General features: G+C 40.0%; 4 protein-coding genes across 5 annotated transcripts; 2 read left to right on the top strand and 2 right to left on the bottom strand.

Moving 5' to 3' along the window:
• Window positions 1-4,233: 4,233 nt before the first annotated feature.
• Window positions 4,234-9,032, top strand: FAM237A (family with sequence similarity 237 member A). Its single transcript, XM_052793578.1, has 2 exons — window positions 4,234-4,642; window positions 8,831-9,032. The coding sequence occupies exons 1-2, from the start codon at window positions 4,234-4,236 to the stop codon at window positions 8,968-8,970; spliced, it is 549 nt and encodes a 182-aa protein (XP_052649538.1). The 3' UTR covers window positions 8,971-9,032.
• Window positions 9,033-14,066: 5,034 nt separating this feature from the next.
• Window positions 14,067-39,881, bottom strand: DYTN (dystrotelin). Its single transcript, XM_052792511.1, is given in 16 exon segments — window positions 14,067-14,120; window positions 14,123-14,211; window positions 14,778-15,258; window positions 16,542-16,701; window positions 18,799-18,869; window positions 20,578-20,746; window positions 22,338-22,483; window positions 25,102-25,213; window positions 26,098-26,261; window positions 26,607-26,678; window positions 27,353-27,441; window positions 28,334-28,419; window positions 31,660-31,861; window positions 33,505-33,579; window positions 35,645-35,691; window positions 37,062-39,881. Coding segments are annotated over 16 exon segments (2,073 nt in total). The 5' UTR covers window positions 37,118-39,881.
• Window positions 39,882-40,426: 545 nt separating this feature from the next.
• MDH1B (malate dehydrogenase 1B) lies at window positions 40,427-50,140 on the bottom strand. Of its 2 annotated transcripts, XM_052792508.1 has the most exons (10): window positions 49,989-50,140; window positions 49,460-49,572; window positions 48,367-48,501; window positions 48,062-48,204; window positions 46,883-47,385; window positions 45,659-45,800; window positions 44,535-44,698; window positions 43,251-43,390; window positions 42,450-42,534; window positions 40,427-40,749 (listed from the first exon to the last, which is right to left on the bottom strand). In XM_052792508.1, exons 1-10 carry the CDS (start codon window positions 50,008-50,010, stop codon window positions 40,718-40,720), a joined length of 1,479 nt encoding a protein of 492 aa, XP_052648468.1. In that variant the 5' UTR covers window positions 50,011-50,140; the 3' UTR covers window positions 40,427-40,717. The 2 variants fall into 2 exon arrangements, with proteins under 2 accessions (XP_052648468.1, XP_052648469.1); XM_052792509.1 differs by lacking the exon at window positions 48,367-48,501.
• On the top strand, window positions 50,116-62,980 carry FASTKD2 (FAST kinase domains 2). Its single transcript, XM_052792507.1, has 12 exons — window positions 50,116-50,185; window positions 50,965-51,742; window positions 52,138-52,241; window positions 53,734-53,842; window positions 55,391-55,514; window positions 57,790-57,929; window positions 58,235-58,407; window positions 58,778-58,941; window positions 59,953-60,174; window positions 61,101-61,185; window positions 62,269-62,383; window positions 62,833-62,980. Exons 2-12 carry the CDS (start codon window positions 51,059-51,061, stop codon window positions 62,950-62,952), a joined length of 2,040 nt encoding a protein of 679 aa, XP_052648467.1. The 5' UTR covers window positions 50,116-50,185; window positions 50,965-51,058; the 3' UTR covers window positions 62,953-62,980.
• Window positions 62,981-71,370: the final 8,390 nt, after the last annotated feature.

Below are 71,370 nucleotides of genomic sequence, written 5' to 3'. Positions count from 1 at the left end.
GGCAGTAGTGGAGAGGGGCTGCAGCTGAGAACCTCACAGAGAGAAAATGCAACAATGACAGACCACATTATTTTTTCCCCCCCCCGAGGGAAAATATAGCCAGGGCGCCCTCCTTTTGCAGGGTGTGCAGCCTGCCAAGGTAGCTCTCCTTTATCTAAAGTCGTGTGAGCTGAGCTGCAGCGAGCAGCACAGCCCCACTGCTGCAGCTACTGCCTTTACTGGCTTTCTTGTGGGACTCTGCTCTTCTCTGGGTCTCTGCCTCAATTCCCAGGAAAGCTGGACCTGCTGCTGTATGGGCTGAGCCTGAGCCAGCAAAGAGCTCTAGTTGTGCCACACAGACTCCTGCTCTGGGGTGGAGGGACCTCCAGCAGCCAAGCACAGCAAGCAAGATGCCTGGGGGCCGAGCCAGGTGCGGACAACTTGAGCTCCAAGGTTGGGGGGGGGGGCTCGCTTTCTGCCCTTGGGCCCCCCGATGCAGCACTGCTAGGAGAGTGGGCAAGGGGAGGGCTGCAGCTTTGCCAAGTGCCCGGGTCGCTACTCTTCCACCCCCCCAGCGCACAGCTTCCCCTCGGCTAGAGGCAACCCCGCTGCCAGCCCGGCCCCCAGGAGGGCCGGGGGTCCGTAGGGAGAAGGGGGCCGGCGGGGCAGAGTTGCGGAGCACGCTTGCAGCAGGGGCAGCTCGGCAAAGGGAAGGCGGGAGCGCCGGCTGCCCGGGAGCGGGGGCTTCTCCCCGAGCCCTGACGTAAAAACTAAGCGGGGCTGCCCGCTCCGGCTTCTTAAGGAGCGCGGCGGCGGCGGCGGGCGCGGAGAGCCCTGCCCTGCCCAGCCCGCCCTGCACGCCGGAGCGCCGAGGTAAGGGCTGCGGGCGGCGGCGGGGCCGGGGCCGCCGGAGCGGAGCGGACAGGACGGGAGCGGGGTCGGGCGGGCGCCCGCGGCAGAGCGGCGGCGGTGCCCGGCTCCCCGGGGTGAGGGCGGGCGGAAGGCGCGGAGCTGCCCCCGGCGGCTCCGCTCGGCAGGGGCTTCGCAAACACCGCTCGCCGCCGAGGCAGGCACCCTCTCTCCCTCACTCCCCTGCTCCGTGGGACCGGCCTCGGCATCGTTAAGGTCTAGGATGGAGGGACCAGTCATAAACCGATAGCTCCGGCTGAGTAAAATGGTGATAACGAATGAGCTAATTAACTTTTTAATTATTATTACTGTAAGGCACTATTCATGATGGGGAGTGGGAATGGGGGGGTTAAACCGCGAGGAAGAGGAGGGGGGGGGGGGGGGGGAAAGAAGTCAGAGCCAGAAGGTGTAAATAGCACACACACACGAACTTCAATTTAGGGACAGAAAGACCTAAAGATTGGAGGGCGAGGAGGGGAATTGCATGAAAGCATTCACCACAAGCACAGGTAAGGGATTAATGAAAACTAACATTTCCTGAGCATCCCCTCTGCTCTCAGACATCTAAAAAAAAAAAAAAAAAAAAATCCTGAACCTTGCAGAAGACTAACAGCAAAATGCTGCCAGAGTTTGACCAGACCATAAGGACTAGTGGTCCTGGCTACTGGCCCTGACCAATGCCATTCACACCACACCTTAAATGGCACCCACCCTCATATTCATGCCCTGACAGCTCCCTGCCCAGGGCAGTCCCTTTGCTCACACCTCTGACAAGTCCAGAACCCTTGTCCTTGTCTTTTACCCAGTTTTGTAACTTAGAAAGTTTCCAAAGGGGCTTGGGGGGGGGGGGGGGGGCCGAGAAAGCAAAGCAACCAGTTCAGTTGTAAACCAGTGCAAACCAGATAGCACCTGTCCAAGTGACAGAACCATCCTTGGAAGCCAATTTTAGTATTACTCCTTTGTTTGAACTATCTGGTGGTGGTGGTGGGTTTTTTCCTCCCCATGGTCATATCTGAGATTGCCAAGTTGTTTTGAAACCTAGAAGCTTGATAAACAAAGTTAATCATGTCCCTTGAAAAAGCCTCAGTAAACAGATAGATACGTGCATATTGCATAGCATATATGCACAGGTGTCTGCTGCCCAGTGGAAAGGCTCTGATGCACAAACAAGTAAGAATGGAGTAGTGACTCACAGGATGTCTTTGGTTTTGCTTCTGAGAAAGCAATCAAAACCTACCTTGTGCAGTAGGGTACAGAAGAATGATGCTTCTGGAGATCTTGGGAGCAGCATGAGGACAACCCCATTACTACCATCACTGTCATAAGTGACATCCCACTAGGCAGAGGAGTGTGGGAAGTGTGTGCTGTACCTCTTCTATTCATTAAATGCAAGGTTCAGATCCAAGGCTGTCAAGCCAATTCTCCTCATGAGATCCCAACTCAGATTAAAAAGTGACTGTAAACAGTTGGAGAGTGAAGTGTGAATACCTCAGAAATGTTCCCAGAACCTGACCAGGTAGCCAAATAGGGGGCTAGGTAAGAATATCACTGCCAGGACTGAGATCTCTTCAGAGTCCTTTAGCTCTACAATGAAATATGTTCCACAAAGCAGCCTACCCTTCCCTAGCCTTGCACACTTGCTGTGGCTGGGCTACCTTTCACACACGATCCGTCTGCACACACTTATCCTGCCTTTGACATTTTTCTTCACATAGCAGAGAAACTTTGCTTGTACTCTTGATGATCACTCATGGAAGAGGCTTTCTACACAAAAACCCAGTTGATCATTAAGCTCATGAAGAGACGTAGCTTCTCCCCAGCCAAAATCCTCCAACAATCAAACCCAAAACATAAAAGCATGAATACTCAACAGATCAGCACACACATTAAACAGAATTGTTTGTCCTAAAAGCTGATCTTGCATGTTGCCAATTTCCACAAATGAGAGGTTCTCCATATGCCATGAGCTACACCAAAAACACCCAAACCTGTTACACATTAGAAACGTGTATCAGAAATATAATATTAGAAATACTAGAAGCATGTTAGAACATGCATAATAGAAACACATACTAGAAATGAAATCTGATGGAGACAGCTGGGCCTTTCTGTCCTCAAAAGGTTATCATTCTCAGGATTTCTCCCACTATAGCTGCTACTTAATCAAGTTTCACAATTTTAAGGTAACAGACAATTGTTACAGCGATCTGCAATAAGCGTCTGTACTTTTTTATATATATATATATATCTATCTCAGTACAGGAAAGACATGGACCTGTTGGAGTTGGTCCAGAGGAGGGCCACAATGATCGTCAGAGGGATGAACACCTCTCCTATGAGGAAAGGCTGAGAGAGTTGGAGTTGTTCAGCCTGGAGAAGGGAAGGCTCCAGGAAGACCTTGTTGTGGCCTTTCAACGTTTAAAGGGGGCTTATAAGATGGGGACAGACTTTTTAGCAGGGCCTGTTGTGATAAGACTGGGGTAATGGTTTTAAACTAGAAGAGGGTAGATTTGGGCTAGATACAAGGAAGAAATTTTTTACAATGAGGGTGGTGAGACACTGGAATAGGTTGCACAGAGAGGTGGTAGATGCCCTATCCCTGGAAACATCCAACGTCAGGTTGGACAGGGCTCTGAGCACCCTGATCTAGTTGAATATGTCCCTGCTTACTGCAGGGGGGTTGGACTAGATGACCTTTAAAGGTCCCTTCTAACCCAAACTATTCTATGATTCTATCTGCATGTATACATGCTGTACAATACAGCTGCTGTGCTGTGGCTTTGCTATACCCTCTTTTCAGAGCTGCTCTGCATTAAAATCCAGAATGCTAAAGCAGGTAAAACACTCCTGTTTAATGGATGATTTTGCAACCTACCATTAATGCATTAGAACACACTTTCAACAAACACTTTTCCACCTGCTGTCCACAGATGCCTGTGAGTCTGCAGACTATTTTAAAGGGCTCATAAAATTTTGAGGAAAGCACGACTGCCTATAGGCTTAAATTCTCTGTAAGAAGGACTGGATTTTTACTGAAAAATGTTAGGGATCTGTAAATCAAGAAAGGCCAAAAACTTTCAAAATGAAGAATTTCCAGATAAGAAAGTTCATCACATGGGTTTGAGGATGATTAACAAATTTTTAACACACACTTCTGCTGCACAGAGTTAATACAACTCCACTGGTATTTATATTCATACATGCGAAAAAGGATACATGGGTCTTTAAAGAGCAGAGAAAAAACTATCAACATCTGAAGTGCCTTCTATATCATGTAAGGTACCAAGGCTTTGCTCCTGAGAAGTTTTTCAGCTTCTTTCGGTTTTGTTACATTTCAGTGACACGATGGGCCTTGGGAGCAGAAGAATAATCCACTGCAACATGAGGCTCACCTGCACTCTACTAATCATAGGAGCATTTTGCATGACACCTTTCTTCTGCTATAGCCAAATTGATCCACTAGCTCTTGGGCGAGCAGACCCCCAGTGCTGGGAATCCTCCTCGGCTGTCTTACTGGAGATGAGGAAGCCTCGCATTTCTGACTCTGTCAGTGGCTTTTGGGACTTCATGATCTTCCTGAAATCATCAGAGAACTTGAAACATGGGGCTCTGTTCTGGGACCTGGCTCAACTCTTCTGGGATATCTATGTGGACTGCGTGCTCTCCAGAACCCATGGCCTAGGGAGAAGGCAGCTAGCAGAAGCTGAACAGAAGATCGCTACTCTACAGTCTCAGTTCACGGGGAGAAAGCAAGGTTACTACTCCTTTAATACGTCTCATGGGCAATAACTAGAGTCTAGTAGGAAAGAAAAGAGATACAGGCTTATTGTGTTATGTGGTAATAGTACAAAAACAGAGGACGGTGCTGCACAACTGCCCCCCACTCCCCCAATCCAGTACAGAGCTGTGTTTATGTTCAAAGTGATCTCAGTAAAAATTTGACCTCCAAATGTGAACTCTAACAACAGCTTTTAAGTTTCAGTTTGGTGGGGGATGAGGGGCAGCAGAGAATGAAACATAGGAGGAATCAAACAAAGAAGGCAGCTCAGCAACTGAACATACAAAGATAATTCTTCTACACCAGCATTTTTACCAGTATTGTGCCACAGACAGGCTAGTTCTGCATTCCTCATTCCGAGTGGTGCGTCACCCCAGGAGTGCGTTGCACTGGTACTGCTGGGGAAAGCAGCATTCTTTCAGCAGAAGAGTAAGGATATGTTTACTTGCCATCTAGTAGTCAATCACTAGATATTTCCTATTTCCACACTGGTAACTTTGCCCAACACACAATGGAAACAGACCTAGGATTCAGATGCATGCGGGCTTTCAGACACAGCTACAGCTTCAGGAGGAAGAACACTACCTATGACACTAAATGCTGCAATTCCTAATCTCCAGGTTCCCAGCCACAGGGCAGAATCCCCTGGCTTAAAGTAAGTGTCTCCATAAGCGGTAAGGCAAGATTTGGCACCTCACAGCACAATCTGCAAAAGGTAGCATGTCACTTAGCCTCCCCATTCCCAGCAGGAAGATACAGCATAGCTTTTCCTAAATCTCAGTCTCTTCCAAGGCTTTAGTTCTGATCCTGCTACCAACAGATGCAGCCTTCCCTTGAGAATGTCCACTTTCAGAAATTGGCAGGTGCTATAATTTGATGGAGGGGTAGAAGTGCTGCTGCCATCACCAACAGCATAGTGCATCAGGCCCACAGGGAGACAGCAGAACTGCCTTTCCACTTGAATGGATTCAGACCCTTATCTCCATTTCCTGTATCAGTGTCTTATTCATCAAGATGTTTGGGGGAAATATCCATGGAATAATGAAGAACCTCTCTGGGCAGTTACCCATTAGAGTGTCTCTAAAAAAGAGACTTGAACTCAGGATTCTTCCACCCCAGGGACACTACACCACCGGACAGTTCAGACCTTGCTCACAAACCTTGAAATGTTTTGTGTATCAAAAGACAGGGTTTGAGATAGGAAGGATTGAGATGTCCTTGCCCCCATTACCTACAGAGAGTATCCTAGCCATTAAGCTAGGAGATAGGAGTTGTGCTTGAATCAATCCCCTCAGACTGAAGAGCTCCTCACACACACACGGCCAGTTTCTAAACTCTGAGCCAAACAACAGCTATCTGCATTTTAAAAGCAAGGAGTGGGTCCTATCCTGCTCTGCAAAGAATCTGAGCTATCACATAGCTCTGAGAATATCTTTACTGTGTTGAGCTACACTGATGGCAGGCAGCACAGAACCCCCTTCTGGTTCCCAAGTGGCATTAGACATCTCAAAAGACAACAAGTTGCTCAGTCCTGACCAGACTGATGCACTTTTGGGTGCAAACAGAATGCAACTTTAGACACATGAGGCAGTACTATCGAAAGCTGAGGTGCCCACCAGGCTAAAGCACCAGATGAATTTTTGTTTTCAGAATTGCAGTTTTGAATATCACTAAATTCCCCCTTAGCCTTTTGTTTACATCTGGCTCTTCATGTCTATATCACACTGTGATTTTCCCAAACAAAGAGCTTTTGTTCCAGTCAAGATTAAGAGTAACAGTCTGATGTATTTGGCAGAATCAAATTATGGGTTTTATGATTAATACTGACCTTTATTTACTCCTATACAGAGAGATTTTAAGCACTACTAAGTATTCGCACTTTAAGACAAACAAGGATTCCTCCCCTTCTCTATTTTTACCTCTTTGTTTTGTGAATTGTAATCAGTTAATCTGGTTTCTCTGTACAATTGATAAACATCAGTCAGTAGCAGGCAGCTTATAGCAGTGACAGCCTAAATTTTATTTTTTTGGAGGAGCTACCTAACCTCTCATCCAAGTATCCCAGTTTCTTAACAAAGCCAGCTGTTTTAATCTTTGTAACCCTTGACCCTACTGCCTTGTTTCGTCAGTGAAAGCAGAAATCAATTGTTAATAATTGCAGATAGGAATCACATCCTAGCAAGTGATGAGGAATAGAATTACCGCTTCTTGCGCATAAAGAGATGTACAAGCCCATTTTCCTAGCCCAAAGAGCAGCACTAACAGCATTTGAATGACCTTGTGTACTTCATGTCTACACGGGTGGGTATGAATAACTTTCAGTAGGCTTGTTCTAGAAGTCAAACAATAAAGCAAGATTTTTTTGCTTTATACTGTTACTTTTGCAACAGTTGATAATGTCTTTATTGCTCCATACTGAAGTTTTAAATCTTATTCCTCTTAAACATTCACAATTCCAAGTTGGTTGTGTTTTTTTTAATTGCAAACAGGATCATAAATCAGGAGCAATCTGTAAGCCACATTCACTGTAGTTTCTTAAACATATCATTGAATTAGAAAAGCAAGGTAGAGATCTGGACTTGGCACAGAAATGCTGATGTTATGGTGTTATTATTCTAGTGTCAGATTTCAGAACTAAAGGACAAATCCCCTGAGGTCATTGTGAAAACTGAGCATCAGGAACTCAGCTTTTCCAAGAAGAAAACAGAAAAGCCCTCCAGGCCAAAAAGACTAGTGAAGTCCTTAGTAAAAGCATCTCAGTAGTACTAAACAGAACTGCTTCATCACATCTAAGAAGCACTTCCACAGTTCCTCATACTTTGCCCTCCTGGGAAACAAGTCTGAGCATTGATTAAGACAGTGGTAGAAGTAGCCCAGGTCCAGACTTATGGGTGCAAGCACTGTTTGCTGAACCACTCTAGTCCTGCCAGGCTCCTGATTGAGGTTACTAAAAAGTCTGAAGATACTCTTCATACTCTACACAATCCATGAAAAACACAACAAAATCAGGACAGCCATATATGAGTTATCTGACAAACTGCCTCCATCCAGCTAACATCCCACTTAACCCAGAAGCATTTCAACTTCCCTAGATATCCTGCAGAGAAGTGTTAGTCAGCTTTAAACTGCAACAAGTAGGGACAGTCTTTTACAGTTACCTGGCCAAGGTATCTTTAGTAACTCATCCCTTTCCCCTAACAAAATCCAAACACTACGAAAAAGCAGGTTTCATAAAAACATTTCCAATGTAATGCTGGAGCTAGATAAGTTATAGTTGTAATAACTCTTAATGATCCAAAATAAGACTTCAGAACCACAAGGAAAACATAGCTTTTGTACTCACAGCAAATCTTCTTGAAGAGCAGCTGTACAAGACCCTCCTCAAGAAGCCACAGAGCACGTCCCCAGTATAAACCTTTGAAGAACACAAACACAAATCCCTCTCTACCTCTTTTCTCCTCACCTAGCAGCCCCCCTGCTACTTTGCCACTCAGAGTGGTCACAGCTGTGCATAACCTCCCTCACAGGTGCAGGTAATTGGGCTTGGATCAGTCCTTGCACCTGGCCCAAGACAGACACAACTTGCTGTCCCAAATCTCCTGGGCTGCAGGGTGTCAGGGAAGCTAGTGGGGCAAAGGCTGCTGTGTTATGTATTTGAGGTCTGGTAAATGAACAGATACTGTGTTAACCAGTTACTTTTTCAGAAGATAAATGTGTCTAAAAGAAATAAGGCCAATCTGCTGGCTTTTGGAGGTCATTGCAAAGAAAATGCCCCATAGTTCCTCAAGGAAATAACAAATGTGCTACTAAACAGTGTGAGCGATCTCATCCCCTGTGCAGGGAGGTTGTTGAGAAGACAGTGAGTCACTAAGACTATGAGCAGACTCGAGTGTTTTGACTCTGCTAATTACAAGTGGAAGAATTTTATAGGAAGACTGAAGGAAAAGGTCCATGCTGGGGGAAAAGTAACTTGTCACTGAAAGGCAACTTGCAAATGGAGGGATAGGCTATCGCCAAAACAAGAGGTTTGGGGGTAATGCTGATAAAATGGGGACCAGCAGCAGCTAAAGACAAAGGAAACATGGATGTGGGAAACTAAGTATTCAGCTGCTGTTTGCTGTTTGGAAATTGGTTACTTATATGCATTTTCATGTCACTTTTCAGGGATATTTTCTCATATTCAGAGGTCATCAGTTCTGAAGAAGAAAGACTCATTTGAAGATTTAATAAGTATCCACATGCATAAGAGTAAATCTACATTACTTGGAAGACTCATTGGAGAGCTAGGGAAAAAGAGGAAATGACACGTTTAGTTGAAGATCTTGATTTGTAGATATTTTTTAACTACTTTAATTTTTGCATTTTAATCCTCATTGATGTCAATTTACATGGTGAAAGAAGGCCTATAACTATGAGCACTGTATCTCTGATTAACTTGAACTTATGGGTTTTTTTAATTACCTATGAATTCAATCTCCTTAATAAACTGCATGATTTATAAGCAGTTGCCTACTTTAATCTGTGTGTATGTATGTCAGGCTTTTTGTAAGGCATGTGACCTATTCAATGTATTGTCTTCTGAGTGCCAAAACAGGAAATAACTGATCCTCCAATAAGACATAGACAAGCAGAGCAGGAAGCTGCCAAAAACCTCCGCTGGCTGCAAGACAGGATTAGGGTCAAGATGGTGATGTTTTATTGTATGCACAGCTGTACACTTGTGCAAAACAACCACTGCTGAAAGATATCGTCACACTAAAGAAAAGTAGTACATATTTTTATGTTAAAAATACCTTCAAAAATATTTTCAGTTTTCCAGCAAAAGTAAAAGGGTTAACAGGTTTTACCAGCTCCTCTGTTTGCTTTCACATGATATTTTTACAGTATTTTCCCTAAATTTTTAGTTATTAAAAGCACCACTTAAAATGTTACACATTGTCACTTAAAGTGTTTAATCAAAATACTTCTCATAGATAACTTGAATTTGCTTCTTTTTCAGTTTGCAAGTTCTTTGTAGACAAATCAGTTTCCTCTGACCATTATTCATAACTCTAATAGGCAATTTGATATTAAATTAATGCAATGTAACTTTGGGCAGGTAACATTTGATGCTTTGGTGAAATGAAATATTTTCATTGCCTGGCTGACTGAATGCAACTAAAAAATTCAGCTTTCCAGGGAAACTACATTTAGTTGCTCATTTAAAGTTTCTTTCCTTGAACATGTAGCAATATTTGGTTCCTTTTTTTTTTTCAAATGCCTAAAGAAAAACTCATTTGCTGGGTGTTCATCAACTTGCAGAAATAGGTTCAAGTAGCAAAATGTGTAAATGAAATCTTAAAATGGTTACTGGGCCTGAACAAAATAAAGCTTAAACATAGTCCAGCTGGGTGAAATCCTGACCTTATGGAAGCAGACAAAAAATTGTAAGAGAGCTATCAGCTCCAATGGCACTGAATTTGTTCTTAAAGTTAAGCATTCAACAAACAATTTAAATGTTCAAGAAAGGAGGGAACACTAAAGCAGGATGAGCACAGGAACACACAGCTTAGCGTACTCAGCAACCCCCTCCCCGCCGCTGCCTCTGCCTGCAGCCACAGTCTGCAAGAGTGCCCTGCTACGGTGTAGGAGGGAGGCAAGAGCATTGTTACAACAGATCTGCTCACTGCTGTACTATTGTTGTTAATTATCTAAATTACATTAATGTATCTAAAAGCCCCATTGTGCGCAACTTTGTATTAATATAAGAGACAGTCTTCACCCACAGTCCCTACAGCTATTAAGACCAGCAACTGACAAAGAACATGTTAAGAGCTGGATGCCCCAGCCAACTAGGATTGGTATTGTGGTAGACCAGATGTTACCTGTTCCCATATGCTTTCAAGCTCTAGAAAACATAAAACCAGACAGATTATCTGAGCAGGTACTGTTTATCTTCGATGCTTTTCCACAGGGCTCTTTGGGAAGAGCTAGTGCTTCCACTTCAGATATGTCCCACCTGTAACAACAGCATCCCCTAGGAAAGGTCTGCTGGCAGCTTGCTTCCTCCCTTCAGACAGCAACAGAAATGGTGAAATACCACTATGGGCCAAACTGATGTTTAGCTTAAACAAATTTGCAATACCTCTCTGCTTCAGCAAGCTTCTTAAGAGGCTGTAGCATCATTTGGCCTTTGAGGAAATGGGCAGGAAAGACTGAGAAAACAAATGAATCTCTAGCATAGGTCACACTATGGAGAACATTTGGATATTGCTGATGTAAAGGAGACAATCTATATTACTAATTGTGCTGAAATAAAAAAGGGGATGCAATTAATTACATGTAAACCTGTAAGTGATAAAGTTCCTAAAGGAACTCCTACCTCAGGCAACTTGTCTCTGGTCTTGGAGCTCAATTCTATTTTATAACTTAGGTCTTGCTTGTTTTTATCCAGTTGTCAACAATTTGGCATGAAAACACAATGAGATGATACTGACGTTTACTATTGGGGCCTTCTAGGGTGGCTGTGTTAAGAAAAAGCAAGTGCTGTGAGTATGAGTTGCAAGCAGATTTACTGTACAGGAATAATTAAAAATGTCTGTATGGTTAAAGGCAGGATATTGCCTCCTACCACTCTCCCTTGTAAACTTCATGGCAGATCTTGGGGTGAGCTAGGACTGATTTTGCAGATACTGTTCCTGGCTTACTCTTTCTCAGTCTGAGCATGTCAGAAGGATGGGATGAACATGTCTGACTGAGGTTGCTTCATTGTCAGCTGAACTGAGTAACAACAAAATAAAGGCCTTGGGATTTTGTCCCTTTCATCTTATAGGGACCTGGCAGCTAAACAACTGCTTATTAGCATGGAAAAACACTTCCTTGAGTCTTTATGTGCTGCCATGAAGTAAGAGTGCATGGTAGTTCAGGAATATCTATTTGTAAGAATTTGTGCTCCAGAACTTTCTATGTTGCGTTAGACCAAACCACTATTTGTCAGCTGTCACCGTTTCCAACCAATTTTAATTCAGATGCCCTCACTCTGAAGGAGATTTAAAGCCTCATGAGAAGCTGATGGGTATCTTCCTATAATCAACAGTTAAGTTCCTTGGGTTGCTGTTTGTGTCTCTTAGCACTGGTATATTGCAAAAGCTACTAAGCTTCTATCTCACACTATATTCTGTTTATGTGATAATATGGGTGTATCCACTTTCTAGTGACCTCATCACTATTTGTTTTCTGGGGTCCTCCTCCCTCAATTAGTTTCTTTACTTTTCACCCTTCCTTTGCTAGAGACAAACTGCTTGTTAGCTTTCAGTTGCATACCATTATTTGTTGCTGTAGTTCTTGAGTGTTTGCAGTATGTGTACTTAAGGCCTCCTATGACCAAAACTAGCAGAAAAAACCAGGAATGTTCATTATTATCACTACCACAGTGTAAGGTCTTTCAAAAAGGTGGCTGAGGTGCTACCAACAGAAAAAAATATTTCTAGCCATTTTAATATGTCAGATAGTCCCTTTATCTTGGTGATTATAATTCATTCTGAAAAATACTAGACCAGGAAAAATCTATTAAATGTTCTGCTGAGCAGCTTTTCTTAAGCACTACACTTTTCATTGGCCTTTTCAATCATATCAGCCTAAACCCTGTTTGATTATACATGAAATGAAGCTTCAGAATATGTAACTTACCTGACTTTTCTCCCAAAGCTTCAAAAAATATTTTCCTTTCACCCAAACCAAATTTACTTTCTTAGTAATCACAGAAAAATTCCTGTAAAAACTAGCAGTATTTTCTCTCTTGGAAAGCCGGTATAGTTCCAGTGATTCAAATTAAGTCCTTTAAAGTATGCAAATTTTCTTGAACCATAATTGGTTTTCAGCCCGCATGCACATAAGCATTCACTGTTTTTTTATGCACGTCCTGCAGAACAGTGATAGTAAGTGGCTGAATTTATAATTTTTATCTGTCTATGAAGTGGTACTGAAACATTTCCATTTCTCAGATCTTTAAAATACTTTTGTGCATTATCAGAAAAAAATGTTTTCCTTGTCACTGTCATCAACAAGAGATACAGCACAATTCCAAGGAAGTAACTTGACCATGGCATATCAACAGCTAGAGAGAAATGGGCAATCATTTGCACTGCTGAGGAATCACACTTGGTAAATTTGCCATTAGTTCACGTTGCCACTTAACAAATAGTTAACAATCCAACGAAGTAAAACATCTGATAATATCATGCAAAACATTAACATCCTGTATTATCTGAACCTTCAGAACTGATGTCACTACAACAATATCCGTTTGATGACATTATCATCACAGACTATACCAATGTATCTCACTGAGTTGCACTGCTGTAAGAAATGTGTAGCGAACAAGAAGCAATGAAAGGAAAGCAGTGAACATCTATTATTTTTCTTCTAAGAATCATGTAAATTCTTTCTAAGGCCTTCACTCACCCGTCATTATAGGAAAGAAAGCTAGACTGTAGTACGAATGGATCAAAGCAGTATGCAATGTTTCTTTTGTGTGATATCTTACTTTCTCTTCAAATCGCAGCCTGTTTCCCTGCTGATGCCTAACAGATGCTTTGTAATCAACTTCAACAAGTACAGCCTGCTACCTACAGCCAATCTTCTATCTGTTTACAAACTTCTGTGCAGCTTATATGTTTACATACATGCATATATGCCCGTACGTGTGTGTACAGGCTTAACAAGTATTTTTAATACTCTGGAAGTTTTAGATATGTTCCACCAAACACGAAGTACTAATAACCAAGGAAAAAATTACTTTTCTCACATTTTAAATGCTGCAAGTAAGACTACATTCTTATTAACCATACTATACTAAACATTACATTCTTATTAACTGTTCTATATTAATATATAAGTTAATCAAGAATGGAAAGGCTCTTCTAAAGCAATCAAATTCCTTTAAATGTTCAAAGTATCTTTTCCTTCAAATATGAATTCATTAGTTTGGAAAAATATGAATATGTAAATATCAGGTATTGAGAAGTCTGACAGTTAAGAACTTATTCCTTCCTTTAGTCTAAGAAACAATGATGTGATTGATAGAATATACGTCACTGAAACCAGTTGACTCAAGCCAACTCTCATATAAAAAATAAATGTTCCTGAAACACAGGCCATTACTGATTATATAGCAGTAAGAAGAGAGGACAGGGCAGGACAGTTGTGAAAGCCAGTGTAATATTAATGAAGACATGCTGATTTTTATCAGTTGGGCCAACATCTACTGCACAGGAGCTGGAAGCCACCAATAGAAAAGCAACATTGTTCTCTAACACTATGGTTCCTGGTGAGGTCAGTAAATGCAGAAATCTGTTATGCTGGGTTATTATAATGCAACACCTGAGACACTTCAAAGAGTCTCACATGGCATCAATTACCTTCAATAGTTCAGTGAAGCTGTAAGGTGAATAGTAGTTTCCATCATTTACAAGCTGGTGAAGTTACTTGGTTGATGAGGTCAGAAAAGGATCTGCAAACATCTTCAGCTTTAGAGAAGAACTCCTGCTGCAAAGTAGACTGTTGAGCTGAAAAGTAGAACAGATTTTAAGTCTTTCAGAGCATTTGAATGCTGCCAGAGCCCTGAAAAACTTTGTCTAAATCTCTAATTTAAGATAACTCTGTAGAAACAGCAGCTTTTTCTGTCATTCTCCTTATTACATCCTCAGTATCAAAAGGGAGGCATCCTGAGTGTTGAGCAAAGCTCTGCTGTGTAAGACCATTGATTACAAAGGGATTTTGTACTGCTGGAATTCTGCCTGGGACTAGAGTCGTAGTTACAGTGTCACTGAAGTGACAACAGAAAAGACGTCCCATGCCCTCACCAGTACAAGTTTGCTCCTTAATTGACTGCTGAGACTGATTTCCTCTTATGTGCTTTGACTCATCCAGTTTCAAATTAGTCCAACAGTAGGGGCTATATTTCACCTTACAGGAGTATGTTCTACCTTACAGCATAGAGCTGGAGTATTTCTGCAATGGCAAAGGCAAGATTGTGAGTTTCCCCTGAGGGTTAAATGATTATGAACAATATTATAGACTAAACTGGATGAAGATGAGAAGACAGTGTCAAGATAACTGAGAGAACTTATACCTGGTTGGGCTTGGAGAGACAATGCTTCCTTCAGTTTCATCACTAGCTGCTGCAGTTCTACTTCCTCACTGACTTCCTTCTCATCAGGTGGTATCTGCACTGCAGTGGGAGTAAGAACTGTATTCCTCATGATGCCACCGAAGGAGTTTTCTGTCAATTCAGGCAGATATGTTTGATTCTCTTTTGCTTTTTTATACTGTCCCATAAAAGGTCTGTTGCTCTGCAGGGACACTGACTCCAGTGGGTCTTCTGAGAACATGAAGTCCACTGCAATGGGAACCTCAGATGTCTGTAAAAGCTGTAATCTATTTGCAGAGTTGGGGGAATTCCAAGATTTCCAGTCTGCACATGTTCTGGCAGTAGGCTTTATTTGGGCAGGATTTAATCCACCCTGCATTCTCCTTTCCAGCAGGACATGTGGATTTCTTGGCATCGTATTCTGACACTGTGCAAAAGGATGCTCTGATGACTGTAACATTGTCTACAGTAGACAAAACACAGAAACTACATTGTGAAAATAATTGATATTTTTGTTTGCTGGTAGTACTAAAATAGGTAGGAAAATAATTTTGGGTCAGAATAAGTATTTTTTTTAAAATCTCTGGTTTTCTTTTCACAAATAAAATATTTTCCTGCAATAAAATAAAACTTTGTGTTTGAGTTTAGACAAATCTATGTGGCCATTTTTTCCACAATTCCAATCTGAAGACATTATATGCTTTAATGCCATTGAAAAGTGGGAATAATAATGTCCCAAGAATAAATTTGCAGGAAAATTGTTCTAAAAGAATTAAACTAAGGGAAAAATATATGTGTATATTAAACACACATCAGACACCTCACACCTGTTAACACTTGAAATTCCAAAACTAGGTCAGTTGTCAGTGCCACAATTGTACTTGGAATTTTCTAGACAGAACTATGATGGCAAATACCATCCACTGCATTAATGCCGAGTCTGATGTAACTGGGATGCACTGAGCTGACTGTGCATACACTGGACACTTAACTGCATGTGTGCAGCCAGTCCCTCATGTTGTGGATGGGCCAGTGTCACAGCATACACACAGGATGGTATGACATGCCAGGTCATATGGGACTCCACGTGCAAGTGACATAAAGCTCACTAAGTGTGCACTGCAGGTGTGTCTGGCTTTTCTCTATGTTTGACCATCCCTGAAGAACACTCTAAAAACAGCACTGCAGAAAATGCTGCAAAAATGCTGTAGGTGGCAAATATGTATGCATTCCCTGTGAAATAAGGGCCTTTTTGGAACTTCAGAGATACTTTAAATGAGAAGAGTCAATACAATTGAAAAGAAATAAAATATTTTCTGTAAGAGGTCTGTATTACATCCCAGTACAAGACAGCAATTAGGAATGACAAAAGAGTATTTTATTTATTCAGTGCCAACATAGGATTCTTCTCTAAAGAAAAGACTGCGATGCAGTATCTAACACTTCTGTTTGAAACCATTTTCTCACTCTTATTGGAATACCCTCTCATTATTTTCATTGCAGTAGTATCTAAACATCCCAGACATGGGTATCTGTGCTAGATGCTAAATACATACAGAATGACAAGAAAATCCCTGCTACAAAGAACCTATCTGCTTTCTCTGAAGATAAGAACCTAAGATGACTGAGCAGACAAGCAGAGGGTGCATGAAATAGTATCAAGAGTGCTGGTCTGCAGGAAAAGGAGTAGTTAGTGTTCAGTAATTGCCCATAGCTGTGAAGGTTCTTGGTATATTTATCACATACCTTTACTTCTTGCTTCATTTGCTGCAGCTTCATTTGCAGGTTTTCATGGCTTGCTCTCAGGCTTTGGAGCTTTGCCTCTATTTTGCAGCTTTTGTCTTCCTGGAAGTTGTGAAGAAACTGCATTTTGTCCTTCCATTTATTGAACTGCTTCTTCATGTACCTGCCAGGGATACAGTAGGGTGGGAATTTTGCTGTATCACACACACAAATATATGCAGTCATGGAAAAGAGCAAACGCTGTAGCACAAAGTTTCTCCTCTTCATCAACTGAGGAAATTTTTGTCAGCTTTGCGGTTAGAGGCCAGTATTTCAGGAACTGGGCTGTATCCGTGGAATTAGCAAGAACAGGAGTGTTCTAGATCAGGAAAGATGTGAGCTGAGTGGAACCGTGGTCAGAACTGAGCCTTGCATCTTGGAATTTTACTTTTCTCACAAAGGTGGCTGCAACAGGAGACACATTATAGCAGTCCCTCTGTCTAGAAGCAAACTACTTATGGCAACTCCCTGACCTGCAAAAGATTGCCATCATTTCCCCCCAAGCAACAAAGGAGTAAAAACAGCCTCTACCCCTTTGATGGAGTTCCTTCTTCCTCCTGGTATTCTATGCAGCTTTTTTGGTGATACCAATAGTTTCTGCACAGGCCACTTCTCCTTGAAAAGATACTGTGATTTTTGCAATTAGAAGTGCCACCCTCCCATGCACACCAGAGAAGATTTAGAAATTACCTACCCAGAGCACTGTATGATAAAAATACCACCCATATCTCTGTTCTAGAGTTGGGATTTCTCTAAGAAGTCAGGGTAGAAATACAGTTTTGTCTTCCCCACAGCTGAGGTGGAGACAAACAGAAAATCTTGTTAACACGACAGTAATAAACCAACTGCTTCAAATCACACAGCAGAAATAGTTATCTCCCTTGCTTAGTTACATCCAGAAGTTCATCTGATTCACTTTCTTTTGGGTATGCATTGGCTCACAGACAAGAGCCCTATCAGTTTCACTGGAATTATGCAAGATTTGTCTGAATGGGGCAGCAAGTCAGACCATTTAAAATTAAAATTGATATTACAGTAGTCCCTTATAACAGCATTTAATGGGTCTTTACTGTAAAATGCAGACTACCTTCAACAAACTCAGAGCCTGGTTCTGTGAACAGGCACATAAATGCTGGAAGTTGGTCTACAAATAAGAACAAAGTGCTTCCCATGAGTAAAGGGATTACACCCAGTTACATGACTATCTCTGGGTCAGAGTGATGCAGTATTTCGGGAGCAGGCTTCCCAGATATCCTCTCAACTATTGCTAATCTAAACGAAAGCTGAAGATCTTTGCCATATCTCTTTATTTTCCCACGTGAGAACAGAGAGTGAGGTAAGGACACCGACTTACAATAAAACTGCAATTGTTTTGCTCTAGCCTTGGAGTGCCCATGTGTGAATTTGGAGCAGCAATTGTACATTGACTTATTAGAATGAAACTAAACAGGAACAGAGAGAACTGAACATACTGAAGGAAATAGAGTAGATTCAGAATCAAATTCTACACTTCGCTGTAATTCCATTGGTTTCAGTGGTCACAGACATGATTATATCTACAGAACATTCATATATAACTACAAAAATGAAGGAGGGGAAAGCAAAAGTGAAAGAAAAAGGTAAGCATGGTTGCCCATACACCATCTCCCCCACAAACAAACAAACAAACCACCCAAGAAATTTGTAGTTTAGGAATTAATTTATCTTGTCAAAGGTTTGAATATCAGAAGGCACTTCTATGATAATCTAAGTTGTGGCATTTTTACCAGTAGTTACCGTATTAAGCCTCTAATCTCTATTTGATTTACAGCATATTTTTTAGAAAGATATCCTACTTTGATTTAAAAACTTCATGCAAATGATGAAATTTGTTTTGATTAAGCCTTATTCAGAGAAAAAATTGAAATAGTATGCTATTCTGATAGTTTTATGTGAATTAACATTTTTTCCTTAAAAATGACTTTTAGAAATGTAAACTAACAACTGCAGAAATGCTGATGAAAGCAAACCAAAATGTTTTGCTTTGCCAGAAATTGTTTTTTCCAGTGATCTCCATTTACAATTTTTATTGCTGAGTTTTTACCATTCATCCCCATTTGATAGGATTTTTTTTTAAAATCTCAAAATCTCTAAAGTATGGAAAAATCATTTGCCTTCTAGCTCTTCACCGGAGCAGCATTGCCCAGCAGTCTTCAGTCATTGTACTACTGCATTTACCTACCTGTTCTCATTGTAAATGCTTCTGATGGATTTGTGCATTTTTAACACATCTGCTTCAAAAGAGGCTATTGCCTATAATAAAAAAGAGAAAAGACCCTGTTCATGATTTTATCAGCAATAACATTTCATTTTCTTTCCAAATTTTGCTATAAGAGGGCATGGAAAATTTGGGGGTTGGTCTGTTTTACAGATTTACTAGTTAACTTTCTTTATTTAACTGATTGCAATAAACTGATGCATTGAAGTATTTCTAATGGCTATTAGAACAGACCGGAAAATTTATTCTATAGAACAAATTCTTTGTCCTATGACAAATTCTAAGTGTATGAAAATTTGTTTTGTTTTAAATTAGAACAAAAACCTAATTCCCTGGAATTTCTACAAAATGGAATATTCTGATTTGGGAACAGTCTCTCCCAGGTCCCACAGCCGCTTTGAGACAAGGAGATGGAGGGAGAGACTGGATGTAGAAGAAAGAAGACAAGCTCCTGGTCTTTGGATGGAAGTAGCAGTCTCTGGGCCATGCAGGGGACAGTAGCCCAGAAGTCAGGGAGACAAACTCTTTCCAGGTAAGCTGCTTCAGAGGCATGGTATAACCTGGGCTGCCAGGAAATTATGAGACTGAGAGCTTGGTCCCCAGGACCTCCAACTCATAGATTCTATTAAAAGCCATCATTGGACTTAAGGTCTGCATCTTTTTAAGCAACATTGAAATAATCTGCAATATAAGATGTTGGAAATCAGTATAAAACTGCTTAAAAAGAATTCTCCACCCAGAGAGAAAACGAACAAGAGAGCGATGCATGTGACAGAATCCCTCTACAGTAGTGTAACTCCCATCTTGCTGTCTTCTAAAACGACAAATGCCAGCCATCAAAATTATATGTTTAAGCAATGTCTGCCCACAACTTCTCCTGCAGATAGGTGCTGGCTGGCACTATACCTTGAGCTGGGCAGCAGAGTCCTAAAAGACAGGTCTTCCAAAGGGCAACACAGGAGTAGCAGCCAAAGGAGTGACCTGACACGCATAAGCTAGTTCTCAGTTACTGCACCCTTGGCTTCTGGGAAGAACAAGATGAGTGGATGACACAAACTGGTTTGAACACAACCCAGTGTTCCCTATATTCCAAGTATGTGCAGAGCTACCAACCTCTCAAATAAATATAGAAACAAAAAACTGCTATGTACTTATTTTTATCTACACTGTCCTACCCACTGCTCCAGCATTGTTTCTATGCAGGGAACCTGGAAATGGATTGGTGGAGAGCTTTTATGCATGAACTATTTTAGTTGGAGTGGACACTACTCTGGGTTTATCCTTAAGAAGGGCCCATTCTGTCTTCTTGCCATTGCCATGGTGACAAAAATGGCCTGAGCCTAATAAGAATTAAGGCGTCCTTCCTTGACATTTGCTTGCAGTAGGAGGACATGATGGCATTTTTTACTGTCAGAATAGAGGGAGGACTCCAGTCTTAGCTAGTCTTTAATGTGCTACTCTAAGACAACTCAAAAAAAAAAAAGTAACAGAGCAAATATTCTTACAAATGCTTCTGAAAGTCATGGAAGTCAAGGAGTTAGTCACTAATCTTGGGAAGGTATCAAATTCAAGCTTCACTAAGTTTTCAGGTTCCACATTTTTTTCCGTAGGTGAGAAATTAACAGAAAGGTGAAGCTGCCCATTACTTTTCTTTCTCATTGGTAATTAGAAGTCAATTAGATAGTCAACTTAGTAGGTCGTCTTCACAGCTTTAGCACTATTACAGCTTCATGTTTTGCTCACCTGAGCTTTTGTCTTGCCTTGCTCTGGTGTCTTGCTGCTACTCTCACTCTTCTGCATTACAGTTCTGTTTTCAGATATGAACTTGGGTGACTTCAGGACAGGTCTATCCACTGGGAAACACAGGTTTTCAGGGCCAGGTAGTGGTGAAGCACTAAATTCTGCAGGGGGACTGTATACCAACAGAGAAATAATGAGTAGAGAAAGGATCAAGCCTTATATGGTTTTGGTACACAGAAAGATCAAAATAAAACTAATGCACTGTAAGTAGACAGAAAGCTGTGCTATTGACTATGCAAGAAGTATCGTTTAGCTATGCCTGCTGGCATATTTTGGCTGAAAGAATGAAATTCCTTAAAACAAATTCCACTCTTTCAACAGAATCTCAACAACAGGTTCTTCTTTCCATCCATTTAATATCAGAGCAATTTGCTGCTTCTCTTTTTTGCTTCCTTTAGCCAAGAGCTAAATATCTCAGGAAATTCGACTACAACAAGATAGCAAAGAGCCAGATATCCTACTGTTCAGTCCATTCTATGCTAGAAGCCCAGATACCTGTCAGCCCCACAGGGACACTTGTAACAGCAACCCCAAATTCTTCTTTCTCTCATTGCTGCCCAAGCATTAGGTAAGCAAAACCCCACAGAATTACAGAGAAATCTTGATTACTCACAGAAGGATTAAATGACATTCAAAATGAAGAAATTTTTTTTGTTGCTGAATACAAGTGGGGAAATATTAGCAATGGAAAATGTTTTGCATTTCACCACATTCTAAAAAACAAACACTGAAATAATATTCTCCATGAGAATCACTGTAACTATCATCCAATGGTCTTACTCTATATAAAAAATTGGTTTCTAATAGCAATGGACTTACCTAGCAGCGTAGCACAATCAAGTTTTATAAACAGATTTTTCTCCTCCTTCGTGCAAGGATGAAATTAATTTTTTTAGAGAGGAGTGACCAGTTTTTCCCTATTTCGGTCTCACTGAAGCCTCATTTGGAGAACATGTGAGATGCCAGAAAGTTGCTAGGTCTTTAGACAACTAGGACGGAATCTCACCCTTGGTACCTGTGTAGTGCTTATCTCATATAATCATTCCCTTCAGTTGTTACACTTAAATATCAACCAAAATCTCAGAGCAAGAAAGGAGAAACTATAGGGAAAATCACAACACGACCTCCAATGCTCATAATTAACCACTGCAATCAGTGGAAATCCAGTAATGAATTTACACATTAACTAAAAGCACACAAACCAGAACTGATCTGAAAGAACCAGAATGGTGACATCAGCTACTCACTATTGTGAGTAATCCCCCAGGACTGCAGTTCAGTGGGACTTGAGTAGAATGACTGTCAGTGAATACACTGTGGGTCACATGTGGAAAGTATTCACAGTTAATTTCCAATGAATTTGTCACAGAGGACATGCAGTTGAGACAGGTACTAAATATTTGCATAGCTTGACTCCAGACTCAGCGTAAGAAATACCATGGAGAGAAAGAGATGACATAAGGAAGGAGGGAAGGAAGACACAAGCATGTTATATTTTATAAGACAACTGGTCATTAGGTTGTCAGCATGGTAATCATGGTTAAGCTACAGAACAATGTGCAGCAACTTACCATTTATGCTTTTCCTTTTTTATGGAAAAATCATGATGTGATGTCTGTCATAACAAAATCACTTACGGGACATAATCTGGCAATATCCCACAGCCTGACATATTATTCAGAGAATCAGAAACAGAAACTCACAAAGTCTTTTTGTGAGTAGAGAAGTGCCTCTCCTCCACTACCTCCAGAGCCCTCCTTCTCTGAGCCTCCTTTCTTCTGCAGCGCTCTTGAAACAAGTTGTTCCTGATGGTGCGGAGAAAGTGCTTTGCATTCGCCTTTGCTGACATCTATTGGAATGAGGGATAATAAAGAAGAGAGTCAATTTTCAAACAGGTGCTGCCCAGAATTAGACACAGTCCAAGGCAAAGGCAAGACATAAGAAAGCAAAGGTCCACCTGTTCAACAATTGAAGAGGCTCATGGCTGCTGTCCAAACTCTAGAAGGGGAGCTGAGGTGGATGATGATGCAGGACCACAGGCAAGAGCAGCTCCAATTCTGTTAGATAAGCAAAACACTCTGCCTGGGCCAAATTCAGGCAGCCTGGAAATGCCTAATGCAGGATTTTGGTGGTTACAATGATTAAGCTCACAGTCACAATGATAGTGCTGCCTGACTAGTATCTAAGTTCCCTCTTGAACAATGGGAAGAAGTACTTTCATACTTGTATGAAGCATTAATAGATATAGCCTTCTGTGCGTCACGTCCTCCTCATACAATACAGTAAAACCCACACTTCATTTGTCACAGCAGTGTCAGGCTCAGGTACAACAACTAAGCGCAGTAGCCGTATTATCGGAGGACACAAACCAATTTTGTCCCAGGAAGTGTCTGCTGCAGAACGTGGGGTGAGCCCTGACAGACTGAACAGGAAAAAACAAAGAAAACATACAGCATGCCTCCTAGTCATTTCTCAACATGGTAATAACATTACCACAAGGTGTCAGCACGGTAAGGAAAAACAGTGCTGATACTTCAAATCCCCACTCAGCAGCCCCCTCCCTGATAAACACAGTGTGAAAACTTACCCAGCCAAGGATAGCATCTGCTAAGAGTGGAAAGTATGGGAAAAGTGGCTTACTACTGATTCTTTTATGTCCCACACAAAGGATATAAAAATGGTATCTGTCATAGTGAGTAGCTTATCTTTTTAATTTTGGTATAGATTTTGGCCACAAAAGTAATGTTTACAAGGTTAGTGTTAGAGTAGGGCTTCATAAAGGAGCCCAAAGTTCAGTGATCCAGTTGCAATATTGCAGCAACAATGTGAGAAAGCTCAACGTCAGGCAGTATAGGAGAGGAAGGGGACTTCATTTTAAAACAAAACTTATTTCACTCACTCATACTCGCTCTATCACAAGCACTAACATTCATGTGTCCAAGTAGTCTTTCCAGCATTCACATACCAATGGTATGGCCATGATGACTTACAGTGACACAGAGGACAAGAGATGTCAGTTCTCCTTAAGCCTCCTGGATTCTTCTTAGTGTAAGCATGTGCTGGTTTTCGGATGTGCCTTTAGCTCCTTTAGGAGCTGGCAGTGATTGTGATCTTTTGTCTCCTTATTTGGGTGTTTTATAGGTATAGATCTTGTTCTTTACCTTCACATCATCATCTCTTGTGATGGTATTTTCAAATGGCAGTTTGTCCTTTTTTTCAGGCTACCTTTTGTTTTCCTGATTTGATTGTCCTCAGAAGCTGTGTGTGGAAGTGCTGTGATCTTGCTGACCAGCTAATCTAGGTTGCATCATCTCCTGCCTTCTTATATCCCTTCTGCCCTTCCTTCTGTTCCTTCCACATCCCCACACTCCCATTCACTCTCCATTCACACTGATTTTAATGTCCTATTAGATATCTCTACATAATGAGATCAGTCGCCATTTGATTCTCCTACTTTCTCACAGATGGAAGATGAGGAAGATTATTTGGAGGAATGAACATCTGTCTGTTATTTTTAATGCAGATATTGAGCATCCATTTATAGTTTCTCACAGTGTTAGCAATAGGGTTTGGTTTTCAGAAAGAGAGCAATGAAGTGGCTATAGTTGAATGTTCACCCAGACAAAGGGTGACTGCAAGAGCAGTCTAACATTCTTTAGTCTTGGTGCAGACACTGGCTGCCCAGATATCTTTCATGTTAAGTGCAGGGTTTCAGGAAGGAGACCATGAAGTACAGCTTACTAGGGAAACCTTCATGGGTCAGCTCATTTACTGGAACAGAAGAAGATACTGTCATATAGATCCACAAAAAACCCCTGTCTGCTGCTGTGTGCAAGATCTGGAATCTCCTGCTGAAAAGAGAAGCTGATCTTCCAAACACAAATTCCCAGTGTTGAACTTCACCACTAGTGTGATGAAAGCACAAGTTGCCCCTGTAATGGACCCCAAGTAGGAGAGCCTAGTTGAGTCCATGCTGCCTCTTTGTGCTGTGTCCATAACTGACAGAGACAAATGAATCCAAAATGCTTACAATAAAGTGGAAAAGCTCTGAAATTAAAGAAATTTCATGCATGACTTTGTACAATTTTAGGATGAATTAATTTCTGAATGAGTCCACATTGGGATTGGGAGGAAGGAGCACTGGGACACAACGAGGGCCCTTTGCACAGGTTTAAGGACAATCTGCAAATGGCAAACTTGCCATAAAAGTCCTTGGGAAGAGGACTTGCACTATGACATTTCATGGTTCTATTCAGTTATTTCAGAACAAAACACTCCTTCTAAAGTTAGAAGCCCCCTTTTTTCCTTTCCCTGACTGTTGTTCCCAGATTAATAATGCTAATATGTCATGGCCATTATGGCTAATACACACATAATTTCATAATCAATGTAGTTCAAGAGTCTACTGCCTACTTGCTGACATGAAGAACCTGAACGGGGAAATGAATCAGTACAATGGGACTCTACCTGCACACAGTGTTCCACAACAGGATGTGACCTCTTATGTGGTTTGGGGAGACGACCAGTGAAAAAGCAGACTTGGCAAAGGTCAAAATTGAAGCACTTCAGACAGCGATACCTGTGAGGGAAAACAGAAGGATTAAGTTACTTCCCCACAAGTAAGAACTTGGTGTAAGTGAGCTTGATTACTGGAAAACCAGATCCCTGGGTTCTGAAATGCAGAGAAGCACCTTTGTTAGAATAGTGACTTTCCTCAGCATTCTATGAATGCAAGAGTTATTTTGTCCAAATGACAGTGGACGGTTCTCCAGAACCCACTAATGATTTTGATATTATTTATTTGCTGCACTGAAATTCAGTCCAAGGAAGAAACAGTTGTTCTAGCACCATTTTTGAGAATGCAGTCACATCTTCATGTGTTTCTTATGCACCAGCTTATCTATTCGCTGCTCTCATGTAACTGTTAATATCACTACTACTAAATCCTACTATTGATGTAGGATTTGCAACTTTGCAAAAAACTAAAAATGCAAAAAACCTAAACCTGCAAGCTTACTATTAGTGAGAAGTGAGTAACAGTAAAATGCTTTTCTGAGCATTCTGGTCAGTAGGTAATGGATAGTGCTCTTTTTATACCATTAAGCCATTTTATACTGTTACTTAGATGAATAAGATGCTAAGATGGATAACTTAACTAGACAGTTAATACACCTGATTATGGGACAAAGAACTAAGAAATAAGATACACAGGTTTAATTGGCTTTACCACTGAACTGCCAGTTTACTTTTAGTAAGTCTCCATAATCACATCTGTGCTAGTGAACTGAAGAGAAGCAGGATGCAGGCCTGAGCGCTAGCCTGTGATGATTCTCTCTTTCCCTATCTTACTTGTTAAATTAGATTATGTCCAAAGTTTGTTGCTTAATACAGCCTGTAAAGTATGCAAACAATGGTAAGAACTATTTATGTGGATGCTATAGACTACAGTAATTACTGACGCACCTGAGGCCTGTAATGGGGAAAATTTTGCAGACTCTACACCTAGCTTGGTGAGAAACCATTTCTGTGGCTGATAATCTGTAACATGTAGGGAGCCACAGGAGAACAGCAGGCTCCGATCTCAGCCAAGAGAGGAATTTTTCTTCAACAATTGCTGAATTCAGAACCTGGAAAAAATACATGTCTCACGTTCAGCCATTTACTTGAAAAGAACTGGTGTCTCATCTACAATTCCTAATGAAATCTCCAATATTGGACTCTGCTAGCACAGATTTTTCATTCATGTAAAATGTTACTGGGTTCCAAAGGTTTTGGAATAAATGCAAGAGTCTTCAGTAGTATCTTACTGAGCATCTTTTCTACAGATATAAATTCTCCTATACTGTGAGACTGACAATCAATCCTGCCCCTTAAAAGTAGATACTGGTGGATGTTATATGGTGATATGCTTGCAATTTTAATCAACAAGCAACATTCAAAATAATTTCCCAGGACATCAGAATTTCACTCACCCCATGGAAACAGCTGTGAGTCGCAATTTCCACACAAGACAGAGTGCAGCTTTCTCCCACAATGGCTGGGATCTGCATCAGGAAGAAAGGCTCAGAAACACCTCAACAAAAAACAGATGTTCCCATCATGCTCTGCTGAGATGGTGACAGCACACAGATGGTGAAGCATCTATAGAAATGCCATTTTACAGACTGCTCTGAAGAAAACATGTTCATATTCATACCATAAGTATGCAATTTCATAGTTCAGTATGTGTCAGAATGATTTGATTTCAGCTCACTTACTGAAATGGACCAACATACTATGTTGCCATACTAGAATACTGAAGGACACTGGGTTTGAAACTCAGGGGCCATTTTCAAATCCCATTTTCAGCACCAGTTCACCTGGAAATACCTGTTATGCTAAGGCATTTTTCTGCACCCACAAGCTATTCTAGTGCATAGAGATACCTGAAGTTTGGGGTCGCTTTAGGAACAGCTGCATGCAGCTGTTCCCCGGACCTGAAAGCTCAGGCAAAATGAATGCACAGAGGCACTGATGCAAGTGGTTACTCTGACTGAGAAAAGATAGAGAATTTGATCTTTTACCTACTTTGCATGGTAGCTCCCTGTGTCTACAGTTTCCTACTGAATTCAGTCCCATAATGTAATCAGACAAAAAATGTATCAACCATGTGTTTTTTTCTCTTAGATTAGGATACTCCTACAAGATCTGTTGTGTAACAGCACTGCAGTGACATTACCTTGTTTAAGTCTGTTAGTAGGCTTCTCAGGGCACTACGGGTAATCAAGGCTGCCTTCCCATCAGGGACAGCATAAAACTGGAAGAAAGCTGAAAACAACCAGAGGAAAGAAACTGGAATTCTGGCAGAGCCTAAAGTGTCTTCTAGCTACTTTTTCTCAAACTATAGACATGATGATTGCAGCCTACCAAATAAACCCCTCAAGAATGTTCCCCTTTATTGTCTATCTAACAGGCATTCAGTGACTGCTGTGACAATACTTTCTTCCTACAGGCAGGGGAAGAGAAGGAAAGCAAGGAAATTATGACAATTCCTTTTTCCTGGCATCTAAGACAGGTAAGGATGAAGGAAACAATGAGCTCTTTTTCATGGCTGTAAGAAAAATATTTAAATATGTTTATACAAGATATGCCCTGTTTAAATTGTGAATTGTTAATTCCAAATTGTAATTTGGAACAAAATACACAATATGCAGTGGGAGAGTATGAGGCCAATATGCCACTTGTGGTCCATTTGTTCTCCATTTTGAGCATTTAATTCAGGCAGAAATCTTTGTGCTGCACATTGCACTGGGCTACCTTTATCTGTGACACTTAGTTCTTTAAGCATTTTTGTCTAATGTTAAAAGGGGTCTAAAAGTTTCCTGGATCAAATATATATAATTGTTTTCTAATCCAATGAAATTTAAAACTAGGGGTTTTCTCTTCTTTTTTGCTAGGCGAATAGAACTTGGCCTTCATTTTTAATCTCTACTTATCTTAAACTTTACCATGACTTGTTTTGAGACTCTATGCAAAGATGGCTATGGACATTGATGGAAAGGTATTCTACTGCATCAGCCTTTCTCTACAAGTAAGCAGTCAACATAATTTATTTTTTGCATGGCAGAACTGTATTCTCTTTTAAAGTAAAAAAATTACAATGGAGATTTTTCTCAATGGTCAGTATTTCAGGCAGTATATAAAATCATACATTTCACACCTCTGTATTTAGCCAGTAGAGTGTCTCCTGAAAGGGCAATTAGGGCAGCTGCAGCAGATCTAGTTTTGATATAACCTGTTCCAGATCTAGGAAAATAAAATAAGTTACACTACATTCACCGAGAATGTAAAAAATGAAACCTCTAAAGAAAAAGATATTGCTATGTTGGAAGACAACTTCAAAACTCATATCTCTTTATATGTATATAACTGATGTCACATTTTAGTGATATTTTATGTCTAGGACCCTTTGTCACTGAACATAACTACAGAGTTAACTGTTCAAGATACCATGCTGTCATGGTTTAACCCCAGCCAGCAACTAAGCACCACACAGCCACTCACTCAATCCTGGTGGGACGGGGAAGAGAATAGCAAGGGTAAAAGTGAGAAAACTCATGGGTTGAGATAAAGACAGTTTACTAGGTAAAGCAAAAGCCGTGCACGCAAGCAAAGCAAAACAAGGAATTCGTTCACTACTCCCCATTGGCAGGCAGGTGTTCACCCATCTCCAGGAAAGCAGGGCTCCATCACGCATAACGGTTACTTGGGAAGACAAATGCCATCACTCCAAATGTCCCCCCCTTCCTTCTTCTTCCCCCAGCTTTATATACTGAGCATGACGTTGTATGGTATGGAATATCCCTTTGGTCAGTTGGGGTCAGCTGTCCTGACTGTGTCCCCTCCCAACTTCTTGTGCACCCCCAGCCTCCTCGCTGGTGGGGTGGGGTGAGGACCAGAAAAGGCCTTGACTCTGTGTAAGCACTGCTTAGCAATAACTAAACCATCCCTGTATTACCAACATTGCTTCCAGCACAAATCCAAAACATAGCCTCATACTAGCTACCATGAAGAAAATTAACTCTACCCTAGCCAAAACCAGCACACATGCAATCATAAAACAAAAAGACAGCATCTCCTTCGAAGACGTCACATTCCATGTAAAATATAATTTTACATTTACAATACATGTCCTAAAAAAATTCTGCTCTTCATTTGTGGAAATCCTTCCCAAATGTAGAAGAGAAAGCAGGATTACAATCTGGTTTCTGTATTATATCATCAGGCAGCTTCATGCTGGCCCCAGATCTGCACTGAGCTTCTCTTGGGCTGATTCCCTTTAATTTCACTGCAACTCAATTTAATCAAAAGGATATATGCAGGAGCAGGACTTTAGTTTTGACAGTTAGATCATAAAGAATGTAGCTGAATTTAGAACCCCAGTTTGTGACATAAGCACCTAATGAAAAAACTTTTCTTTATGTGAAGACAAAGAAGACGTGAATTGGAAACCATAAATCAGGAAATCCTGGAATTCTATATTTAAGATATCACTTTTGGAAAGCAGTATTGCACTTCAGAATATCATTACATAAAGTTGTCTTCAAGACTCTTTAGATAAACTGCATTTTAACAGAGCATACTGCATAAAGCTGCAATACAGTCTCTAAAGTATGAGCTGCATGGGAAATTGTTGGTGTCCTGGTTTCAGCTGGGATAGAGTTAACTGTCTTCCTAGTAGCTGGTACAGTGCTACATTTTGAGTTCAGTATGTGAAGAATGTTGATAACACTGATGTCTTCAGTTGTTGCTCAGTAGTGTTTAGACTAAAGTCAAGGAGTTTTCAGCTTCTCATGCCCAGCCAGCGAGAAAGCTGGAGGGGCACAAGAAGTTGGCACAGGACACAGCCAGGGCACCTGACCCAAACTGGCCAAAGGAATATTCCATACCATGGGACGTCCCATCTAGTATAGGAACTGGGAAGTGGGGGTGGGGAATCACCGCTCGGGGACTAGCTGGCTGTCGGTCAGTGGGTGGTGAGCAATTGCACTGCGCATCATTTGTACATTCCAATCCTTTCGTTATTACTGTTGTCATTTTATTATTGTTATCATTATCATTATTAGTTTCTTCTTTTCTGTTCTATTAAACCATTCTTATCTCAACCCACGGGTTTTGCTTCTTTTCCCGATTTTCTCCCCCATCCCACTGGGTGGGGGGGAGTGAGTGAGCGGCTGTGTGGTGTTTAGTTGCTGGCTGGGGTTAAACCACGACAGTTGGTTAAAAGTTTCTAGATTTTGAATTTATCTATTTAGTTTTTCCACAACTTTCATAGGAAAAAAGTCCAAGATTAAAGCTAAAGTATGCAATCAAAAACCCTTATGGTGGTTTATGTAAGCTTATTAATAAGCTACCACACAAACATGGAAAATCTCTTATGTGCTCTTGCCATGAAACACTTTCCAGTGTTTATAGTGGAGAACAGCACTCTACAGAGAAAATGTGATTACAAGAAAATTATAAGAAGCTTTTTCTATCCTATATACATGGCAAGAAACTTGTGAAAAAATTTTTTAAAAAGAAATTACAGCACAAAGAAAATGACAGACTGTCCTAAGAAACCAGAAAAAAAGACCAGGATAGTCCTGTTCAGAAGATTCTTCTAAATTATTTCCCTACAGTGCACACAAATTACAAAATATTCTTGATGTTTCTAGCTTTGTTTCATAATACACCAGTTTACTCTTAGCCTTAATTGATTTTTTTTAAGTACAAAAAAATTCATAACATGGGACCTTAAGCAGTAGTGATCATATTGTTAACGAATTGTGATTCAGGAAAAAGTACTGCAGACCACTTATATCTCACTCACTTTCAGTAAAAAACTTTGCTCTGATGTAGAAGGGAATAAATTTCACCTGTGGTGAATAAGTTGTACAATGAACTTAGCCTTTGTCTTTTAAATCTGATACAATCACAAACCAATCTTGCCTGTAGTCAATTAATTCATTAATCACAAACAATACATGAGAAAAGTACACTCTGTGAGCTGCTTCCTTATTATTCCCAGAAACTATTTGCTATTCGCAGGAGCTAGCTGATCAGCTTAGTTATGAGACAGTAGTTTTGTTTCATAATTGGTTGATGAACTTTTTAAGCTGGAGAAAAATGAATAATTAAAACTGACTGGCAAATTCTTGACCTGTGCATGGTCATTCAAAGGCAAATACCAATTCTTTTTCAGGAGTGTATCAAAATATCTTGGCACTCAAAAGAAGAGCTACTCTCTGTAAAGTTGTTTACAGAAAAAGTTAACATGGACTGGCAGATATCTGGACTTCCAGATAATTTTTGAAACATTTGACCACTGTTTCTCTGATAAAGCTTTGTGCCTCATATTCCTATAGCTGAGCTATTCCCATTGTGTATACCAAGCAAAGTACCATAAAAATGGGAGAGTTTCATACAGAAATGGTGTAAAAGTGGTAGAAACAGACTTATTCTAGCCGTACTTCACGATGGATTTACATTTGTGCTTCCTCTCACCTGTCATATATGGCAGCTAGCAGGCTCAATGTGAATCCAGCAGCTCTTGGATCTACCTGGCCTGGTTTTTCTAATCTCACCCTTTGGAACAGTTTTGTCAGCATTCCAGAGATCTGCTGCACTTTCAGAGAAATCTGCTTTTCCCTCTGGCTCTGTTCACTTGATAGGATGTGCTGAACCAGAGAAACATCAATCAAATCCACTGTGGGAAAATTAAGGGAGAAATGAATGAGGATCTCTGCCTTTTCATGAATGGAAGCTCAACATTTTTTTATTAGAAGTGCCTAGCTAAGGTAAGTCTGTAAAATGAAGTCTAAAACAGTATGCAACATAAAAAGGAAATAATGTGGGAAAGTTCTTGCTGCGTTTATGGATGTAGCAAAACTGGTGGGACTACAAAGATAGAGCAACTCAACTAAAATTCCCTGGATGTGATTTTGGGATAGATAGGAAGGGAAGAAAACAGCATGATTAACTGCATCCAAATTATAGACCTAACTTTCATTCTATGTAGAGATAGCATAAAACTATGCATCGTTCAGCACTTCAGAAAAAAGCTCACCTGGGACTGTAAAAACAATTTGTGCTTTGATGTAAGCTTTCTCCTCATGCACAAATAGAAAGAGAAGGAGGGCACTATGGCCAAGAAAGGGGCAAAGAGGCTGTATATAAATGTGCCATGGAATAACTAATATCCAGTGGGAAGAGAGAGCTATGACTTCTTAAAGGTCACATTCAGTACCGCAGAGGCATGATCAATTAGAATTAACATCAGAAGATTGTAGTAGGTTGAAAGTCTGTAGATCACTGAAGAAGCAGAGAAGCTAGAATATGTCACCTATGGTCTTTCCAGCACAGATGGGGAAATATCAGTGTGAGACACTGGTGAATCTCAATCTGGAAACCCACATACAATTCTGGTCACCACTGTTCAAGGAGCAGTAGAGTAACTGGGATAGATGCTATGAGTGCCTAGAGACACGGAGGACTAGGCAACAGAGCTAATGAAAACCAGTACCTGTGTGAACTGGTACTTCTGTGCTGTGACACATAGCACCGGGCAGATTTACCATATCAGGACTGAGATCAGATTAAACACATTCATAGAAGAGCATGCCCAAAATGAAAAAATATGGCCAAGGCCAACAAACTAGTCATCTTTTCTGTGCTACCCTGAAGACATCACTTGCAGTATTGTGCATTTTCAGCAACAGACTGTTTCAGGTGGAAAATTCAAGACTTCCATGCATTTTAGCTCAATATGGAATTTACATCCAGTAATTTCAAAGCGAGCTAGGTGACCAAGGCTTTGTTTCATAATTCTTTGCTTGCACAGAATTCTCACTCATTTCAAAGACAGGGAGAATGAGTGCTAGCCAGGGTTTTTCTGGTCTATCATATTTTATTTTGTTCTCATTAATACTTATAGTATTAATAATAATGCCTGTCAATGCATTTTCAATTATCCGCAATTATTTCCAATAAATCAACTTCTAAGAAACACATGAGAATTTGACATTTAACGAGAATAATAATATACAGATAAAGATTCATAATTGCCAGTGATGTCTACATAGCAGTGTTGCAGATTGTAATAATAACGTGATTCTCCCATGCCTTTAGAATTTTACCAATGTATTTCCACTGACATTTGAAAGGGGGAAAAAAAAAATCAATTTGTATATGAAGTACTATCTAGCTCTTAAGTGTTTGTAATGCATCTTGAGATTCTCAGGTGGAAAATGAGAGAGCAAAGAAGCATAATAACTCATGGTGATAGCAACACAAGTTTTTTACAGATTCTTCTCCCTGTTGAAGCAACCAGGATTCTCTTCAGCTACTAACACTGGCACAGACTTTGTACTGAGCGTAGTTTTAGGGCTGTTCTGTAGACGGAGCTCTGAACATCATTGAAAGCCTCTGTGAAAGAACATAAACACACATTACAATAGAGTGATTCATTTAAAAAAAAAAAAAAGGAAAGAAAGAAAAACAAATTGTTTAACTAAGAATCAAAATAACCAAATTTGAACTCGATCAAAACCCACAATACTCTGAAGGAAAATTTTGAAAAAATGGGGGAAAAAAATTTTTGTTCTTTTTTTCCAATAGCTTTGTGGGGAAAATGGTCTTCTTATGAACAGTGACGTGACAAGTCATAAAAATAGTATTTAACATACAGAGCACACCTGCTTCTTTGTGAATCAAATCCATTCATAGACCAGAAAAAAGGATATGCACTGTGCATACTTTTAGCCAAGATCATAATGAAATAATATTTCTTCAGGCAAAACAGTTTCTTGATCAGAGATGCTCTTTTACAAGGAACAGTTTGTCAGTCTGCACAGCAGGGTTATTGTTTTGGATGCATATAATTTCAAGCATTAAAAAAATTTTCTGTCAAGATCAACATCTGGGACTCGCAGAGGAAGATCAGCAATTTACCAGAGCAACTGGCTTTTGACATCTCTTCTTAGTAATCCCACTCAAGATGCTTGACTAAATTCCATACCCTTACATGATTTCAGCTCATTCCTTTCACATCACTAAAGGATGTTTTCCTGAGTGGGAAGTAAGGGCTTCTGAACATGACCTATGCCTGATACTTTACACACATACCTAGAACTTCAAGACAAAAAAAGGCTTGTTCACAAAGCTTTGGAAACTAGAAAGGGATTTGTCTGTTATCCTCCTGTCCTCAGACAGTTAATTAAGGTCAAAGATAGGCAACATATATGCATAACTGAGTGGAAATAACTTATGAAACTCTCTACCTGTTTAGTCTGGAAATGAGCCAATCTGTGTGCAATGGTGTCCCACAAATGTACCAGACTAATGTTAATAGTCAGCAAATTATGGGCTCTGCTGGTTCCCAGATGCTGCCTAAGATACAGAAATAAGCCAATATCTGCTATACCATCTGTTTAGTCCTGCTCTTGTCATACTATGTTTTGTGATATTATTTGGAGATGTAGCATAGCATGTCATACAATGTGAAAAATGAGTTTTGACTTCCATGCATCATCAGTTCTCTTTCTTCAGTAAGCTGATCCAAAGCTCTTTTGAAAGTAACAGAAAGACTCCCACAGTTTTCAGTAGGCTATGAATTAAATTCCAAATGCTTATTTTCAAATACAAATGCTAGAAACATACACTTGATCCAACTCAAACACCTTCCATGTGCAAGATGACTTTCTAAGTGAAGAGAATCTGGTTTAGTAGCCATCTGCTACTCACTTCAAGTCCATCGTTACAGACAAAATGTGGCCTCAAAGCAGGGCATTCTGTGCCTGTCAAGCACAGTTCCAGAATTAACTTGCAAGAGCACACAAGTAAAACAGCAGACAAAGAAAAAAAAGCCCAAATAAAATAGAAAATATTTTAGGATTATAATTTATGAGAGGCTACTCAGGGGCACTAAACTCTTTCATTTTTCATAAGAATGGAGCTTCCCCTTTGGACAGAAAACCAGCATGTAATCATTTTGCAGTGGGTCAAACTTCACCTCAAGAGTCATAAATGCTCTTTGTTGAGAAGCTGACAAAGGAATTCCTACACATATAGAAAAGAATGCATTGTTTCCTGACATCTCCAGCTGGTTACCTGCTAGTTCTGCATTTTGCACTACTTGTTATGTAGCAGGTGAAGTATCCGCTAAGACTTTGCACTCAAAAAGGGAGTGTATGGTCATCCTTCATGCTTATTCAAGAACAGGTGAAAAAAACTTACCATATATTATAAATTAGGGAACACAGCACCTGTGCGCCTGACCATTCCATGAACCAACAAAATAATGGCAAGGAAGGTGCCAGGACAGATCCAAAAATAAAGGTAGGACATCACAGCTGTGTAATTTGTCATTTATGTGCTACAGCACAGAGATTCTGAAAGTGGCATGACTTCATTACAATTCAGTAGTTTCTGTTCAAACAGACACAGAAATGTCTCTGAGAAAAGTTGGGGAAAAAATGATAAAAATCCTTACCCTGCAAGTCTGGATCCATTTGAAATGAACAGATGGCATTAGGCGTTCTATAATGAAACAAACCAAAGTGTAAAACCACATTTTCTAGACAGAGACATATCGAACCATTCAAATCAAACCTTTTAATCTGAACAATTTACTGGATGCATTTCAGAAATGAAATTAAACTGAACTACATAAAACAACATAAAACTCTTGGTGCCAAGTGCAGAGAAACTCCAGAAAATTGCAGGCGCTCTGCTCAGGATAAAGTAGGAGTAACTCTAGTAACTGCAAAATTGTATCAGGGTGAAACCAGTCCCCAAAACAGTTTCAAGTACAGGAAATGGGATCTTTCACTATTGAAGAGTCCAGTGTCTACATACAGGATTACTACACAGCTCAAAATGTATAATTTCAGGTCAGAGAGGGCATACCTTTACACCAGACTCCTCCCAAGATTCATTGGTTGCAATTGCTCACAAGTATATTTTCTAAAACTTTCAAAGAGAACTAAAGTTTTTGGCTGAGCTGACATTATTTCTTTTTGAGCTGAGAAAGCAGGGAAAAGGGAAGCGTAACCATGAATCTACTTTTTTACACAAACATGAAAGCAAAAGTAATTATGTCCCTGATAATAATAGAAACTGAATGTCTCCCCTCTGGATTTATTTCATTAATGCAACATAAAAATATAAAGATGAATTCAGTACAGTAACTACCTTTCACTAAATATCAGAGTTGAAAAACACTAGGTATAGCAGATCTAAGTTACACAAGACTCCAAAGGCTTCATATGTGGCTTATAGTGGGGAAAAAAAGGAAATTTGCTAGAATAAATAAAAATTAAATAGTTGGAAACTATCTAAAACTTAAATAATAAATTTGGTATTAAATCTGAACTTACCCAAAGGTTCATTTTTATTACTTTTTTCCAGTGAGAGTCATTGGTCATTTGTCATAAACATGACAGAATACTGGCTGTTTATGAAGCATAAATATTCAATGGTCTATAATTACTGAGTCTACCATAAATATGCTTCTCACCATTTTAATTGGTGAAAGCTGCAACTTTGTGTTTCAGTCTGTAAAACTTCTTCATTAAAGACTACAATGCCACAGTTTATATTGAAGTTCTTCTTTGAAAGAAATACCACTATGTTTCTTTTTCACTATTCTTCTATTTTCTTCCTTACTAAGACTTAGAGCTTGGACTCAACCCTGTGTTCTGCAAGACTGCAATTCTGACCAATATTTACGTACGCATGTAACTTTGCTTATACAATTACTCCTAAAATAGGTGCAGTAGTATATGCCTCTGCACAGCTTGACAGAAAAGTCAATGTACGGAATCAATGAAATCAGAAGATTCTAAGCAATGAATTAAACATAAGTGTTTAGTGAAAGCTACATGTAGCAACCTGAAAGATAGACTTACAAACACACAGCTTGTCTCATGTTTTCCTCCTTTTTTTCTTTCCACCAAAGGTACATAAAGTAAAGCAAAAGGATGAATGTAAAAATACACAGGTTAAACTCACTTAAATTAGAACTCACTCATTAGAATTTGCTCACTCAAATAAGAACAGATCCACTGACTTCACCGAGTTAGACAGCATGCATAATCTATTAGTACTTGATACTTACTGTAAGATGACAAGCTCTCTATCCAGTACAGTGTAATGTCTAACCTTTAAATTACCCAGATGGATAAACACACTATACTCTTGTACTAGGGTATTTGTGGTCTCAAAGTTAAGTATGTGTTTATGTGTTTTACCAAACTGGCTGTCATTGTGCAACATCATAACATCATACCCATGAACCCTCCCTCCAAAAAGTTATGAAAGGCATTATTAACATATGTACACTCTACATTTTTATATACAAAACTCTATGGAGAGACCACATCTTGACTGCAGTAGGAGTGCTTGGGTGAAATGAACAGGATCTACTTCAATGTTAGCACATCTACTTTATAATGAACATAATATGAAAGTAGAAGCAGTATCTGCCTGCCAGCAAATCTCAACTAACTCTGCTCATTGATACACTATTTCAGTCAGTGTGTTGTATTTCAGCTACATGACCCCTTTATTAATAATTAAAAACACTTCCACAAAACAAAAAAGAATTTTAAAATTATCACAAATGTACAGGAAATATTTTTTTACAGTTGTAAACCCCGATACCATTAACACAAATAGTCTCATATGCAGAACAAGAGTAGCCTTATTCTTGAATCCTATTGGAAAGTGCAAGAAGAGTAACATGTTTGATTACTTACATGTATTTTGTTTGCCTATACAGGTTCTCAGAATATGTACTTTAGCAAATAAAATGCATTGTAAGCATGTTACATAATAAAGTACAGAGAAAGACAAAACAGATTAAGTAAGGCAGAAATCTCCCAATAGATTAACTGACTTGATCACAGAGGCCTGCCTTCTTTTGAAATCAGACAACATATGATCAACATTTTAAATATGCATAAAACAAACTACAATTACTTTTGTTTCCCGTGAAGGGTGAAAACATTCTATGTTATGTTCAAAGGCTGAAATTACAGTCTCCTCTTAAATACAGTAACAGCACTTACCTTTCTCTCAGCTACTTACTAAAGGCCCAGAAGTCAGATGACACTGCCAGAAAAGTCCAGTAGTTTTATAGCATTTAAAAGTTGACTTCAAGACACAGTTCTAAACATTTTGCTTTTAAATGAATGCTGTTCACAACAAATGCCTGGCAAAGGCCCAGATCAAAGTATCAGGTAATTGTCTAAGCAGTCAAAACAGAGAATACTAATTAATTAGTAATAAATATCCTGAATTATTAAAGATAAAACTTCTTTGATCTTTGTTTCAAAGCAATTTTTTCTTATGGTTGGAGTGCAATATTTCTAAATTGAGGGGTCTTTACAAAGCGTCTCCCAGTTGCTGAGAAACAGTGTTGCTATAGAGACTGAAAACGAGGTGGAAGCTCGCACCATAATGCAGAAAGCAGTGTGCTGTAACAAACAGTTGGTGCAACTACACAAAGAGGAAAAATAGTAAGTCCTAGTGATAACGTCCTAGAATAAGAATTGTTCAGACCAACCAGAAGGCTTACACACTCTTCAGTACACCGAAATGCTAGGGTTTATGCAGAATATATATAACATTTGTAAGAAAGATACATTTATCTTAAAGCCCTTTTTCATAAATTTTTTCAGCTGTTACTCTAACACCCAGGTAGTAGGATTCATCAATGCTATGAATATCCTGCATACATAGCATTACTCAGTAACTTGTGAGAAAATATGTACCAGAGTTCACTTATTACTTATAGAAAAACCAAACTTAGTGATGACTAAGTCAATCACTGTGTTACAACTATAATCAACTTTGAATATGTTACCATATTTTAGCTTTCCTATTATTTTTATTCTTTCTTTCTCTCCTAAGCAAAACCTAGGAAAAGAAACTTTTCTATTCTATTATGGTTCCATGAGGAAAGACCTGAATTTCCCTGCAGGCCACTAGGCAAATCTAATTAGAATAATTTAGGATACAAGAGATATCCAAGACATTTGTCTTTCCCGTCTCAACCTCTGAGAAGAAATTCTTTGCCTGTGGTTTTCAGGTAGTGACTCAGAAGTCGGGTAAGCCTTATATATTGCAGAAACAGTTAATTTCCTACTTATTAACAGCTGTGCAGCATTGGTGCTTGAATTGCAGTCTGTTTGAAGTACTATCTCCATAGGCAGAATAGAAGAATTAAGTGTGTAAAAGACCGCCAAATCATATTCCATATAGAAAAAAACAAATGTAAATACACATTAGAGAAGCTAACTTTTCCTCTCCTGTCTTGGAGAAGGAGCTATGGAACAAGCCAGGTAGTTTGTAAAGACTACTGGTAGCATCCTTCCCTGCTATGCTCTCCTGAGACATCTGCCTCCAGATGCTCCTCTGAGACTCAGCCAATTTTCTGTGCATACACTACTAGAAACTAATTCCCTGGAGACCACTTCCTCATGAAATGAATGATTCCTAACCACTTTCTGCAAGACTTTTTACACCACCTGCCTCTACAACTCCCACGTGAACTCTTCCATGAAGATATTTGTAACAACATCTCAGTTCCTGTAAATGTTGCTTCTTCCATATACATTTCACGTAAGAACGTTTCACTCTTCCAACTCCCTTGTGACACCCCAGCTTTCTGAGCTCTTCTTTCTAAGACCAGTGAGACGCCCCTCCTCATTCTGTCCATGTCAGCTGATAAATAACAAATAAACTCCTCTTGGTTTCCTCATGTAAGAAGTCTACCCCTGTTCAGAGTTTGAACCTCCACTTGAACAGAAATAATGAATTTATTCTAACTATGTCTATCTGATTCAAAGAACAGGAAACTTTTAATTTTGCTTTAAAGACTCACATTTGATAAAAAATCAGCAAGTACAATATTTCATTTAACACAGTCTCCATCTTTTAAGACACCAAAGACATGCAAGTGAAAGTGGTTCCTCAACAATTCTGTTTAGACAAGGACTTAATTGCATGTTTGACTTAAAACATATGAGTAATCCATAGGAAACTCATGAAATAAATAAAAAACATGGAGACAAAAATGATCTTGTCACCAAGGAGATGTATGCATTTAAATTTTAGTGTTAAAAATCAGTTTTGCCCGAGAATATATATTCTTATGCAAGTACTGTGTTCCACTACATTTGAAACAAGAATTTAGAGTTATAAAACTGCTATTCTATGTGTGACAATCTTGCTCAAAATTGTCATAATATGAATGCTTTAGACATTAAACAATGTTTTTGAAACAGTTTATTGGTCTGAAGAAATAAGTTGTTGGATGTAAATGAAATCCTAGACTCATTAAAGTCAGTAGGAATTTTACTTTGGTCTCCGGATTAAAAACGTTATGTTCACACTATTTTTGAAATATTTTTCTGCCTACAGATTTCCAGGTTTTTGATGAGGAAGATACTGTAAAAGCTATGACAATGTTTAGCCTTTCTTTGTAATTTGCTCTTTTGATCAATGGAAACACTGTTTTAGCATGGGAATTTCCAGCATTTTCTCCTCCAGACAACTGTGGCTAAAGTGAGCCAGTAGGCAAGGTTTCCATCTCTGTAAAAAAAAGCAAAAACAGTACATATTTTTGCCAAGCTCCTACACTACTTACACAGAAGATAAGCAGAGCACTTTGGTGTAACTTGAATAGTACAACACCTGATATTAATGTCACAAGAGTAGGCCACAACTAAGCAGTTAGCTGCTAGCAGTGCAAAGGCCCTCTGCTTAGTGTTTAAAGCAGCCACAAGAGGAACAGAACAGCTCTACAGAAAAGCAGTGCCATACAAGTAGAGAGCAGACAGGGAAGGACATGCCTACCTAACTGGGAATCTCCTGTCTGGGTTAATCAAAGTCATGATTAGTGGAATAATTAAACTCTGCATTTATCAAGAAAACCTAATTGTGTCTGTAGTCCTTTCCTGAGAAACAAGCATGGGTAACCAAAAGGCTTATGTGCTCAGTAAAGGCCCCGGGCATCAAGCTCCAAATAGTTTCCCCATTCTTCAGCCTGCCCTTAATGCAGAAGAACAGCTCATAGTATGGTAAGTGCCGATATAAATGTACTGGAAAGAATTTGAAGGAAGGGAGAAAGAAAACTAACTAGGGAAAAAGGCCTGTGGGACCTAAAAGTAGAAAGAAATGGCTAGAACACTGGGAAAGTGCAGGGATTTCAGAACCTGAGAATAGGGAAAAATGAGAAAATAAGACACACTTTAAAGTTTATCAGTTCTTATTTTGATGATTCTTTTTTCCTTTATATAATCTTAAGAGGACAGAGAAGTTGAAAAGCAAAATAGGTAGGAAAAGCAGCACAGTCAGACTTGGGAGAAGATGTGGGTTTTTTATTCTGCACAGGAAAAGGAGATTGTGGATTCAGGGCAGTTTTGCCATGGCAGTATCACGTAGGCTATAGCCTTCGCACAAGTTCCTAAATATTAGGAAGGAATATTAGAGTTGTTCTATAGATTTTTAGTCGAAATTTCTCATACCATTGTGCATTTAAAAAAATTAAGTCACGATAAACTTGGTGTGTCATTAACAAACAAAGTGAAATTGCTTAATAATTTATAATGTAGGGATCTCTAAGAGATCTTTCATCTATTGTAATTGGAAGAAGTGGCAGATGTGGCTGCCACTTACCAAGATTGCCTTCTCTATAGAAAGTAGGAATATCTCTTTTTAGCCTACTGTCTTTGGGTGTCTCAACCTTTTCTTCTTCTGACTGGCTTATAGACTAAAGCTACTGAATGAACTGTTTGGTACTGTAACAAACAGAAAAATGAGAAGTTTGAGTTCCAATTTACAGTATATTTTTCTCTGTTAGAAATTCAACTCATTATTTCTAGACAGTAAAGAATAGTATAGTAAAGAGTTCAAAAACATAGTAGGACATATGGTGAAAGTGCTTTTCTAATAATAGTTACTTGGGTTAAAAAGATTTTATATTTACTAATAACCTAAGATAAAATGTGTCATGCTAAATGTATTATTTACGCTCAGCTTTTATATTCATGATCTATGAATGACACAATAGAAACTTATCAGATAAAACCAAGGTTGCTACCATGCAGGCTTGCCCTTCCTATCACCATGCCCCAGACATGGTCAGGATACATTGGACAAGCAGTTGTTATTTATATTCCTTCCTGAAGGATTTTATATCTGCTTGAAATGAAAGGGACATAAAATAAGTATCCATTACTTAAATTCTCCCTTAAAACTTGATCTCATCTTTTATGGGGAGAAAAACCCACCTTGATGCAAATATTTTTTACTAGTGATTTTATCAGCTCTATACGGATGCATTTCTTTTATTTCCTTTAGGGCAATGAGCTTTTCCTGAGTGGGGGAAAAAAAAAAGCAGTTTTAATATCACCCATTCTTGTCATCCACTGTAATTTCTAGCACAAACTTAAAATATGTTACAATAAAATAATCCTTACATGTTACTAATATGACTGAAGATCACAAAATCTGACTGAAGCTAGAACGTAGAATTTCAACCAGTCTTTTTAGTATTTAATATTTAGTCAAATTAAATTCTTTTTGTCTTACTAAGTGACAAGAGGTTAATGATGAAATTACTGCTCACTGATTTTGCATTTTCTGAAAAATCCCTAATTCTAGTAAAATCTGGCCTTCATTCATGCAGAGTCACAGCCATAAGGATCCCAAAAGATATGTCTCCTGGCATAGAACTACTCTGAATACCACACAAACAAAATCAACAGCAGCAGCATTAGAACGTTGAAACATTAAATTAAAGCTAATATTTTTTTTTTGCACAAAGCCTGCAGAACTTGGGGGTGCAAAATCTACACTTACATAGGTAAACTTACTTTAGCATCTCATTTTTGGGCAACAGAACAGTCGTTTGTTCATTCCAATATAAAAATACTAACTAACACTTATAAATACCTGGTATTTATCATGCATAAGTGCATGCGTGCAGTTCGTAGGTCTAACATTTGGACTAAAGGTCTCGGTATTCAAAGTTATATTGCAACATACCCCTAGGTGGCAGAATGTGCATACTACTAAATACAAGAAATCACCTGAATCAGCTCATGGGCTAAGCGTCCCAGAACTTCTTGGGTCGTTTCATTAATTTCTAATTCTGTCATGACTTCCCAGTTACCATTCTGGAACCTCACTGGCATAGAGAAGACAATTCCTTCAGGAATGCAAAATTGACCTGAAGAAGAAGGAAAAAAATGACTCAAACATATTATTTCTGATTAAAACCACATCCTCACCAGTGTCAAGATTAAGTCTTACAGACTTGAAAAGGCTGAAACTGTAAGATCTTACTATAAACAGAGATTGGCTTTTTCAGTGTACAGTTCAAAGACCGAAGAGCTCCCCTTTTACTGTAACTTTGTATTTTAGTTAGACGTACATGAATCATAGAATAGTTTGGGTTGGAAGAGACCTTTAAAGGTCATCTAGTCCAACCCCCCTGCAGTGAGCAGGGACATCTTCAGCTAGATCAGGTTGCTCAGAGCCTCGTCCAGCCTAACCTTGGATGTTTCCAGGGATGGGGCATATACAGCCTCTCTGGGCAACCTGTTCCAGTATCTCACCATGCTCATTGTAACATTTCTTGCTTATATCTAGTCCGAATCTACCCTCTTAGTTGAAAACCATTACGCCTTGTCCTATCGCAACAGGCCCTGCTAAAAAGTCTGTCCCCATCTTTCTTATAAGCCCCCTTTAAATGTTGAAAGGCCACAACAAGGTCTCCCCAGAGCCTTCTCCTCTCCAGGCTGAACACCAACTCTCTCAGCCTTTCCTCATAGGAGAGGTGTTCATCCCTCTGATCATTTTTGTGGCCCTCCTCCAGACCCACTCCAACAGGTCCATGTCTTTCCTGTGCTGTAACACAATTGCTGTAACAATTTTACATCTTAAAAAGGGGAAAAAATTAAATTTTTAATTTCATACAAGGGTTAAATGGCTGTGGTGAAACATTCCATTTATTGGTCCACATAACTATAAAAGAAGAACATGGTTTTATAGCTTAGGCTCTGAGAACTATAGAGTCCTTGTGCAAAACACATACACCAGAAAAGCATTTAAATTAAAAGACTAAGAGACAATCTGCGACAAGACGATATTAACCTAAGAGATGCTTATAAGAAGTGAGTATCAAATCACAAGCTCTGGAGAGCAAAATTGCTTAGATTTGGAGGTTCTTATGCTGAAACAAACTCTCAGCCTCCCATTATATCATGATTTGTTTTACAAGTTTTTATTTGATTAAAAATCTTGATTAAAAAATAACATTATACATACTGGGGAAAGCTACAAGAGAATATGTGAAGCAAAAGTAGATTTACCTTTAGTAAGTATTCCCACAGAAACGATGTCTCCAGGAGGAGAGCCATGATACCAGTATCTCAGTACAGTGGCTACTGCGTGAGCAGGTAACATTCCAACACAATGACAGACCTGGGAGCTCAGTGAACTCTGTGCAGATTGAAATTCTGAATGGATCCATTTGCTACTGACAAAAAAAGGGGGAAAAAAATAAAAAGGAAAAAAAAGAAGAAAAAACTAAGACAACTGCAGGAAGAGTATTTTTCTAGAGGAAAAAGAACTAAATCTGAGGGAACAGTCGAAACTTATTCAAACTTCACTGCTGAAGACAAGGCACTTAAAGACAGAAAAAATAGGGTCTAACAAAAAGTGGCTCAAAGGGTAACAACAAGCACTACTTAATGAAAGTTAGGTCATGTACTGAAGTCATAACCTCTATTATTATTATTATTTATATGTATTACTGTCTTGCATAAGAACCCAGCCACGAACCATAATCCCCCTGTGCTAGGCACAGTACAAGTATAGAACAAAAGAATAGCTGTCCAATAAATGCTAGGTTTAGACCAGAGTGGGAGCTCCATATAGCCAGGCCTGAGTGTATGTCACATCTGCTGCCCTCTCACTGCACCCATCCTTTCTCTGCTACTTTTCTTTCCACAAGAAGCTGTCTAGCTGCCAAGTATACTTTTTACATATGTTAACAAATTGTCTATTTTGGGAAATTGCCAATATTAATGTGCTCAGGCCATATGTTCAGTGGAAGTCAGGTACTTCAAGATGCAGATAAATGTTTCGTATTATTTCAAAGTTTCTTCATGCATACTAGACAACTAAGTCACTATCTGGTCTTTCATTACTTCTTATAGTCTGCTCCTGATATAAGAGAAACATAATATGTAGGAAAATATAGCTATAAACAAAGTTTGCAGAAGAGTCAGAACTATGTGTAGCACCAGGAACTACTCAACTTTTTTTGCAGACTGAGTACTTCAACTTGAGTTTTCCTTTATGTACAGCGCTAGTCAGTAAAGACAAATCTTGAAAACAAAAACCCTTCTTAATGCTAATTACACCGTTCAGATAAACATGGATTAAAAGCAGTTATTTAGTTTTACTTTAAAAAAATAAACCTATACTGTACCTATCATAAATCATATTCAACAAAGGATGTGGAAAATTAGCTGGCCCCCAAACAGCACAGTCATATCCATAAAGTTTTGCATGTGACAAATCAATGTAGTTACAGCCAGTAATATTGCCCCAAACAATCACGTCTTTAACTCCTGTAACAGAGGAAAATACATAGATTAATGAAGAGACAAATACTTTCACAATGTAAGCTGGACTAGATGATCTTCAGAAGGCCCTTTCAAGATGAATTATTCTTTAATACAGCGTCCTGCCTTGATAGCAGAAAAGATTTGATCTGAAAAATGCAACGAGGTTCTCCATAACATATGAAACCTCATCACAAGCTGAAAAAGGAACTTTAATTTATATCCTGTTACTTTACATAATAGACAAAACCTAGTAAATAGTTAGCTGTTAAAAAACAAAACAAGTCATATTGCAAACATACAGCAATGTTCCTTTTAAAATCTTGTACACATAAATATAGAATGCCTAACAGTAAAAAAATAAAAAAAAAAATCTACCTGCTTTGGTGCAAAAGGAATTTCTCAAATAAACTGCTGGTAGGCTATTCAGCCCCTTAACATACTTTTTTGTTTTATTAGGCTTCAAAATATCTAGACTTGTCATTGATGACCAGCTCCTACATTGATGACCAGCTCCTACCCCTGCAACACTGAAAGAATCCTGATGCTGAGCAGGCTGTTGGAGCACACCTTTGCTATGCAGTGCAGAACCATGCAAATATAACCAAGCTATAACAATTGACCTCAGAAAGCAAGCTAATTAACCCTCTACTATACTCTCATTATCTGCACAGCAGTATGTTGTCATGTTTATTCACAGCTGGCTTGTGTGTCTCCAAAATAACAACGCACTGGAGAGTTCAAATACAATCTTGCAGTCCTAGTTCCTGATCCGCAACACAGCTCAGTCCTTCTTAGTATATTTCCTGCAAGAAATACACTCCAGAATGGCAGGGCTGCATCCAAGAGTTAGCAAAAGAATCTACATTCATGGGATCAGGCACAGATCCAGATAGCAGTAAGTGGAGAGAACGGTAGCACCTGCTCGTCACACCCTGGCATTCTGTACAGCCACGCAATTCAGTGGGTGCACTGCTGTGCTTGCATTTCGGCACGCACATCAACTGTGTTCTGCAATGAAATATGTACTCTCAAAGGTGTCCATCCACTGAATTCCCCAAATGCTACCAGAACACATAAATATTCACCTGCTGCGTTCATATTCAACTTCCTGGCCAGCATGGCTTTAGCCGCACTTTCCCAGGATGTCGCAATGGCAATGACATTTTCAGGCTTAATGGATGGGCCGTATGTCATAATCATCATCGCCTTAAGGTTTACAAAGGTTTTTCCTGATGAAATTACTCTGACCTCACTCTTGGCATTCTTCTCAATTAGGGGAGCATAGACTTGACAGATCTCACTCACTTCTCTGATGTAGTTCTCAAGGGATTGGGCTTCACAGTTTAAGAGGACATCATCAAGAACAATGATAATATCGGCTTGAACAAAGGCCTCATCTATTTCAGTATGCTCTGAAATACTGCGGAGAAGTGGGAATGCCATGTCTTCAGCTTCCATTACAATACCGCAAAGAACTTCCTTAAACTGGCTAGTGTCAAGCAAATGGATACTGATTTCTGTGGTCATCCCAAACACTTCTCCATTTGCCAACAGAGGGATCAGCTGATAACAGATTGGTCCTGATGCACTGGTAAGAGAAGAATATAGAAAAATTATAGTTGATGACTACCCACTGCTTGTTTGGAAGTATTACATAAATAAACACAAAGATCTTTCTTTTGTGTTTGATAATGTTTAAGTAGACCATTAGCCTGAATCTTTTATTGCTCTGTCATTTTAACAGGTTAAAAATTAAAACAGTTGGATCCTCCTTTCGTTTGGAGGTTTTTCCACCCTATACATTTCAGTTGATACTGGCCCTTAAAAATTAGTGTCTTTAAAGAACCACAATTTTTTTTAAGGTGCTCTGTTAGGACTATCAGAAATACAGACATTTCTAAAGCTAGAAATGCAAGAGACTCTTTACTTATTTAAATATTTCCAAAAGCATTTAATGCAAGATAGTTGCACTACAAAATTCCTAGCCTATTTTGTAAATACTTGCTTTTCTCTAAGGTGATCTGGGGTCTAAATGTTGCCTGTTCACATGTCTTACTTAAATTGGTGCAAAATGTAACATAAGTAGAAATAATTTCTAAATTATACACTGAATGCTCATACTGAGGGGCACACAACCTAATTCAAATCAGCAAATTACAGGGATTTGTGTATAACTTCAGAGGTTACACCTGTTATACGTGATAGGAAAAAGTGCGTTCTTCTGAAGCTGAGTGAAACTTCATCGATATCCTTTTTACTCTCACCTGGTGATCCAGATCTGCAAAGGCTTGATAAGACTTTTAATCTCTTCCTCCTCTTTTTCAATTTCAATATGCGCCTGCAGGTTCTCCTCAGCAATGTCTAACATTTCCTCACTCAACATCATTGAGGTGATGCCGTAATGGTGCTAAGAACAAAAAGGATGATCTCTAATTAAATGACAACCCAAACACGGCAAGGTAACATTAGAAAGGATAGCTTTATTTTACAGTTGAAGGAGGAATGAAGAACAACAGTGTTATAAGAAAATGTAAAATATGGGTTTATAGTTTTAAGGGCAGTTCATTACCTGAGCATATTCCAGAAAATCATTAACTCCTCCCAGAAGCAGACCCTTCCCTCCACGGTCCAACAGTTCTCTCCAAATGATGGGAGACTGTCTGTGTTCCCATCCATTCATTTCACAAATGTCATGAAGCCACTGCTAATGTAAACATCCCCACCAAAAGGTTTTAATACTTTTTCACATTTGATAACACTTAAATGTTACAGATATAAACATTTTTATTATTTCCTCTCATTACATAATTACAAGGTGCTTCACAACTTACGTAAGCAAAAAGTGTGCGCAAAATGGGGGAATAACACAAAGCAAGGCATGGTGATACACTGTGATACCTCAGCAAAAGGTCTTACTTCTGCTTGATTTTACTGCTATAATTTTGCTCAGTTGTCTTAGCGGTAGTGAAGATAGCAATGTTGTGAAGCAGCGAGTAACCTGAGGATTCCTATTTAGCCGCAGAAGGTAAGCAAGCTGCAGAGGTTAATAGCTATTCACTTAACTGTTTGAGTTACTTGGCTGAGGTGTCAAGCAAAATATAAGAGGTAATAAACATCATAGTACTGTCTATCTCATGAAGTAATACTGCAGTTTTCTGAGTTCCTTATAGGGGCTACAGTGTAGACATGGCAACATGTCTGCAGCAAAAGTACTCAGAAAGGCCCACCCACATTGTAAACAAATATGTGAGATTTAATTTCGTACTTCTATTGTAATTCAAAGCCCTTGAACGCCAGAAATGCTCGTGACAAGTAACAACTCTGAATGCATATGCAATCACAGTGTGCAAAAGATTTACAGGCTGAGTACCCATTTACACATAAGAAAAAAATAATGAACTTCTTACTGACGAAATACAGCTTTAGGCTGGCCCACATTTTGTGCCCATCTTCTGTGGGAAGACTCGCAAGAATGCCAGTCTCTCACAACGTTCAAATCTTTCTTCTGGCTGGCTTTTGTTGCCAAAGCTGTTTCTGCAGTACCGCTACCCACATATTAAAACAGTAATACTGGAGAAGAAGAGACATACTACAGGTAAGCACATTTGTTGCTTTGTAGAACACTGGGGCATCTACCAACGACTTGACTTACAATCCCTTACCTCCCATTTGTCAGGGTGCTGAGTGATCTTGTGAACCTTGAAGTCCAGCAAGTTAGCCTGGAGATAGTCAGCCAGGAGTTCAGCTTTGGCATAGTAAGGGCAGTTTGCCTTACCTGTGAACACAGTGACACCACAACAAGTGGAAGATTTTGTGACATTGACTGATAAGGGCTTAACGAGCCAAACATTTTTTAATTGTTCCAGTTAAAAATTGTTCCAATTAAAAAAGAGTCTTATGTAGCCAGCATCCTGTGAGTTCCCAGGAAATAACAGGACCAGCATATGAGCCAGCAAAGAAAGGGTGATTTCGGAGGTGAAACAGCCTCTTCAGCCAGCGTTTAGGGGGCTGAGGAGGCCACCCCGGGGTGGACAGCAGCAGTGAGAGGCAGAAGCCTCACCGACGGGGTAAGGGGAGAAGGCTGACTCGGGAACGGCTGGGGCAGCGTGCCGTGCAGACACCGCTCGCAAGAGAGACTAGAAGAACGCACAGTTACGAAGCCTGCAGAGACGAGCGGCGGCGGCGCCTCACCTGCCAGCACCAGCTTGGCCATGCGCGCGGCACCCTCCAACGGTCGCCTCGGCGTGGCGTGGTGTGGCGTGGCGTTGCCCAGCAACGCGCCACGCGCCACGGCCGTTTGTCCCTCGGCCCGCGCCGTCCCTCTCGCGAGGCCCGCCGAGAGCTGGCGGAGAGGAGGGCCCGGCTGTCATGGCGCCGCCGCGTGGGAGGTAACAGCTACCGGGCGGCGGAGGTCTGGTGCCCTACCCGCCCGTCCCTTCCCGCCGCGGCTGAGGCGGGCAGCGGGCAGCCCGGCCCGGCCCGCCGGGATCCCCCGCCGTTGCGCCCGGGTGTTGCCAGCCGGTGCGGAGCCACCGAAAGGCCTCTGTCCCCTTGGCGCCGGGCCGCGGGCCTACGCCACGGGAACCGCACGCCCCTGGGCAGAGTTCCCAGCGCCTGCAGAAGGCGAGCCTGAAGCCGAGAGGCTTTGCCCCGCTTGGTGCCCCCGGCCCCGGGAGTGTGCCCGCGGGTGTGCCGCGGCCGCCGGGCAGGCGGCTCGCCCGTGGGATGGTGGCAGGGAGGCTGGGACAGGCTGTTTGTGGCCGCGGCCGGGCAGGATTCTGTTAACCGGAGCTGAACGCTGGCAGTGACCCACCAGAGCCCTGTCAGGAGACGCGCCTGCTTGGAGAAACGTCAGTTAGGAAAAGGCTCTGCCCCCCGCCATGGTTTTTGGTCAAAACAGCAAAGAGGAAAAAGGCTTGACAGCCCGGATGTGTTGAGATGTTTGACTAAAACGTAGGAGACCCAATAGAAGTCCCTCTGCAAATCGTTTAGAACGTAGGAGACCCAATGGAAGTCCCTCTGCAAATCGTTTTCCAGGGGTCTTTTTCCAAATACTTTTTTGGGGGGTTTTTTGGTCTCCTGTAGGAGATGTGCATAGATATGGCAATTGAAACTTCAGGAATTGAAAGTCTGGTAACTAATCCGTAATTTTTAATTGTTCTTACAGATAAGTGATCTTATGCAGTTTCTCCAGGACTGTTTGCACGGTAGAATTTCATCGGATCCCTTACTTTGAGTTGGCATTTCAAACATTAGCAAAAATGAATAATAAAATAAGTTATTTGCTAAATACTGTTAGATGCATGCATAGGTGCAATTCTGTGCTCACTCCCAAATCTTCAGCCACAGCCAGAAAACACATTTTATGGGTTGGCAGATACAGGGATCCCCTGGAAAATGTGAACTTCAGGAAATTATTTTTAAATATTTTTCCTTCTCTGCATGGATCATCTCTTCGATTTCTGTCTCAAGAGACAGGCGTTTTTAGCACAGGTGCTAATATACAACCAGAGAAGAGTACAGAGGCTTTGGTGAGTGAGCAGGCTCCCCAGAGCTCTTTGGAACTTGAAAAGTTGGATGATTCTGGGAGCTTCAAAGTGAAGCATGTAGTGGATCATAGTGACCCGTTTTTTAATGGTCTCCAGAAATGTACCTGTCCTTGCGATATACTGGACTTGGCTTCAGAGTCTGCTGTTTCCATTAAGCATTTCACAAACTGTTTAACTGCGGTGTGGAGGCTTTTCAAAAACCTGTCTGAAGACCAGCAGCGTTATGAGAAGCAGCTGATCTTTGAGCACCCAGCTTTTGTCAAGCTTTGTCAGCAGCTGCTGCGGGACTCCAGAAGGATGACACGGGGTGACCTGGTGTTCAGTCTGCATGCTGTGGTGAGCCTAGGTGTTCCTCAGAACACTCTCCTAGTCCAGACTTTGCTGAGAGTGTGCCAAGTAAGTATTGAAATCCCTCTTCTCCTAAGTTTGGGCTGGAACCTCAGGGCTAATTCTGGGAGGCTGTGCAACATCAGACAGCTTTGATTTATGTCCCTGGTTTAGTCTGATGTTCCATGGAAACAGGGGTCCCATAGTTAGTTTGTGTGTACTTCTAATTTCCTTCATTTTTGAAACCACTGCTTGATTTCAGACAGATTTAACAGAGAGGAGAAATCTCAAAACTCCAAATTTGACTGATGCGAGACCTTGTAGGTCACTGCAGAATTAAAGCTCATGAATTGGCTTCTGGGGGGAAAGAGAAGACATCAGGTACAGATTAAGAGTGGTCAGTTTTTCTTTTCTGAAACTTTTACTGGTCTGAAGTAACCTGACATTGTGAAAACTTTTAACAGGAGAAGCTCAATCAACTTGATAACCGATGTATCTCAGTTTTGGCAACTACTTTAGCAGGGCTGGATAAAGACAAGAATGTGAGCGCTCTTCAAGCTGGATTACAGTGAGAAAAATATATCTTTCACATATTCTTCGTATTTAAATGTTGTTTGAATATATGTCTTTTAGAAATCTTGGAGGGAATGTCTGTGCATAAAAGACATAACATGGTTTTAGGACTTAAATATCACATAAGATAACAGCTGTACAAGACAGTGATTTTTGACATTGTCTTTGCAGTTTCAAGCAGAAAGGGTTCCAATGGCATAGGGTGCTAGACTGCTCTGCAGGGGATTCATATTCTGACTGCAGCTTCACCGCTGTGGGTTTTTTTGTGATGTTGATCAAGTCACTTCGCATATCTATGCCTCTGTTTTTTCTGTGTGTAGAAAGGAGGTAATGAGACTAGCTTACTTTGTGAAGTATTTTGATTTGTCATGATGAAAAATGCTGTTTAACAGCCAGGGAATATTTTCTTTTAGTATAGTAAGTAAAAATTAAGATGAAGACAAGTTTAGACTTTATCTGTGCATCCAGCAAGGCCTTCTGTGGTAGTGCTTTATCAGAATAACTTCTTTGGCTCTAGTGATTTTTTTCTGGGCCAGTGAGATTTATGTGGGTAACCAATCTGCTCACTCCCATGAGATTGTTTTTACTGAGGCTGTCACAAAACTTGCCATGGATTAGTACTTTTGGTCCTGTGTCAGGTCCTGCTTTGAGAAAGTGGATGTGTTGGTGATACGCAATAAACAGGTTCTCCTGGAAGCTCAGGTACACAGTTCTTTTAAGTTGGTAGAAAGCAGGACTTCTGTCTACAGCTCTTTCTGTGTCTTGATGTCTGGAGCTCTTACCCATTTGCAGGAAGCCACATGTGCAGGGATGAATTTCAGAGCAGTGCACTGCCTTAGAAAGTGGCACTTCATGTTTTTGTAGCTGTGCAGATATATTTAAGAGTGATTCAGACGTAACAATTACAATACCTCTCTCTGAGCCAGAAAAGAAGGTGTTGGGGATGCAGAACTCCGTCATCTTGTGCTTATGATCCCTCTGTGTTATGACATCCCCTTCTGTTCCTGCAGCCCCCAGCACTGCTTGTTTATTTTTTTACCTCACTTGCACCAAGTTGTTATCAGTGTCCATACCAAAGTTTCCTAGCTGTTTCAGAATTTGCCTGCACGTAGATGCATTTTTTTTGTTCTGCCAAAGAGTGTTAATTCTTTGAGGCTTAACAGCACTCACATCTGCACAGTCACATGTGCAGTCAGGTGCCCCTGCTGTTAATGTGTCAGCAACAACACTCACATATCAGGGTAACATTAAGAAAGCATATATAACTATTTCCATGTGCAAAATATCTGTGCTGCAGCTACATCATGTAGAGTTATGCCAGCCTTGCAAAAAAGGAGGTGGGAGAGGAGCAGGGAATTAATTACAGCTTTAACTTGGGTGTATATCAGTGAGGGAGAATGGGGGTACCTGTTTCTGCTGAAATGAGGAAAGCTCTGTTAAACAGTTACTCTTTCTAGCTCAAGGCCTTGTGTGTGTTTCTTCATCAGATTACTAGTGGAGCAGCGCATTCCAAGTATCAGAGACATCTTTATACTGCAAAACTTGATGAAATGCATGGGAAAAGATGTTCCAGTCTTTCTGAAAAAGAAATTGGAGGTAAATTTAACTGGAGGCTCATTTTTACTTCCACAAAGCCTGTGGTCTTGCATTGTTTATAAATTGTGTGTGGTTCTTTCCAGACACTCAAAGAGAAAATAAAATAGAAAGGTTAACTGCATTTGCTATATGAATCATAGTCCAGCTATATCTGCAGGAAGAACTTGAATTTGGAGGCTGGAAATATCTCACCATGAAAGGGGGCAGAAAGCAATGGTACAAAAGGAATTGAGGCAGTAAAATAGCAGTGCCCTAACCTCTTGTTTGGGTTGGCCACATGGTATTTCATAGAAGCACTTATAGCCTGTTCCCTGATTCCCTTGCCCAGCTTGTTGCTGGAAGAGAAGACGACAGAAAACTAGTCTATGATGGGGCTGTGTCCAATAATGGTATGGAGCTAGAGGACTGATGGGAGTGAGATGCCAGGAGAACTCACCTAGCTCATGGCCTTATCTTTCTCTCTATCTTAAAGGTCCCCTGGGAAATACAGTGGTTGGGAGCAGGCTGTAGGTTTTATGACAGGGTGTACTGGGTTTCATCCCCTGATTTAAAGACACTTTTTGAAATCTTCTTTCAAACAGGGCCTGCTAGTGTTTTCATCACATAGCTGAAGGGCTCTGAGGTCAGAGTTTGTAATAGCATTCATGAGGAAGTGAGGGAAGATGCCACTGATGGGAAACTGAGCAAGAATAGAGCAGTGCAGGGGGCTTATGCAATGTGTTAGATGTAAGTAAATTGTAAAACTTTGGACCAGGTATCATTTTTTTACAAGATGGTGAGGAACTGGCTGAAGATGTGGTGGAATACGGAACTGAGAGGAAAGTAACATTTCACTTGTTAACTGAAGGGAGCTCTTAATTTTCTGAGCCTACAGGGTGCTGTTTTTAATACTGTGTAATTTCTATTGTAGATGCATTTTGTATTTAACCTTTGATATGCATACAGTAAGAATATTGTATTTTAATAGCCCACATACTTTGTAGTCTCATTTTTACTGTCATTTATATCAATCTAATTACTGCTTCGATAAATGAAGTCTCTTTTGTGGCACCAAAGCTGACCTGCTGTGGCTCAGTCCACATTTGTAGCTGGGTGTTTGTATTACAGATACGCCACTCTGTGTGCTGTTGGATCACTTTGAAGGCTGACAGCTTTCACATGCATCCAAAACAGTAATTGGAGTACTATTAAATATGTCAACTGTGCCAATTATGTTTCTGCTACTTTTTTAAGAGTTGGTAGAAGATACCTATTCACATTGAAAATGAGCTTTACTGAGACTTCTTTCTTTTAAAAAAAACATATGAAGGCAAATTGATGGAAGCTTGCATAGTGACATGGCTCTAGAACACTTGATCTGCTGTAATTGTGTATTAAGAAATTGAGAGTGGTTACTTTATGCTTTTGGTGTTTGTTGCTCCTTTTTCTTTCATGTAAGTCTGAACAGGCTAAGGAATTTGGGAAAGTTTTGGTGAAAATGCCTTCACCAGAAAGCAGTGATAATATACCTGAAGAATGAAGGATTTAATAAACTGTAATTCACTTTAGATGGCAGTTTTGAAACAGATAGACCATCTGACTTTCCCGAATGCGCTGCGTGTGTTTTCGGCTCTTGTTGCAATGAATTATTGTTCCATTCCAATCCTGAATGCCTGCAGTAAAAAGATCCAGGGTAAGAAAAAAATACGTTTATTAAATTTCTCTTCCTTGTACCAAATTCTTCCTAATTATTGTCTCATCTCCCTTTTCTGATTTCCTTTAAAACTCAGGAAACATCTTTGTTTTACAGGATATTAGAGTAATGTGGAGCCATTTGACAAGCAGCAAGACAGAAAATTACTGATCGATAATGAAAGCAAATAGCTCTTGTTGTGTCTGCCCTTCTTAACATTTACTTGAATTACATATTTTTCTTTGCATTTTTCTGTATGCAGAATTTAGGAAAAATAATTGAATTCTAGCAATTAAAAATAGATTTCAGATAAACTTTTAAAACAAATCTGAATTTGAACTGGACATCTTACAGGATGGATTGGTGGCTTAGCGTGGTTAACTGATAAACTAAAGGGAACGTAGTGTTTCCCTGATTAACTGATTTCATTATTGAATGCTGCTTTTAATAACTGACCTCATGCTGCAGCCCAGAAAAAAATTAAATGAAAGCTAATGCTTTCACCTCTCTCCATACCTTTACAATACACTTCTTAAATGTATGTGGTCAGTATGTATTGATTCACACTTAAAATACATACAAATTTGTGTCTAAAAAACCAGTAAGATAGTAAAATAGCATTCTTAACATAAATGAACCAGGAGTGTTTGGGCTGCTTGTACAGCCTTTATTTGCCCTGGTTGTTCATATGTGTTAGGAAACGGTTTTTAATTACACATACTGGCTTCTCCCACAGGACTTACACCACACTCAGTGCACAGGCTAGATGGCATACACAGAGTGAGCAGCTCCTCAGTATTTTTTTATGCACTTTTTTAGTGCATGTTCTCAGGACTTACATGCTGCACATTGTGCAAATGATGCTCTGGGGACAGAGTGATTAGTTTCTGAACAGAAATGGCCCCTATCAGAGGCTGGAGATAGAACAGGAAGTGGGGGGGGCATGCTTTGGGGCCCACAGGCAAAGGAATTCTTCAGCAGGTTTTATAGGTCCTGTACTCTTGCTGGGGCTCTTAAGAAAGTAGCGCGCTCTCCCATATCTGGTGGCCTGACCAGAATTGTAATAACTATGTACTTTGTAGGTACTTACTGAGTTAATTTTTGCAGCAACAAGGGAGTGACCCAGTGGTGATACCTGTGCAGAAGAGAGAGATGAAGGTCAAAGTGTCCAGTAATATGAGATTGCGTTAGCCTGTTTTCTTTAAGAATATCTAGCATTACAGATCACTTTATTTGATGCACAGCTCTCATTGGCTTCAATCGCAGTTGTCAGCACTCAGCATTTCAAGAAATGAGGTAACAGTGTTTTTATGCTGAGCCTGGAAAATCACTGAGGACAACTCAGAGTAGTTAAATTCAGTTATTTTACTGCTATCCTCTTGCATCCTCTGGCAGAGGAAAAGATAAAGCCTAATTTTGGTGGGTGCTGATCCTACTGCTGTAACTATGCTCTTTTCTCTTGCAGTCACTGTCTTTTATGACATGTATGCCCCTCATTGCAGCAGACAAAGCAGGATGTTCAAGAGAGACCATTGTTCTTCAGTACTTAATCTTTTTCATCTCAGGAGTAGGTCCATCTTATGTGGTAAATGAAGCAGCAGTCCTGTGCAGCAGTCTGTTGTCATCTGACACTCAATCTGTGTCATCACGCTCGTATGCCGGGACATGATGTTATGGTTCCATGTTTTCCAGTTTGGCTTACACTAACACTTTAGTGCTTGACAGCTGTTAGTGCTTTTTAGACATAGATTCATATTTGTAGTTTCTTGCTGGTTTGTAAAACCAAATGCGAAAAAAAAGTAAATTTCATCATGTGCTAATATCTGATTAATCAGCAGCTTTAGATCCTCCTCTCTGTTCCTCCCTCAGCTGACATGGTGAAATGGACATCCCAAAGGCTCAATCAGTACTAAAGGGGCTAGCCTGAGAGTTTCCATGCTGAGTGCGGGGAGGTGCTGAAAATCAAGAATGCTGGAACAGAAGATGTTCTGGGAACACAATCTTCTTGCTTCTTTTTTTAATTTGTCCCCTTTTGCTGATTTATCCCTTCTAGCTTGATCCTGACTCAGTTTGGTTTCTTCTACCTCTCTTGTTTCTTCATGTGTTTTAGTTCGGTTGACTTTGCCTAGCTAGTCTCAGTCTGTTCCACAATTCTTTATCTGATTTTTTTTTTCTGCCCCTCCTCCATCCCTTAGCCAAACTGTTCCCACAATGTCTCCAACCTACAGCTTCCATTGCTTTGTATCATTTGTCCTTTTTTGCTCTTCTGTTACAGAGAATGTCCACGATGCTCCATTTTGGCGGTTAATTCTCATTCTGGAAGCTTGTTACAATCTCCAGTACCGTAATGTAAAACTGTTTTCAGCATTAGCAGACTATATTAATTCCACTGCCTGCCTTTGGGACAAAAGACAGGTGAGTTTGAGACCAAATAATTTATAGTGGTACTAGTAGAATATCTGGTGCTTTCCATCTTACCTTTCTTCATGTTTGTGTTTGATCTTTGGAGAACAGATTTTTTAGGAATACCAGTCTGATGAAGATAATATAGTTAAATTTTTAAAATACTCTTCCATTTATTGATCTATAAAGAAATAAGAAATTAAAGGGGTTTTACGGTTTGAAAAATTTGCTTTCATTAAAAATGCCTTTTATGAAATCAACAGGTAGGATCCACTGTACTGGCTTTCTTGACCTTATAAAACTATGTTTTCTTTTAGATTATCCTTTTTCTTTCTGCCTTCGAGACACTTGGCTTTCAGCCTAGTGAGCTGATGGGTGTTTTTGCTGAGAAGGTGACAGAAGATCCTGAATTCCTCAACTTGAAAAACCTTTTGATTGTTCTCCGAGTGTATTCACGACTCAACTATGTTCCCAGAGGTCAAAAGCATCTGTAGGTTTTCATTTAGAATTCCTGATAATACATTATGTAGTCATTATAGAATAATGTGTAGCAACTAGTATTTGATTTCAGTTGTGAAAGAGTTCATAATCCTGTTTTATTAATCTGTAAGGTAAATTTGCTGTGTCTTTTCACATTTGCTCTACGTGGGAATTTTTCTCTGTAATTGAAAATGGAGACCTTGGTCTACTAAATCTGTTGATAGGTAGCTGTATCCTCAAGAATCAGAAGCTAATGTTGGATTACACAACATACGATTATAGAAGATAATAAAGATTTCTAACTTGTATTTTTGTTTGAAATCTGTATTTTATATAGCCTTATTTGTGTATTTAGATACTTTTCTTCTGCTTTTGAAAAGGTTTTTTGAGACTCTTCATAGCTGCTTGAATAAGTACCTCCCTCAGATTTCCAACACAGAACTGCTGAAGGCTGTGTATTCACTTTGCGTCTTAGGATATCTTCCTCATCGTGCACTTGATGAGCTACTGCAAAAGAACAGCAGGGGTGAACTTCTACTGTCAGGTCAGGCCTTACTTTGTCATGTTCTTGTTTTAAAAGGGATAGTCTGCCTCCATACATAATTTGTTGTAATTGTGTTAAAAGTTTAGAAATTAAAGAATGCAAACATAATTAATATTAAATTTGAAGTCCTTCAAGACAGAGCTAATGTAGTGATGATGATCTGAGTGAACTGTTTCTGCACTAGGGCATCAGGCTTATTGTCTTGAGCCCCATGGTGGCAACAGTTTTATAGTAGGTGTGCACGTGGAGAGAGGTGAATATGAGATTTGTGGAAATGGTAGAAGTGTGTAAGAGCCAAGGTTCTATCTTCGACAGATGCTCAGGCATTTTTAGAAACACAGGAAGTCTTAACCTTTGTAAACCAATTTTAGTACCTGGAATCATGAGTAAGAGTTTTTTTGACTGCTCTGAGTTATAATGAGGAACTTGGAATGGTTTGTAGTAGAATTTGGTTTCCACGTTACAATTCTCTACAGCCAGTAGAGTAGTTCAGTGGAGTAGAAGTTCATTGTAGAGTAAAACACTGTGTCTTGCCATTGAGCCTGCAGTGTCTGAACCTGAAAGCTGTAAAGCTGTAACTGCTTAAGAGTTTGCGCAGCTTAGTACAGTTTCAAAATTATAGCCAAGTCTGATATCCCTTCCTTGTTTTATAAACAGCCTTCTAGTTGTCTGGATTTTATAAATGGTTTTTATGCATGCTCTCTCATTCCATGTTCTCCTTAAGTCTCCTGTAATAACTGATAGCATGCACAGAGCTGTGTACAGTAGAGGGGAAAAACTGGATAAATAGGCAGGTCCCAGCCATAGACTTTAATATTATAATTAGTGAATTGGCAGTGTATATTTAACTGTATTGAAGATACTCAATAATATTCACTGAGAAAATATTTGGGTTTTGATTCCTGTATTGAAATTCATTTGCTCTGCCAGAACAGACTATAAATGATAATGAAATGAAAAATTCTGTGAGATGAGACATTGGATGTAATATTTTTTTGTATCCTTTTTCAGATGATCTTTACAAAGAACAAAAGGAAATGATGCTTCGCTGTGTGAAAGCATGTATGGAACTTGATAGCCCTTCCTTCACGAAGCCTGCATTTGTGCTGACTGAGAATTTCTCCTCATTAATATCTCTTAATCTCAGAAAAGCTCGGGAGGCACTGATAGAACTTCTGGGGGATGAGAACAAGTTTCGGCAAAATGTTCAGCTGCCATATAAATATCATATTGGTATGAAGCCAAATTACTGACACATTCTTTTTAATGTAGGTTTATAACTCCCAAAATAAAAAGGTGATAATAAATTTGTGTAGGGTGCTAGTGATTAAAAGTGTAACACTTTGAAGACACAATCTTTTAACAAATATGTCCTTGACTAGTGAATCTACTTTCTAGGATGCTTCTGTTAAAGTATTTAAGTTAGTTTACTAAGACTTTATGATTGCTCTTATTTACAAAACTGCTTTGGACTTTTTGTTAAGCATCAGCGAGCAGATGTTACTTGTACATAAATCCAATATGGCCAACTGTTTTAGAGAGTTGTGATTTAGTACTAACATGTCATTAGAAACAAAGCCAAACAGCAGCCGTCTTTTGTTCTCTGACTTGTTTCTTCTCTGAAGTTCTGACTAAGGTTTGGGTTCTACTTTCATTTATGAAATGGGATATGACCTTCTTTGACAGGCGATCATTTCATAACATTTGGTTGCTTTAACATTTTGATATTGCTTGGTTTTTTGCCAGCCACCCAGCTTACCATTTTTTTTGTATTTGTAATAATTTTCTTCCTAAATATTTCTAATGAGGAATCAGATTATAGGAAAATCTGAGTAGGTATGACAGACTGCAATCAAGACTGGTTTCTTTAAACTATGATTTCACTCCCATAAAGTTATATCTAGAGTTTCCAAAAACAAATGTGCTTTTTTCTGGAGATGGGCAAGCTATAGCTGTTTATATTGGTTGCAGGGAGGGAAAAGCCATCAGTAATATGTAAATTATTAGCAAACAGCAATTAGAAACAGGGCAGTGACGGTGTCTGTTAACTTTTTCAGATGAGCTGTTCATTTGAAAACAATTTGAACAACTAATGTTCACATGAGAACATTAATTGTAACCTCTTGCAAGTGTTAAATATTTTGTTGTTTTGTTTTCAGATTTTGAAATCAGAATGGATTCAGACAGAAAGAAAGTGCTCCCAATAGCTGCAACAGATGATCATGCTGACTCAAGTGTTCAAAGGTGTCTTTTCTGACTGCATATTTTTTCTGGCAGGCTGTTTTATTTGTATGTATTCCATCCAGTTACTTCTTTGGTTCACTGATTTGCAGAAGTGAAGTAGCTAACTAACTTGTTACTTGTGCTCACTGAAATGTACAAAAATTGCCATGCCAGTTCAGAGCAACAACTCATCCAGCTCACCACCTTCTTCTAACAGAGGCTAAAATGTAACATTTCAGAGAAAGAGGCAGGAAACATCACAGTAATCTGATACTCTTGTAATGGATACAGGTTTTGAAGTACGACTGAAATCCCTTCCAAAAAATTGCTACATTATGGTTTTAAAACTCCACGTATTTGTGTGTCCAATTAAACATTCAGTTATTCTCTTAAGTCTCTAAAATGTGCACCTCAATGGTACATTATAGCAATTAATTCAGCTGCTGAAATATAATCTGAATAAAAAGGATCATCATATCCACATTTTAGGTGATTAATTTAATCTTGTGTAGAAGAATGACCTCTCAGTAACTGAAGTGGGACATATATCATTTAAGTAACGCTTAAGTAGAATTGGGTAATAAACATTTGTGTGCTGGATCACTGCACAGCAATGTATTTTGAATAGTTTGCTTTTTTGGGAAAAGGAGAGCTAATGAATTGTTTAACAGAAACTCACTGTCAGTCTTACAAGGCATTCAGCTTTCCTCACCCTTCCAAGTAGGTTTTTATGGCAGGAAGTAACTAATTCTCAATATTAGCAAAGGATCAAAGTAAATGCAGAAGCTGTCAAAATAATGTAGAATTTTAAATGATCTATTTCCTTCTCAATGGGGAGAAGTGGAGATCTAAGGACTTAATTCTGCTGTACGAATTTGGGTAGATGCTGGTACTTGAGTGGAGCTCATAGAAGAAGACAGGGTCTAAATTACTTAAGTCTGGAGAAGGAAAAGGATAATGAAATTTGTGCAGTCCTGATATTTTTGCCTACCAGAAAGACAGCTATATATTCTGCAGTGTTAAAGGACATAATTGAATTATTGTCTTAAAAATGCTTTTTCTGTATTTGTACAATGGAGTCTTCCCTACTCTTCTTGGTTGTAGATTGGCTGTTCTCTTTGTTCCTCTGTCTGCCTTCTGTGTGGGTACAATGCACCCCCAAGGGAAGCTGGCAATGAAGAAGCGGCATCTAAATAAACTGGGCTATCATGTGATTCTGGTAAGAAAGTCCTGTTATTCTCTGTTTAGGACCTGTTACCACCACAGCGATGAGGATGTTTGTTTCATAGAACAGGCCTTGTAGGGAGTGGTGAGCCTTCTCCAGAGTGGTAATTGTATATCATCTCTCCTTAGAAGGTGGTGGTGGTGTCACTAGGGAGAAAGGACAGAGGAACTCTAAAAGACAAGCTACCACTTACCATTATCAGCAAAATAAATGTAATCATAGTTCAGCAAAAAAAAAAAATCAAGCCACTGAATTGCTTTGTACCTAAAAACCTATGCGACTTGGGCTTATTTCCCTGATTTTTATAGAATGAATGATTCAAGTCAATTCGTTTTCAAAATACATTGACTCCCTATGGCCTTCCCATCACTGAGCACTCAGTTTATAGGACAGGGTAGTTTGCTAAAGACAGTCAAACTAATGTACCTTTTCCTTTCTTCCAGGTCCTGAACAAGAAGTTTCAGGAAATGACAAATGAAGATGCAGTTGAGTTTTTAAAAGGAAAAATTTATTCAGAAAATGCTTTCTCTTTTTCTGAAATGACTGTGCAGGATAATAATTAAAATAAACTAACAATTTTGGGTGTCCTGATCTCTCTTTTTCCTGTGTAATTAGTGTGAGGTTTTAATGGAAGAGATAAGCAGTTTTATACACAACTGCCTACTCCAAAGTATTACAGGTTGAGAAAAGTTTGTGAAGTGAGCAGTGTCTGCTGATAGTGGGGGGTTTATTTTGTGAAGTGGGAGTGGGTTTTCTTTAGTGGAAGGAACTACTTAATTAATCCAAAAAGCATCCTGGTATCTATTGCTTTGAAATCTCCTAATTTTAGCTTCACTTTGCTTCCCCTCCCCTGTGCCCAAGTCAAATTTCTCTCTTCTCTTGAGCTGGGTCAGGGAAAGGAAGTGACCATTTCAAGTGCTGTTGGAACCTGGCCTGCAAATATGCACTAGAAGGATTCCCCCCACCATCCTACCCCCATCCTCCCATGTTCTTTATGCAGAACTACAGATGGTAAAGCAGTAAATAACTCAGTCTAAGGGGTATATTAAAAAATCCAAAGTTAAGTGAAAAATTTCTGAAGAAATCAATCTCACTCAGTTTTCAGAAGTTTTGGCCAATAATGGTTCTGTTAGCTGTATGCTTTTTCTTTTGATCCTTTTGTTTCACTGCTACTGTAATAGATTTTGAGATTTCTCGCTATAAGAACACAGGTCTGGCACGCCTTTTTAAACTGACTCTTGCTCTCTGTTTCTGATATTAGTGTCTCCACAACTATTTAAAGAGGTGTTGCAATACTCAGATTTGTTCATTACAAACTGTGATGCATCTCCACTGGCCTGTTATGTAGTGGTGGAATTGATTATGTTGCCAGAGTTCTAGAAGTCCAAAGCAGCTTTGGGCCTCTGAGCTGAAGGAGCAGAGAGAACTGGTACATCTTTGCCATTCTTGGTAACTTATTGGTAAAATCCATTTGTTGTGCTGGAGTTGCTGAAGTACTTAGTAAGAGCACTGAAATGCTCAAAATACGTTTGCCAACAACAGCTTGCTTGTTTCTGCGGGGTAATTAGATCTTCAGTCACACTTTTGCTATACCATAGCCATGGCCCAATCAGCATGAAGGGAAACGGCAATACTTTCTACAGTGACTGTGTGCTACCTAACCGTGGTGCCCTTGCTTCACTTGATAAGCTACAACCACTACGTTCTTTGTCTCTCTGAAGTAGCGTGGACACATGGTTAAGCTATTACAATGATGAGATAAAAAAGGTATTACAGTGATGAGATAAGGTAAAAAGAAACAATGTGCTTAAAAAAAATTCACCACCCAACTTCTTGCAGAACATGTAGATAGAATATGGTGCACATTTATGAAGGAAACTGTGCAACCAAAGAAGAATTGTCACAGCTGTCTGGCATAAAAAGCAGAGAAAGCTGTTCAGCATTTCAGTCTCTGAAATGCAGCACGTGTAGAAAAACAGGTTAGGTGCAATTGTAAAACTTAACATCCAGAGGAGAGTTCATCTGCTTGACTTGATGAGAAGTTTATTGTGCTCCCTTTTGGGATCTGCTACTTTAAGAAAGCATTGTCTGTACAAATTCATCTGTGAAGCAGACTGGTCAGAGCCATTCTGATGTTCTGAGCTGGCTGACTGACTCATGGTCCCAGCCTGCACTGGAGAAGGTCTGAAATACTCTGTGCTGGTGTGGTGGGTTGACCCTGGCTGGATGCCAGGTGCCCACCAAAGCCGTTCTATCACTCCCCCTCCTCAGCTGGACAGGGGAGAGAAAATATAACAAAGAGCTTGTGGGTTGAGATAAGGACAGGAGAGATCACTCACCAATTACCATCACAGGCAAAACAGACTCAACTTGGGGAAAATTAACTCGATTTATTACAAATCAACCAGAGTAGGGTAACGAGAAATAAAACCAAATCTCAGAACACCTTCCCTCCACCCCTCCCTTCTTCCCGGGCACAACTTCACTCCCAGATTCTCTACCAACCCCCCCCAGCGGCACAGGGGGACGGGGATGGGGTTTACGGTCAGTTCATCACACGTTATTTTCTGCCGCTTCATCCTCCTCAGGGGCAGGACTCCTCACACTCTTCCCCTGCTCCAGCGTGGGGTCCCTCCCACGGGAGATAGTCCTCCATGAACTTCTCCAACATGGGTCCTTCCCATGGGCTGCAGTTCTTCACAAACTGCTCCAGCATGGGTCCTTTCCACAGGGTGCAGTCCTTCAGGAGCACACTGCTCCAGCGTGGGTCCCCCACGGGGTCACAAGTCCTGCCAGTAAACCTGCTCCATGGGCTCCTCTCTCCACAGATCTGCAGGTCCTGCCAGGAGCCTGCTCCAGTGCGGGGTTCCCATGGGGTCACAGCCTCCTTTGGGAACCCACCTGCTCTGGCGTGGGGTCCTCCACAGGCTGCAGGTGGATATCTGCTCCACCGTGGACCTCCATGGACTGCAGGGGGACAGCCTGCCTCACCATGGTCTTCCCCATGGGCTGTAGGGGAATCTCTGCTCCAGCGCCTGGAGCATCTCCTCCCCCTCCTTCTTCATTGACCTTGGTGTCTGCAGGGTTGTTTCTCTTACACGTTCTCACTCCTCTCTCTGGCTGCCATTTCTGTCTGTCCCAACTTTTTTTTTCCTTCTTAAAAATGTTATCACAGAGGCATTACCACTATCGCTGATTCGCTCGGCTTTGGCCAGCAGCGGGTCCGTCTCAGAGCCGGCTGGTATTGGCTCTGTCGGACACAGGGGAAGCTTCCAGCAGCTTCTTACAGAAGCCACCCCTGTAACCCCCCCCGCTACCAAAACCTTGCCACACAAAGCCAATACAGCTGGAGAGCTGGGTAGTGCTCAGAGCTGTGTTTAAGAAAGCATTTGGTGCTGTTCAAAGCTGAAGCCCTACAAATGAAGCTAATGCAGTGACAGCTGGGGAACTGCTTGTGCTTTTAGCTTTTCAGTCAGGTTGTCAGTAGCAGGTACGTGGCTCCCATCTCTTCAGGGACAAAACAACAGGCAGGGAAGTATACTGTCCTCTTGGGTGCCAGCAGCCTGGACAGAATTAGCCACCAGCGGGCAAAAAATAGCATAGCACATTACATTAAATTAGCTGATCACCATCTTTTCTTTCTTTTTTTAAACACCTTACAAGTAGGTGGAAACTTACACAAACAGTGTGGAAGTATAGTGGTCTGCCATAATGATCACCTTGCTTATTAAAATATCTTGCTTTATGCTAACTTAATAATTTAAGTCATTACTATGTCACCTACACTGATTCATAGTTCCAAGCAGTAAGTAGCTGCTGCCAGAGAGACTTCAGAGCTGTGGGTTTCTTGAATATTTACATCTACTAAAAAGCTACTCTGCTGCAATGTCTGAAATAAACCCAGGTTTCTTAGGTGTCCAATTCATGTAGTAAGGGAGTTCTAATCCCCTGTTTTTTGCATTACAATCTGTATTTAGAATACCATTCTTCTCTCTCTCCTGAATCATGCTTATTAAAATTAGTGGGAGACTCACAACGAAGATCAACAATAATTATTCTGCTCCTGTAATTGTGGGGTTTGTCACTGCATGGATTGTTCGGTGCGAAAGGTGCAAAATCCTCTTTTTAAAGCAAAACAGATGCTAAACAGATGGTTTTAGCTGACCTGCCAGTGAGGCTAACAGGAGATGCAAGCTGCATCTTTCTCTACCATTTTCACAGTCTGCCTGCAGACTCAGGAACATGTGTTTCTAACCTTTATTCACACTTGGAACACTTTGTAAGCGCAGTGGCTGGAAATTTTTTCTGAACAAGGAGTGAGGAACCAGGAAGGTGAGTATGGCTTTATTTCATACAGCCCATGGGTGTATCTTATTAATGGATGGAACCCAGACATTTGCTGTGGTGTTTGACTCACTAAAGGTATTTCAAGGGTGTTTCCAATCTGTAGCAAGGCCAAGGTCCTCAACCCCATGTAACGTGAAAATAGGTAATTTATTAGGTAAACTAAACTGTTGAGGGAGGGGAGGATCTTCAATGAATTGAAGATAAAGCATGTATAGGGCTTAGAGTAATTATGTAGCTATGACTTAAAGACAGTGGACTGAGCTGCACAGAACAACCATATATTTGACCAGATTCTTGTATGAAGGCAGCACATTTTATTCTTGAGCCACAAAGAAGTCTGAAAAGTAGTCATAAAAATCTTTCCTTCATTCTGAGCTATGAAATACTGGACTTAAGTATTTGCCCTGCTAATCTCAAAGAAACAGATAGTGCCTTTTATGATTCCTGTTTTTTACATGCTGCTTGCTGTTAGACTTTTTTTGATTCATAAATCTTATGTTATTACAAAACAGTAAAATGCCATGATAAAACTGGCTTATCTGGTAATTTTCCTCTCGAGAATAATGTATACATATACTGTTCACCCTCTGAATTCTCCAGGTCATCTGAAAGATATCCACATACAAAAGGGTGACAAGCTCAGATAATTGTCATGTATCACACAATCAATAAGAAAACATTGTGAGAAGGATTTACAAATGTAAGTTATACAGCAAACTTCACTGGCCCAAGGATGATGTTAAGCATTGCAGGATGTGTGAACAGATCTAAAATGAGAGCAAGAAACAGGAAGGCAGAAGATGTGGGCTGCAAGGGTCAAGAAGGCTCTTGCATGAACAGAAAATAAACTAGTACCATCTGAGCAAAAATGAAACAAAGTTTGTGAAGTAATGCAGAATGAGAACAGTGATAGTTTTGAAAAACAAATTGTTTCCATAAGCCGCTGCATTTGCAGACCCCTGTAGTTCTCTCCTGCTTGGATTTGCTTATGTCTAAAAACACTTCTGAGCCCTAACCCCAGCCTTCTCAGGGTATGAAATATTCTAGCCATTCATTCACAAGAAACATCCAGGAACTCTCTTTAAAACTTCCACCTTGCTCTCCAATTGGCCAAGATGTTCAAAAGTGACTGGGAAAGAGGGACTAAAAGTACATTGCAAGAGTTTGATTTTTGTTAAGGAATTAGAATCTAAATAAACTGGAACTTGGAATTAGAGAATGAAAGTCTGTTTCTCAGGTACTGCAACTGTTTCTGCATAAGCAAGAGGTTGAATAATGTTTTGTATGCAGAGACCTACAGATGTGGCTCTGGTCGATTGCTAAAGTGAAGAAAATGCTAAGACTTCCCTCTAATGCTTTTTTTCTTTTTTTTCCCATGGCCATTGCAGTAGGTATTATTTTATATTGCTATTCTCTTTGTACACAAATCTCAGAGCACATAAGCTTGCATGAATGAGGTTCCAGTTTTAATACCTTTCTACTGACACCAGAATATCTGGATTAAAAAAGAATTGCAGGTGTTTTGTAGATCTCAAAAACAGTGGAGCATTCACTCCTAGGTGAAATGTGCTGAAATTAGTTATTTTAGAACAAAAGCAGAGCCATGGTTATCTGTTGTTCTCTACAAGCATACTTTTAAGGCAATTATGGTACTTAAGCATAGTTTTTACTGAACATGTAATCCTGTGGTTTTGTTCTTTGCTAGTAACCACAGTGGTTTTAGCAGTTCTGCATTGTTCTTCTTTTTTAAGTGATGCAAATATAATGGAACTCTGAACTATGTTTAAGATCTGTCCTTCTAGTTGTAGCAGGTTTTTCCCTTTTTTCATTATTTCCAGACAACCACAGTATAAAGTGAATGTGTGAATGTGGTGGCAACTGTAAATAGCCACCCATGAACAAGAAGAAGGAGAATCTGTCCTTGGGTCTGCAGCAAAAGACCTTGTGTCCACCGATAGATAACCAGTGAGCTTTTTGTTTCATCCTGTTCCCTCCCGCCGAAAATGCTCCTATGCTATACTCCGGTAACATTGTTGCCATGGCACCCTTCAAAACCCGGATATGCTCTTGCTTTATGTAGCAAGACACAAATTTTTATAAACAGGAGAATTTCTTTTCACTTTTCACTGCTATAGGTAAGGGAGTCTATCCATGCCTCCAGACAAGAGGCAATTTACTGAACACTCTTTGTCATTCCTGAGTATGTGCCATAGTTTACTCTTATCAGTTCAATCCACAAAGGACACTTGGTCAATTTTCTGTATTTGCCTGTTTGATTTTCATGGTACAGATTCCACTGCACATAAGATATCATCTATACTCAACCACCCTTTAGAAAGGTGGGGAAGTGTGTGGGGAAAGGGGGTGTGGCTCATCAGCTGGTTTAAATTAAAGTCAGGGCACTACAGCAATATACACCAGCTGAGGCTGGGGTTGTGGCTCTACAACTTTAAAGGAGAAAACTTGAACTGTTATGTGAGCCCAGTTTTCTCCTTCTGCAGTAGGGAACAGCTGGTGAATTGGACTCTGACTGCACAGAGGCTGGTGTAAATGGTGAGAATTGTCACTGAAGTCTTGATGTGTACTCACACAGATGAGATACAGGGAATATACAATGGCTTGTTGCGGAGGAGATTATATATTTATATGTTAAGATGTTATTGCACACGATAGGGAGGGAGGAAAGACCAAGCATGGAGCCCACGTTTGAAATGTCAGTCACATAATAAAAGACTATTTAATCTTTTTAAATATGCATGCTGAAGACCAATACTGGGTCGTTACTTGCCCTGTGTGCTGGCTCAGCAGTTAGATACCAGCTTTATCAAAACAACAGGTCAGGGAATTCTCCAGAAAACACAAAGGCAACCTAAACCTCTTATACACTGCGGTGTATGAGGCAAGAAGAGGGTAAAGACTGCTGATGCATTTGACTCTGTTGTTCTAGAATAGGCTCCATTTTGCCAATGAATGATTTGTCCCAGGGACACACCATCTTCTAAATGAATCTTTAGTCTGTGTCACTTCTGTATAAATGTAAGGAAAATGATGGACTTCTGAAAAGTTAAGCAGGCAAAAAAGAAGTGTGTGCATGCCTGTTTGGAGATTTGCTCTGTATCAATCTAAGCTCAAGGAATAGTACAATATGGTGAATGCTTCACTGATGTCAGCAAGAAGACCTCCTTCTCAGTAGGCAGTACTCCCCCCAAAAGGTAGTACTGAGGATGATGAAGGTTGGTTTGATTTCTGCTGATGCAGAATAAAAAGAGAACTTTCCAAACTTTTCACTGCTGGTGGTAGGTTTGATATTAATTTGCTGAATCTAATCACTTGGTATTTGAAGGGGAAAAAAAGAGAACAACACTGAAGGTATCAAAACCACTTTCTCTGAACAGAGGATAAGACGATCTGACACTAAGGCATTAGATAGAGACATGGGGAATCTGAGTTCAGCTCCCTGCTTGCCACCACTTACCTGTCTGCTCATGGGCAAGTCACTCAGGAGGTCCTCGTGCCACTCCCGGAGTCCTGGTGTTAGCACCCATCTCAGTAGTGCCGTGACTCAAAGGAATGCCCTGCTTGGTAGCAGAGGCACAGTCCCAGCACAGCCAGTTGTCTGTGTTCCCTGTCTCTATAAAGGGGATGTTGAGTTGCTTGGATTTATAAGCTCTCCCAGGCAGAGCTGTCTGATGTTTCAGATCCACTCCTTGTACAAAGAGTAGTTAACGTTTCAGCCATGAGAGTGGAGAGACTTGGCTAATTGTAAAAGAAACAGCTTCCTTCGCTGAAGAACCCCAAAATTTGTGACCAATGAAAGCCATGTCAATAGGCTTACTGCAAACATACCCAGCCCTGTCACAACAAGTACTTCAAAGTTACACTACCCAGTCCCTTCCCCAGATACTATTAGCAGCAAAGATTTTTTACAAAATCAAACACCAAAGTACAAGCTGTTTCTACTGCATGTCACACCCATACATACACAGCACGCTTCAAAACTGGCTTATAAATTCTTTAAGGCTCATTTGCAAAAATACACCATAAATTCTAGTGAGTATAAGTTATGTAGAATGGACTTGTTTGGCTCAGACAAGATCGTCTTTGAGATCTTTTGTCAGGTACTATTGGTTTCATTAATAATCACTGAGATTCCTCAGGGACATCATAACCATTTTTAACAGATCCTCATGCTGGTTGAGGGGTTCAGAGTATTACTCACGTTGCATGGACATACATACATAACGGCATGCATGCAAGCAATACTGGTATGCTCAGTGGTGCTGGTATTGAACAGAAAGCTAAGAATGTGTGTCATTGTTGATAGAACAGAGGCCAAAGGCTAATATGAACATGTTTTATAGCTGCAAAAGCTAATTACTTAAGTTAAAGTGAATATAGTGTATGTTGTCTGGGTCTAAGAAATTGTATGCAAGCATATTCTCATCTAATCATGAAGTATTTTAGTGCTTGTAATAGAACTCATTAAAAATAACGTTAGTTATTCTAGAATACAGTGCAGTAAGCTTGTTTTTTAACCATTAAGCAATAATAGAGACTTATGTGTTGTCCTTTACAGTTCTGCTAGTAGCAATAAAATAATACTAGTTTATTTACTTACAAAGGTAATTATTTTA

Source organism: Harpia harpyja, chromosome 7, assembly GCF_026419915.1.
Source record: "Harpia harpyja isolate bHarHar1 chromosome 7, bHarHar1 primary haplotype, whole genome shotgun sequence".
Taxonomy (NCBI): domain Eukaryota; kingdom Metazoa; phylum Chordata; class Aves; order Accipitriformes; family Accipitridae; genus Harpia; species Harpia harpyja.
The sequence above is the reverse complement of the archived record's forward strand: the minus strand, read 5'-3'. Positions and strand labels throughout refer to the sequence as shown.

What these genes read in the sequence shown, in the direction of transcription:
- FAM237A (XM_052793578.1), top strand. Translation starts at nt 4,234, where the DNA reads ATGGGCCTTGGGAGCAGAAGAATAATCCACTGCAACATGAGGCTCACC. An exon ending in GTTCACGGGGAGAAAGCAAG is followed by an intron (nt 4,643 to 8,830) that starts GTTACTACTCCT and finishes GTCACTTTTCAG; the next exon opens with GGATATTTTCTCATATTCAG.
- MDH1B (XM_052792508.1), bottom strand. Translation starts at nt 50,010, where the DNA reads ATGGCCAAGCTGGTGCTGGCAG. An exon ending in GGCCAAGCTGGTGCTGGCAG is followed by an intron (nt 49,573 to 49,988) that starts GTGAGGCGCCGC and finishes CTGTGTTCACAG; the next exon opens with GTAAGGCAAACTGCCCTTAC. An exon ending in TTGAATATGATTTATGATAG is followed by an intron (nt 44,699 to 45,658) that starts GTACAGTATAGG and finishes TTTTGTCAGTAG; the next exon opens with CAAATGGATCCATTCAGAAT.
- FASTKD2 (XM_052792507.1), top strand. Translation starts at nt 51,059, where the DNA reads ATGAATAATAAAATAAGTTATTTGCTAAATACTGTTAGATGCATGCAT. An exon ending in GCTCTTCAAGCTGGATTACA is followed by an intron (nt 52,242 to 53,733) that starts GTGAGAAAAATA and finishes TTTCTTCATCAG; the next exon opens with ATTACTAGTGGAGCAGCGCA. An exon ending in TGGGCTATCATGTGATTCTG is followed by an intron (nt 62,384 to 62,832) that starts GTAAGAAAGTCC and finishes CCTTTCTTCCAG; the next exon opens with GTCCTGAACAAGAAGTTTCA.